Below are 72,089 nucleotides of genomic sequence, written 5' to 3'. Positions count from 1 at the left end.
TCATTTAGTATAATTTCCTCTTCTGTTAACACCGCCATATCATCAGAAAATCTTATGCATTTTATTCTTCTTCCTCCTACTGTTACTACACCCATGTTCTCATGTTCAATTTGGTTTTATTAATTCATAATATTGTATGTTGTAATATGAAGAAGAAATTACCTCTCATCGGTCCCATGGTGTAACGGTTAGCACTCTGGGCTCTGAATCCAGCGATCCGAGTTCAAATCTCGGTGGGATCTGTTTGTTCACTTTTAGTTTTGTCACTCACTTCAACTAGTATATCTTGTAAGGGGAAGAAAAATTATCCGTCGGTCCCATGGTGTAATGGTTAGCACCCTGGACTTTGAATCCAGCGATCCGAGTTCGAATCTCGGTGGGACCTGTTTGTTCACTTTTAGTTTTGTCACTCACTTCAACTAGTATATCTTGCAAGGGGAAGAAAAATTATCCGTCGGTCCCATGGTGTAATGGTTAGCACTCTGGACGTTGAATCCTGCGATCCGAGTTCAAATGTCGGTGGGACCTGTTTGTTCACTTTTAGTTTTGTCACTCACTTCAACTAGTATATCTTGTAACGGGAAGAAAAGGTTATTCGTAGGTCCCATGGAATAATGGTTAGCACTCTGGACTCTGTATCCAGCGATCCGAGTTCAAATCTCGGTGGGACCTATTTCTTCACTTTTAGTTTTGTCATTCACTTCAACTAGTAGGACATTCTAACGGGAAGAAAAGGTTAATCGTCGGTCCCATGGTGTAATGGTTAGCACTCTGGACTCTGAATCCAGCGATCCGAATTCAAATCTCGGTGGGATCTGTTTGTTCACTTTTAGTCTTGTCACTCACTTCAACTAGTATATGGTGTAACGGGAAGAAAGGATTATTCGACGGTCCCATGGTGTAATGGTTAGCACTCTGGACTCTGAATCCAGCGATCCTAGTTCAAATCTCGGTGGGACCTATTTCTTCACTTTTAGTTTTATCATTCACTTCAACTAGTAGGACGTTGTAACGGGAAGAAAAGGTTAAACGTCGGTCCCATGGTGTAATGGTTAGCACTCTGGACTCTGAATCCCGCGATCCGAGTTCAAATCTCGGTGGGACCTATTGCTTCACTTTTAGTTTTATCATTCACTTCAACTAGTAGGACGTTGTAACGGGGAGAAAAGGTTAATCGTCGGTCCCATGGTGTAATGGTTAGCACTCTGGACTCTGAATCCAGCGATCCGAGTTCAAATCTCGGTGGGACCTTTTTGTTCGCTTTTAGTTTTGTCACTCACTTCAACTAGTATATGATGTAACGGGAAGAGAGGATTATTCGGTGGTCCCATGGTGTAATGGTTAGCACTCTGGACTCTGAATCCAGCGATCTGAGTTCAAATCTCGGGGGGATCTTCCTGTTCGCTCTTAGTTTTGTCACTCACTACAACTAGTATATGATGTAACGGGAAGAAAGTATTATTCGGCGGTCCCATGGTGTAATGGTTAGGACTCTGAATCCAGCGATCCGAGTTCAAATCTCGGTAGGACCTTCCTGTTCGCTTTTAGTTTTGTCACTCACTTCAACTAGTATATGATGTAACGGGAAGAGAGAATTATTCGGCGGTCCCATGGTGTAATGGTTAGCACTCTGGACTCTGAATCCAGCGATCCGAGTTCAAATCTCGGTGGGACTTTCTGTTCGCATTTAGTTTTGTCACTCACTTCAACTAGTACCGTCGCGCGGGGCGACTTTGTGCCATTCGCGCATTTCATAAAAAAAAAACGGAAGGAAGTAGTCTTTAAAACCGTCACAAGGTTTTAAAGACTACTAAACGTAAGGAAGTAGACTTTAAAACCTTGTCACGGTCTTAAAGAATACTTCCATACGTTTTTCGCGAATGGCACAAAGTCACCCCTCGCGACGGTATATGTTGTAACGGGAAGAAGAGTTTATTTGTCGGTCCCACGGTAGCGAGTAATGTTTGTACTCTACACTCTTGACTGTAAAAAAAGTCGGTAATACCTTTGTGTTCGTTTTTAATGTTAGCATTTAAACTCGTGGGCGTGAATGTTTTAACGGGAAAAAGAGATTAACTACTGGTCGCAGGGTATAGTGGTTAGTACTCTGGACTCTGAATGCATTGATTCAAGTTCAAATATCGGTGGAACATTTATGTTCCATTTATAGTTTTGTCATTTAACCTGCTCATTTCTGCAATGGGTAGAATATAGCTGCTATGGCTTCCAGTGTTTCTTGATTTTGATTCTAATGATCACCTTGCTATCTTGGTGGAGACTGCATGTTTCCTGCTGTGAACCAAGAACGACGCTAGTCATGTCAGGTAATGGTTAAAACTCCCTGCTCCAAATCCAGCTCTTGCAGTTGAAATCGCGATGACGTCTTTTATTTACGTATATTCAGTCGAGTTGTCACGGATGTTACATTTTTACTATTTTCAAACTCTATATATTTAAAATGAAATGACTTTTGTCAACTTTTATTATTAGAATCAATTTAGTAGGTCAGTATCATTTTACAGAGGAAACGTTTTCGAATAAAATTTATTTTGGTTGCATAAAATAAAGAAAAGTTTCCGTCACGGATGTTACAAGATTTGTGAACTCACTTCACATCTTATTAACAAAAAGTGTTAAGCTCAGGTCTCTGCCTCAAGCAAAAAGTTATTCATTCTCATAGTGTCCATGTGAAAGCTATGCAAATTTCATGACATGCAATTGGTTTATAAAAACGTAATCAGTAAATATTTTATAGCTGTTTCTTCCATGTCACGGATGTTACACACATTTTGTCACGGATGATAATCCTAAGTTAATGTCCTTCGTTTTTCAAAACCACTGTGAAATTTATAAGTCAGAATATTCACTTGAACTGTAAGATTAAAATTGTTATTAACCCACACAACTTGAAATAAGTGGTAGAAAGAATATAGTACAAAGTAAAAACTTCCTTGATCCTGGAGCTCTGAAATTAACAGTGCAAACTCTCAAAATATTTCTTCAGCAATAGCTCCTGGAAAACATATATTAACAACTGACCTCTCTATCAATAAGTGCTGAAAATTTTAGGGAAACGAAACAGTACTTATTACCCAACCAAGACCACTAAGATTCAATGCCAATAAAACTTGTAAAATATTTTACTTTCGAAAAAAAAAATCATTAGAATATTTAAATTTAGATCCTTATCTATCTCTGACACTAATAATAAACAAGTATTTTTGAAAAAAAAATATTTTTCCATTGGAATTCTCAGTTTGTTCGGAATGGCTGTATTTTATTTTTGGCGCCTCAACTACTCACTACTTTCATAGGAAGAAGGGAGCTCCTCTCGATGTTGTGGTGCGAATTGAAATCTTCGTGGGACCTTCTACAAATTGCCATGAAAAAATTGGTGACGTCACCGCGCGATCTTTTTGACGCACATAATTTATATGTATAATAATAATAATAATAATAATAATAATAATAATAATAATAATAATAATAATAATAATAATATTATTATTATTATTATTAATATTATTATTATTTATTTATTTACTAATATTTAATGTGCTGAACAACAGCAGAGGCCAATAAAAGTTCAGCACATGACAATTTTATAAGAAAAACATTAACAGTGACAGAAATTACAATAAAAGTGCATAGGAATAATTATTGAAATAATGTCAATTAAAAATAATGATAATTGTAAATGAAAATATGGAATCATATAAATTAATATAATACGAATGATATAAAACATGGCGAGAATAATATTATAATACATATCTAAACAAGAGATATAAGTTATTAATAACAACTTACATAAAACTCCAAAAAGTATATACTACACATTAAATGGATCCAAGTTACCTCCATGCAAATTAGCATATTTTATACATCTGGAGACCGGAGAGAGAGATTTATAATATCTGTTATATATTATTTCTTTTTTGAAATCTTAATCCCTTAGCAGGAATATGAAGACTGATATTGCTTAAGAAGGATTCACAATCAAAAGAATAATAATAATAATAATAATAATAATAATAATAATAATAATAATAACAACAATAATAATAATTATTATTTTTATACTGCCAGTCTTCATGTATCTTCATGTATTCAATGTTGGTGGTTCCTTGCAAATGTAATGCGATTTCTGCGTTGTTCTGCAGACAGCAGAGGACCAGCTGGTGGCCTCCAAGATATCGAATAATTGCTTCATCAAGCCTTCTTCTAACTGTCCTTTCAATGATGTTGATATGGCTAGTCAATTAAGTCGATTATGGGCTTCGACAGCGGTGGTGTGCCGGTCCTGCAAGATCCGATGAGCCAAAAATCGATCATCTTTGATTGAAGTTTTTCTTTTGCGGCCTGAATCCGCTCTCCTAGTGCACTGTGAGTTTCCCAAAAGCGATGCAGTGCCCCAGTGCCCTATGCACCATAGAGGTGGTTGCAAGTTGTCGAAGACTGTGGCCATTTTCCACCAGTGTCACTGCAGCTGCTACTTCATGAGATGAGAGAAGCATATTTGATAAAAAAAAACACAAAATAGCTGTCTTATATTAAATGGAAAACGAAACAATGAAATCATAAATTTTGCGTTATTCATTTTTATCCTAGAGCTTCAATTTAACATCTTCTGGGGAGAAACAAAGTTTTAATGTTATTACGTAGCAGACATCGTTATTAAAGTTTAACTTAAAGTTCATGTATTCTACTTAGAAGTTTAAAATTGACGCAGATATTTTTTTTTATCATAACTATAGATGAATGTACAATTGATTTAGTTTGTACTAAAGATTTCAAAGTGATCTTTTTTTCTTTTTTGCCGGTCAGTGTTCTAGACGAAGAATTTTTTTTTTGTTAAAACTTTGATATTATTTTTTTAATATTTAATTTTACTTCATGCCACTTTATTGTTACAAAGAATTATAAGTTACGTAAACACTCCGTTATTGTCTTCGCATTAACTTTTGAAATTTTCCATTTAAGTAACTTTGAGATGACCTTCTAAGTTAAGAAATTATGGTGATTTTGAACAGTGTATTGTTCTTTTTTCTTGTAGTACTGTATTTCTCTACAAACTATATAATACTTTCTCTGTGTAGATCTTGTAACTTTTCTAATCCATCTAAGGTGTCCGTTTTTTCTTTCAATATCAATTTTGTTTAAATTTGTCATAGAGTAAAGCTTTTTTTGTTATTTTCAATCACCCACTAATTGCATTATTTAATTTCTTCACAATGTTCCATAACATACTTGTATTTGTCATTAGTACATACTGTGAGATTATGCTTCTTGACCTGTTCCTTTCTAAATAAAATCATCTATTCATCTTTTTATTGATTGGCCTAATACGAGTATCTATGAACTCTTAATTAATACTATAGGCATGTTTGTTTGGGAAGCAAGTGGCTTGTGTTCCTTAGATATGTGTTAACCAGTTTTATCTACAGCCATCTATTGCTTCTAAAATAGATTTGATATTCATTCATTCATAGTGTTCTGTCCATGGGCAGGTCTTTCACTGCAAAACCCAGCATTCTCCAGTCTTTCCTATTTTCTGCCTTCCTCTTAGTTTCCGCATATATGATCCACATATCTTAATTCGTCTATTATTTGATATCTTCTTCCGCCCCAAACTCTTCTCCCGTTCACCATTCCTTCCAGTGCATCCTTCAGTAGGCAGTTTCTTCTCAACCAGTGACCCAACCAATTTCTTTTTCTCTTCCTGATCAGAGTCAGCATTATTCTTTCTTCACCCACTCTTTCCAACGCAGCTTCATTTCTTATTCTGCCTGTCCATTTCGCAAGCTCCATTCTTCTCCATATCCACAATTCAAGTGCTTCTAGTCGCTTCTCTTCACTTCGTCGTAATGTCCATTTTTCTGCCCCATACAAAGCTACACCCACACAAAGCGCTCCACTTGTCTCTTCCTTAGGTTCTTTCTCCGGAGGTCCGCAGAAGATACTCCATTTTCCATTAAAAGCTTTCTTTCCCATTGGTATTCTCCTTTCGACTTCCTGGCAGCAGCTAATATTACTGCTTACAGTACACCCCAAGTATTTGAAGCTGTGCACTTGCTCTACTGCCTCATTTAGAATTCCCAAGTTTACCTTCATTACTTTTCTTCCTGTGATCATGGTATTCGTCTTGTTTGCATTTATCTTCGTCCCATACTGTTCACAGCTGTCATTCATCTGCAGTAGCATATCCTTTAGTATCATTTCCTCTTCTGCTAACAACTCCATATCACCAGCAAATCTTATGCACTTTATTCTTCTTCCTCCCATGTTCTTGAAAACAGTTCTTTACCAAATCCTCCAAGTAGATTTTGAACATGGTAGATGATAAAGGGTATCCTTGACGTATTCCTCTCCCTATTTAGCTTCCCTCTGAAATTTCTTCTCCTATCGTGACTTTGACTCGTTCCATATAAAGTATAAACATATGAAGGTTACTGAACAGCCTCCTCTCTTTCCAGTTCACATAAATTTTCTTTAAGATTCTCGTCAGTTTATTCCAATCCAATAAATATTCAATTCATTCCTTTTTATCTGATTTTCACCTTGGTGAATGAAGATAATACCCAGTTAGCGACCGGATAATATTATTAATTTTTTTTCTCATATTTCATTGACATGTTAAAACTGGTTGTATTAGGCCTAAGTATTTTTCTAATTGGGATCTTGTACGTCTGAATTCTTTTATTTAAATTTATTTAAAAAAAACGATAGTTTTTAAATTTCGTTATATTGTATTATAATGTTTTATAACGTGCGATACTTAAGCCACTTGCCAAAGGGAAAACAATATTATTTTGAAATTAAAAATCTTAATATCTTTCTGTCTCTATTCTTTCGTAGCCTCAATTATTAGTACATTATAAATGAATGTAAAGTACAAAACTTTTTTACAACGTTCCTACAAAAACAGTCATGTTGTCTAGTGCAGTCGTGGCGAAAATGTGATCGTGCGCCGAGCCACTGTGTAACCTGCAACGTGCATAGCACCTATGGAGGGATGTGGACCCCAAAGGGGAAGTGAAGCAACTGTCTGACTTATTAACAGATTTTCATTTTCCTTACGTCAAGCACTTAAATATAATTTTATACAGTACAAGGCTACAAACTAATGTTTAATACGTGTAACGAAGAAAGTTTCAAAATCAGGATTTATGTCACTTATTGCCAGTCGTAGTTGATCACGAAGGTATTTGTCTGTCAGTCGTGATCTAAATTTGGTTTTTACTATTTTCATTGTTGAAAATAATTTTTTCACAAACGTAAGTTGTAGCGAACATGGCTTCAAAAGAGCAAGCGAAAGAACGAAGCTTCGAACATTTATTTTTTGGCAAAGATTTGAAAGTTCAACATTTGTCTAGTCCTTACATCTAGCTTTCATTTAACATCACATTGTAAATCTGTGAGTTTAAATTGAAGATCTAACAGCATTATTTGCACATCTGCTGAAAAGGATCGACGTACAGAGATAATAATAATAATAATAATAATAATAATAATAATAATACTTAACCTTTTAATGTTTCATGAGTGACATGTAGTATAATGCCGTTTTATGTTATACAACCGTTTTCCTCGTAATACTTGTGAACAAATCATACATTTAATATTCTCATCATATTGACAGCAAAAAAAATGCGTCCTCCCATCCTATTTGAAACTTTCGTTTTTGTAGAGGTACATGATTTCGAGAGAGACATTGCGACGATACGCCATCGCAGGTCAGAGACAAAATAATATAAATGGAGCGGAGTTTGACTCCAGTGAGCGAGAGGGTGGGGGTTGTGGGAGGTAGGAAGCAAGAGAAATGCATAGCTATCATTGCGAGCCACAATGTGCTCGTGAGTCACATTTTTGCCAAGGCTGGTCTAGGCCGTCTAGGTTTTCATGTGCCAAAAACTGTGGTATTCTTCAACGAGTTTTATGTCGCTTTCATGTTGCAACCTCTTTATCTTAAGAAATGCTTTACAGAATTTTTTATAATTCCAATAAATTACGCCGTAAGATTTGTTTGGATTCTAGTATACAGCTTCTCGCCTACGTTGTTAATGTTAAATGTTATGAAACAACACTGCAGATTGTTCCTGTAATCAAAGTAGTTAGCCTTGATTGTTTGGAGTTGTAAAAGTAGGATATAAAACACACAAAACAACAGAATAACCAGAAAGGAATGTCTGGAATGAGATCGATCCAAGGTGAAGGAACGGAGTGCACTGTGGAATGAGTCAAAAGAGGGGAAAGGGTTCCTATAGGACGTCACGAGGCGGGCGTCCAGGAAATACCTGCAGGGTGTGTCACGAGATTCCAGATGCGTGCAAGAGTGACTTCCGCGCCATAATGTCATTGTCATTGATTTTACTTTCTGTGAAGGTCTTGTTGGAATCGATTATTTCATGTTTGTGTCAAGTTCATGAGGTAACTGAACCTTAGTTCAGGGACTTCACTATGATGTAATGCGAATTGTCGATAGAGGTTACGAGCAATAGGAATAGTGAAATGTACTACAATCAACACGAAGTTCTTTATACCGATTCTGCAATTACTATACGCACACACACGTTAATAAAGAATTCAGGAAGCTCTTGCTTTATATTAAACACTAAACGACGCTGTATTTTCCGCCCTTAATGTTTATTTGAACCAACCATGATGTACGCAAAGGTTTAAGCTCCTTTTGACACTGAGAGTCACGGTCTGGGATTCGGTCATTCTTTAGACCAGGGGCGCCAAAACTTTTATTTGAAAGGCCAGTAACTGCAAAGATGATCTGTCGCGGGCCATATAGGCCTATTATATTGTTTATATTATATTGTATTATATTATATTATATTATATTATATTATATTATATTATATTATATTATATTATATTATATTATATTATATTGTTTTGTAATGAGCACAACATAAAAAAATGTGTTATGACTTATGAACGAACATGTCAACGAACCAGTTATTACTACCGGTTCAAGAAATAAATTGTTTATGCTCTCTTTTCTTTGAGCGAGATGACAGTATGGAAATTTCGCAAAGTCTTGCTAGCGTAGCACAATAACAACTTGTATAGCCGCCATGATAGCCATTGAACCTTCCAGCAGTTTTGTTCCTATTCCGCTGCAGCATGACGTCATTGATGTCCACCGGTCCGGCGAGATTCGGAATACGCTGTAAGTTTCAGGATGACTAGGATGAATGATGTAATATTCGAATTAGTTTGTTTTTATTGACATTAAATAGTAGTAAATGTATGTAAAGATGTATTGTAGAGCTTCTTCCTCACAGCATTGTATTTATGTTTACAGAATAAAGTACAAACAAAAGTGTGTGCTGCTAATGGCGTAGACTCGTTACATGTCAGTTAAGAGTTGTGTCTATAAATTGTTCAGATTTTCGTACATAAATTCTCAGTTTGAGGATGTTTCTTACCATTACGATTGGCCTATCCTTTGATTAAGCCAAGAAAAAGTTCTGTTCAGGCATTTTGAATTGCGTGATTATTTATCAGAACTCATAATAGAAAAATAGAGACAGTCCAGAACTAGTTGACTCTACATGGATCGAGGAACTTACCTTTCTCAAGGATACAGTATATTCGAGCATCTGAACGTTTTGAATTTGAGATCGCAAGGAAAGAATCAATTTATGTCGACAGATATTGTTAAAAGCTTTTAGATGAAGATTTCATTGTAGATGTCACAGATCTCACAGCACAATTTTTATAATTTCAACTTCTTCAGTGTATTGAATTCCTGCTCAACAGTGTAAAATAGGCTGCTACAATGTTTTAAAAAATATCTGGAAAGAGTTTCATAGACGATTTAAAGATAGCCTATTGACCTGCTCCAGCCCAAGTTGGATTTGTTTTGTGATCCTTACTCATCAAACACAGAAAATATGCCAACACAGTTGCAATTGAATACTGAATTGACAAACATCCCGAGTCCAAAATTTACCGAATTCGACTTTTTACCTAACAAGTTGTGTTTTACATAGGCTATCATTATGTAAAAAAGATATCCCAAGTCCAACTCTAAGCCTGTGTTTTGGATCATACAAATATTTATGTCAATACTCATAATGCAAGCCTATATAGTTCCTTTGCGGTACTGAAAAAAAATAATTCAATGGACTTGGAATGTTAGTCAATTCTGGTCTTCCATTAAAAATAATTTCGCTGTAGGAAACAACATTTCACCGGACATAAGAAGGCTTATGGCAAAAATCAGAAAAAGCTCTTCTGGATTACGCTAGGTCAGGAATTCAAATTTGTTTCTAGAAGTGTGATGCTGCTCATATAAGTAGTATATGATTATATAACACTTAATAACAATAATTACCGTAGGCTAATTATAGGCCTCGTTATGTAAAACTGCTTAAGTTAAAGAGAAGCTATGTTTATTATGTTATATCCTACTATTTTATAATTATGTATGTATGTATGTATGTATGTATGTATGTATGTATGTATGTATGTATGTATGTAAAAGATAACCTTATTAGCATTTCACTCCAATCATACTGATTTAAACTATCACTGACTACATTGTTACTTCTTTCTTTTAGACATCATCCTGATTGTGCTGTACTTTCAAAATTGTCTCATAATAATCTCTTTCTATTATCTAATATTATTTGAAATATATTAACAACATTCTATGTATTTTAGCTTAATTCTGCTACACAGTTTATTTCAGTGTTTAATTAATAGTTCATAGTATTTTGTTGTTTAATTCGTAAATAACTCTTGTATACATGTAACTCTAATCTAAATCAAATTGTTGAATTCTTTGTAAGTTCATGTATATGTATATACTCTTTTTGGTGGTTGAGTGGAAGAGAAGGCCTTACGGCCTTAACTCTGCCAGCTAAAATAAATCATTATTATTATTATTATTATTATTATTATTATTATTATTATTATGTATGTGTATGTATGTATGCATGTATGTATGTAGGCCTATGTATTTATTCGCACTGCAAACGGGTATATACCCGGTGGCAGTGGTAACTAATTACACTCAATAATGACAATTAATAATAAACACAACTAATAAAAAACAATAATAATGATAAATAATAATAAAAATTATAATAATAATAATAATAATAATAACAATAATAATAATAATAACAATAATAATAACAATAATAACAAGGATCATCCTAAATTAAATGAAGCACGTTCACTTAAAATAACATTTAAAGTACGGTAAATCTAATTTGTATCTTAACCCTAAGTTCATACCTGCACAAGTACCTTTCGGCACTACACTTATTTCGCTATCAACTCCCTCACTGCACTGATTCTATCTTGATTTCACTAACACTTAAAAAACATTTCACTTACTTTGCACAGCCACTATAAACTATAGAACTTCACTGACACAAACACACTTCACTTACACAATAGACTTCACTGACACTACACACTTCACACTTCACTGACACAACACACTTCCTCACTGATACATCACTTGAAATAATAAAATATCAATTACACCCTTTAAATAGTGTGTATAATATACTACCGCTTATTAGTAAAGTCCTCAAGCCTATTTTTAAATACATTTTTGGTTATTGGTAAAGACTTTAGTAAGTCTGCAGGTAAAGCATTCCAGTCCAGGGCTATAGCCCTGATTCCAGTCCCTGATAGTACGATTGAGAAAAGAAAACTTTCCAGTGTCCGTCCTCTGTCTTCTTTCCCTCAATTTATATGAGTGGTCGTTCCTTGAAGAGTAATTTGGTGGCTGCAACCTATTTTTTATTTCTCTCAGGCAGGCTGACCTCTGTATGTTTTGAACATTGCGCATAATCGAATTCGCGTTCTCCTGTCCGTGAGTGTGTCCCATTTTAATGTTGAATTATTACGACAACGCTTGAGAGCCCGTTTTTAAATCTTTTCCAAAGTCTTAATATGTTCTAATCTGTAAGGATTCCAACATGCAGCACCATATTCCATTACTGGACGAAATAGGATTTATATGCAATCTCTTTGGATTTATCAGAGCCTTTTCTTAGTACCCTCATCACAAAGTGTAACGCCCTCCATGCCTTTCCCGCTGCCTCCATGCCTTTCCCGCTTTAATTCCATTTATTAGAGAGGTACATGCTGCAAAACATGCTTTTATTTCTTTCTTATATGAGCGTAACACGTTATCCATTACTGAACAGCAGTTTAATTCATCTTGCAGTGGTAGACCAATAGAAATCATTTTGCTCACCCCTTCTTTTTCACAGTTACTGCCTGCGAAACTATTGTGATCTTGACATCCCCGCCTTTGTCTTTATTTTATTTTTAAGCATACTGATTGGCAATTCTTCCCTCAATCTTGAAACGTTCTGCAAACATGAGAACCCTAGTGAGGATGCAATTGACACCGCAGTCCATGCGACCTTGAACTCAAAATTGTTGCATTCCCACTTCCTTGGTGTAGAAAAGCAGGCCACATGTTGGTTGTATGCAAGGGATGTAATGTTCTGACGTAATACCAGGAACTCGAGGTTCGCTGAAACCGACTTCGCAATTAGTCACTTCCCGCAGTTTTCACTAGGGGTCAGCTGCTCACGCTTCAATGAATTTGGCGCTGACGCCAAAACGTTGAATTACGGAGAAAGTTTCTGGCAACATAAAGACAGGTCAGGGCGGGTACAATTAACTCTGCAGTGCAAAAGAGACATATATTCTGACAGGTAAATGTAAAATTACAGTTTTAGCTAAACCCACATGCACGTATTTTCATACTATTATACTAAAGTCTGCAGCAACTTTCGAGAAATGTGACTTTTGTTGACGTCGTACAAAATTTTGTCCAATATTCTTTTGAGAAGATAAACTCCATATGTAGATGAAATTATTGGGGATCATCAGTGTGGTTTTAAGCGTAATAGATCACCTGTTGATCAGATATTTTGTATTAGACAGATAATGGAGAAAAATGGGAGTATAAGGGTACAGTGCATCAGGTGTTCATAGATTTCAAAAAGGCATATGACTCGATTAAGAGAGATGATTTATATGATATTCTTATTGAATTTGGTATTCCCAAGAAAATAGTTCCATTAATTAAAATGTGTCTCACTGAAACGTACATCACAGTCCGTATAGGTCAGTTTCTGTCAGATGCGTTTCCAATTCACTGTGGGCTAAAGCAAGGAGATGCACTATCACATTTACTTTCTAACTTTGCTCTAGAGTATGCCATTAGGAAAGTCCAGGATAACAGAGAAGGTTTGGAATTGAACGGGTTACATCAGCTGCTTGTCTATGCGGATGACATGAATATGTTAGGAGAAAATCCACAAACGATTAGGGAAAATACGGGAATTTTACTTGAAGCAAGTAAAGAAATATGTTTGGAAGTAAATCCCGAAAACATATATGACATGACATATGATTATGTCTCGTGACCAGAATATTGTACGAAATGGAAATATAAAAATAGGAAATTTATCCTTTGAAGAGTTGGAAAAATTCAAATATCTGGGAGCAACAGTAACAAATATAAATGATACTCGGGAGGAAATCAAAAGTAGAATGAATAGGGGAAATGCTTGTTATTCGGTTGGGAAGCTTTTATCATCCAGTCTGTTGTCAAAAAATCTGAAAGTTAGGATTTATAAAACAATTATATAACCGGTTGTTCTTTATGATTGTGAAACTTGGACTCTCACTTTGAGAAAGGAACATAGGTTTAGGGTGTTTGAGAATAAGGTGCTTAGGAAAATATTTGGGGCTAAGAGGGATGAAGTTACAGGAGAATGGAGAAAGTTACACAACACGGAACTGCACGCATTGTATTTTTCACCAGACATAATTAGGAACATTAAATCCACACGTTTGAGATAGGCAGGGCATGTAGCACGTATGGGCGAATCCAGAAATGCATATAGAGTGTTAGTTGGGAGTCCAGAGGGTAAAAGACCTTTGGGGAGGCCGAGACGTAGATGGGAAGATTATAGTAAAATGGATTTGAGGGAGGTGGAATATGATGATAGAGACTGGATTAATCTTGCTCAGGATAGGGACCAATGGCGGGCTTATATGAGGGCGGCAATGAACCTCCGGGTTCCTTAAAAGCCAGTAAATAAGTAAGTAAGTATGCGAAAGTCACCAACCTTTCAAAATTCGTACGTAAACTAGTCTCACCGACTGCACAATTTTCTCCCAAACATTAGCTACAGTAATAGTAGTAGTAGTAGTAGTAGGAGTAGTAGTAGTGTAAAGGTCTGCGCACACCGACGCGGGACGCGGGAGCGGTAGCGAATGCGAAACCGACGCGAATTATTGTGAGTACAGCGGGATATGAATCCATTCACACCGCAGCGACACAATCCCGCCTAGGTGGCGGGACTGCAGCGTTTTCCCGCGTCCCGCATTCATTTTGGCAATGGCGACTGAACAGTTAATAGAGTGCGTTAGGAACGTTGCTTACCAGAATTTGTATCCACGGGCTTACGAGATGTGCGTCTCGGAGCGTTATTACAATTTCTGCCGCTAGGTTCGTCTCGCAATGATGAAACAGTTCCATTACTAAACACTGCGTATCGTGAAAATTCTTTAATTAATTTTGCATTACTCATCGAGTACGAAGATTATAAATATGCCAAGCATATTTCAGTTTTATTTGAGATTTATTGATGACTTGTTAAATAATAATATACAGATTTTCAGTCTGATTTAATTAAATTTACAATTTTGTTTCTCGTAAGTCTGGATTTATTAAATTAAAAATGTTGCTTTCAAGCTACATTCTTCATCTGGTTAATTTACTTTGGAAAATTGATTGTTTTCAATTACGTGCTTTTCCTTCAGATTTCGTTCTCTCTAGTTCGTTTTAATTGTGAAAGCGAACTACTGGTGTCTTCTACTTTCAGACATTATTATTATTATTATTATTATTATTATTATTATTATTATTATTATTATTATTATTATTATTATTATATAGTAGTTATTGATGCAATAATAATACTAATGATTTACGTAAAATGTTATTCAAGCAAGGAAAAACAAGAATTGATATTGCAAGAAGAAACTATTATATAATGCAATAATTATCAACAAGTATAATAACATAAATATGTTACCATTTTAACATACGTAATCAAGACAATCATGGATTGAATACCACTGTATTAGAGGATGCGTGTTAAAGAAAACTTTACAAATTTTTCACTATCAGTCTTTGTGAAAGCCACAGAGGGCGCAGTAATGAAACAAAAAGAATGTCTGTTCTCTTAACCGGAGTTTCGGTTAACAATGGTTCTGCTGTGACAGCAAGAGTGTAGTACTATATGAACGAACCTATGATCATCTTCGGCAACTACAAGTAGCATCCTATTCGCGATTCCATCCCGCTTTGGTGTGAAGACAACTACGAATTTCGCAGGATCGCGGCATTACAAGTTTCGCTGTCGCTCCCGTGTCCCGCATCCCGCGTTGGTGTGCGCAGACCTTAATAGAATTTTATTTATCGACGCTTTTAACCGCAGAAATTATTCACCGTCTAAATTCTAGGTGAGCGAGAAGGGACAAAGTTGCCGGGAGCCCTCATTACTTTAGTGCGGCCCCATGACCTAAGGCTTTTTTATTTATTGGTTTATTTTACTTTGCTTTATCAACTGCGCTGGTTATCTAGCGTTTAAGTGAAATGAAGATGATAATACCAGCGAAGAGCTAAAGTTACCCAGCATTTGTCCTTAATGGGTTAAGGGGAAACCCCGGTAAAACCTCAACCAGGTAACTTGTTCCAACCAGAATTTTAATCCAATCTCACTCGTTTCACGGTCAGACATGTCAACAGTTACTCCACACCAGTGGACGCCTAAGATTTAGAATGCAGATGATAGTAATTTGAAATTTGGTTTATTTTTAAAATCCCTATTTAAGAAATGGAAAAAATTAAAAAAAAATAACCAAAAGCAGTTACAGTTGAAAAGCCACAGCAAAATTTGGTTGTACTGGTATATTATTCAGTCTCATTCTCTGCTAGATATTAGACAGAAAGAACTGTGACAGGTGACGGTAACCTTTAATTTAGATCCCTTGTATTTCTATTTGCAAATGCACTTGTACGTAGGATGCATATAATATGCACATTTCTTTTGTGTGCAAATATGTGTGCATCGTTGAGCATTGACATACTTAGATAGGAGGTTATGTGTCAATATGAATTTATAAATTTATGCAGGTATGTTTTAAGGTATGTAATTCGACAAAATGGTAATAAACTTTCTTCAAATCTAAGTAAATTAAGATTTTAATGTTCATACTATAGCATATAATAATCCATAATGAAATAAGTTCATGTGAAGTGAGTAATTTTTCATTAAAATTTGTGCGTAGCAACATTTGCGTCTTTAACTATTTATACACAGTCTAGATATGAATCGATTTGCACCGAACTTCATATACTTACTTTTTCAAGGATATTCTAACTTATAATTTTTTTCTTCTAACAAATAATTACGAACTTTCTTAAAGACTAAGTTCAAGGACAAATGTGTACTCACAGGTGTATGCCTGTAAACACTTTGTGATTTCAGAAACGCTTAGAATTGTGTTTCACTTCATTTATATGCACAATGTATAGTTGAGAAATATAGCAATTAGCTAAGTGTCACACTTATATATACTCACATAGTACACAAAACTTATTTATTCCCTCGACAATAATTGCACGTAATCGTCATTATAATTATTATTGATTAATTAATCGATATTACTATTCGATAAATAATTGATGTGAATATTTCTTGTGTATACATTTATAATTCCGAATGCATGACTTCTGTTTTAATGTTTATGTTTTGCATCAGGTTATTATTTTTATGATTTAGGATTGTATGCTCCTTATTTTAAAAAATCTATTAAAAATCGCTGTTAACAGAGAAAATTTAAAGTTCAATTATTATGATATGTGTTTTTTTCTTTTTCTTTTTTTCTTTTATTACTTTTTACTCTGTTTTTCAATAAAATGTCTTAACATTAAGAGTTCTTATATTAAAAAAATCAATATCCATCTTTGTTCTGGCAATGAAGTATTATTATTATTATTATTATTATTATTATTATTATTATTATTGTAGCTGTAACCTAAGAAAACCGATAAAGGTATCAAAGCCAGAAAAAAATACAATAACATACCGTAGTTAAGAAGTGCAGTAAAACTCTTCAAGTTGCACATCTCTATATACTGGACAGTTCTCTTTATTAGACATTTTATTTTAGAACCAGTTAAAATACTATAAAATTAGGAAGTCTGAATCCCCTATAATTTGAACATCAACTCTATTCTGTAACTTAGACATTCCTTTGATTATATGTTGAACAGGTTCATTTTCTCAACATATATTTTAACGGGACAAATGTAATGTGTAGATATCAGTAACATCACCATAACCTTCGTTTCCAGAAAACACGAAAAAACGAAGAAATCAAAGAGCACAGGAACTAAAGTGAAGAAAACACTGGCTAATTCCTAGAGCGACTGTGAAGAAGAAATATTCTGCTTAATTTATATGGCTTCATATTCAAACACTCTGCCCATACAGCATTGTATTTAATGTATAAGGTGTAAATATGTACTCATCTGGCATGTATAAAAATGCTGCATATTACGTAAGCCGTAACTGTGATTCAGATCTTCATTGGATTAAGTAAGACCACGACTTCAGGGTTTTTATTTGTATGAGCGTCTTTCTTATGTTTCAGACAAATTTGTGATAAAAATTACCATAAATGTTATTTTTGAGCTCATAAACTCCTTTATTAATATAACGTTTATGACTGCCATATCCTGTGTCAACCTTCCACACTTACGGGGTTAGTTAGCACAATTTCATCTACTAAGAAAACAAGTCATATCTTAACACAGGTGAATGTTATACAATTTCTAAAATTGCGCTAACATAACATAAATATTGAGTGACATTTATACAATTATTAAAATCAGGTTGTTTTATTGGGCAGGGCATGGTTGCGCCCCACAGTCAGATAAGATGCAACAGATAAGAAAGGGTCCCTGTTTTGTGGGCATAGTTGCGCCCCGTTCCCATCAGGTAGAGAAAAGGTGCATGGTATAGTTGCGCTCTGATGAAATAGGTGGAGAAAAAGACATTACGGGAACTCGAGCCTCGTAATCAACTAACCTTATTGATTTCTTATTCGCTTTAATATTCATTATCGATACTTTATTAACTGTTTTTCTACTGTTTATGCAGTGGTTATCGATAGTCTACAGTAAAAATGAACACCATGAAGTTGGCAATATTTTATTAACTGACATATAATTCAAATGAGTGAGCCGTTGGAATATGGAACCTTAGCAATCTTGACATTTTATTAGTGATTTTCACATCGTCTGTGGCGTATAGTGAGGTTATTTGAAAATGAATGTTACGTTTAGTGAAAAGGGTAAAGAGTTGATAATTCACAATGGTTTTAAGTTTCGATTTGCGAAACCCTATACCGTAGGGTTAAGATATCGGTGTACAAACAAAAAAAAATGCAGCTCATTTATTGTGTGTGATAGTCAAAAAAGTTTTATTTTAAATAGCAAAATTGATCATAACCACGCTGCGAACTTTCACATTGATAGACAAAGTGTATCGAACAGTGTTAAAAGAAAAGCTGCGGAAGACATTTCTGCGAGACCCATAAAACATAATTCGTGAAGTGAACTCAAATGAAAATAAAACAAACTTGAATAAAACTGACATCAAATAGATGCCTACAGCGATTACTTACTTACTTACAAATGGCCTTTAAGGAACCCGAAGGTTCATTGCCGCCCTCACATAAGCCCGCCATCGGTCCCTATCCTGTGCAAGATTAATCCAGTCTCTATCATCATACGCCACCTCTCTCAAATCCATTTTAATATTATCCTCCCATCTACGTCTCGGCCTCCCTAAAGGTCTTTTTCCCTCCGGTCTCCCAACTAACACTCTATATGCATTTCTGGATTCGCCCATACGTGCTACATGCCCTGCCCATCTCAAACATTTGTTGGAAATATATATTACACCAGAAGCTCCATTTCCTCGTGAAATGTGGGCGTGTCACTCAGCATCAAATGAACTGACGACAAATGCATGTGAATCATTCCACGCTAGTTATAACAAATCATTCTACCAAGAACATCGCAACCTTCCAGTATTTTTAACCGTTTTAAAAGATAATTATACAAACAAACATATATATAATTTTGAACAGCTTAAATTTGAAAAACAACTGCAATAATAAGACCTATCGTGAAAGACTCCGTTTTTTAAACCACGTGATCGAGGAATTCAGAAGCGGTAAAATAGACAGATACATGTTCTTTAAAAAATGCAGCTACCACTATAATATTTTTAAGTAATTTATTTATTTTATGACAATCACTTTTGTGTGTACTATGCCCATCGGGGCGCAAATATGCCATGTCCATTCTGCTACCTGATTTCTTCGGGGCGCAACTATGCCATGCGTAGGCCTCCCAATTGACCGTGGAGCGCAACTATGCCATACCGGTTTTATTTACCTCAAATAAAAAAATAAAACACAAAAAGTGTGTCAACCAACCCAGTTTCCTCTACACTTTAAATGAAAAAAATATAAAAAAAAGGAGAACCCACTTATCCCTGTTATGAAAATCATTATGATTATGATAATGATAACAATGATGAAGGTAATAATAATAATAATACAGAGTGTAACAAAAGTTTCTGTAACAGTATGTTATAATTATTCTCTTGTTTAGTTTCCATTTTCTCAGGAACCATTACCAAATTTTATGGTGTAGGTGTTGGTACTACTTGATTGTGATGTGATACAATCCTTTATTAATAATTTGGCTGAAATTGTGATATTTACCATCAAGTATTAAAAAAAAAAAAAAACTAAAATTTTCACTGTACCAGAAACTTTTGTTACACTCTGTATTAATAATAATAATAATAATAATAATAATAATAATAATAATAATAATAATAATGTTAATTTATTTCATTACTTAATCTAGGCTAAATCGTCCATGACTTTCTATATATAATATAATTCGGCCAGGATGAGCAACTAAAATATTGGCTTGAATTCAACACTAATTGGACAAAACTAAGTAGTTTCGTCGTGTCTGGTGTAGCGTCATCAGTAGGAGAAAATACAAAGAGAAAAACATTTGCATAATTTAACTTAAATAGCTTTAAGGATGACAATATAATTGTCATTTTGCTAGTGTTGAAAGACACAACAAATCGTAGGAGTAGGTAATTATGTCACAGAAGACGCAAAGCTCATTAAACATGCACGTTGAAACTCGACTAATCGTTCCAAAAGATATGCTGAAAACAGTTTACCGTTATTACTGGAACAACATTTTTTATTCACGCTGTGAAGGGGTGGAAGAAGTCGGACTTCTGCGTACTCGTACGTACTTGTATTGTAATTGAACCGTGAATGGCGCCATTTTTTTTAGAAGCCAGGTGGAAACACATGTCAAGAGCAAGACAAAGGCTGCACCTACAAAATATTCTACGAACCTGACTGATTTAGTGATAATAATTGTAGGAAAAGCCGCCTTTAAATGCAAGCGGCTAGGGTGTAATTGCTGGCTAGGCATCCACACTGCCATTGTGATGTGTTTCGACATGTGTACAGTTACTGGATGGAGCCATCCTTGTCTTCTGACTCATATCGCTTGGCCGCATGCATGCCCAGGGAACGATGATTAATAACAGAATTCTTACGTCCTGGATTTTTAGTAAATTCAACTGCGTATTAAAACTGGTCTTGCTTTACTTCTGGTTAATCTGAAGTGAACGGGACATATCCGGCTTGCCACTGCTTTGTCTCCGCTCCTTGGAATATAATATAGGCCCACATTTTAAGCTCAAAATGATTAAGGGGTTAGGTACAGCAAACAGCATTAAAATTTTGAAAATATTCAACATTTTTTTCCTCCATTACTCTATTTTGTACAATAATGAAAATTGTCCTTCTGCTATATGAAAAAATATTTTTACGGTTAAAAAAATTATTTATATTTTTTTTCGAAATTCATTTCACTGTGCAGTGATGAAGCGTTTCCCACATAACTCAAAAACTATCCAACATTCTGTGATGAAATTTTTTGTGTGTATTTATATATGTTATACATTATGATGCAATATCACTTCTCTACCTTTGACAGATTGTCTGATAAAAAATAAACTAATTTAAAAAATGGTCAAATATGAGTACTTTCTTCTAACACAAAATAAAAAAATATATATATTTATTAAGGAATGTAGTTGAAAGAGCATGATATTGTAAACATGAGCTTCAGTAATAAAATAAAAGAGAGAGAACATGAAAAGTTAACAAGTTTATGAATTATGTATTATCACTGCACAATGAACTGCCATCATTTTGAATTTGTAAAAAAAATATAAATAATTTTCTTAAACCGTAAAAATTTTTTTTTTCATATAGCACATGGACATACCAATTTTCATTATTGTACAAGATACAGTAATGAAGGAAAAAAACGTTGAATATTTCCAAAAATTTTACTGCAATTGCATTACCGTACTTTCGAAACGAGAAATTTTTATTTTTCAAATTTTTACTTTCTCTTTGTAGAAATTGTACTTTAAAAAAATTATTTATCTATCCCTCTGTGCAATTTCATGCATTTGGTGTTAGCTCGTATCTTCTGTAGACCTACTACTTCCTGTTTGTTGCCAAAATTTTGACATGAAACTTCTATATTCGAATTTCATCAATCGCTTATCAATTTTTTTTCTGTTATTAGCACTGTTTCATAATTTGGTCCATATAGAAAACGGAGTGCAATGGATTTAGGCTGCTTCCTTGCTTCAATCCCAATTTGCGGGGGAAGGGAGGAATTAGGTTTGCTTGAATAATGGCCTCAAAATTTCTCCAGTGCATTGGGTTGACATATGTTATACTATTATTAAGTTGAATTAATTCTTCCTTGGTCATAACTAAGTATTGTTGACCGATAGAGCATTCGACTGCAGATCGAGATGTCCACGGTAATTTGCCAGATAATTTATTTCTGGTGGCATATGTTTTATTATTCTATTATTTCTTTTTAAATACTAGCTAAGGTCTGTAATCTGCTCACCGTTACGTTTTTTATGCATCTCCCTGTTGAAACTGCATTTGTTTACCACGTTTTAACCGTGACTACGCTTTTTAGCTCTTTTAAGCATTCAGATTGTGTTTCTGTTTTGTAAAGAATTTTAGATAAGGGTGCAAATAGCCTAGTAGCTGACGCGCCCTTTCTGAACCCCACTAACTAACTAACTGTCCTCGGTTCAAACTCCGGATGCTCCCTGATATATTTATTACTAGGTGTATTTTGAAGTTGCCTACAGTATACAGTTTTATTCGCCTACACATAAGATTATTCAACGACAGACTGCAAGAGGGAGTATAGCTCAGTGGTAGAACATCCGAGTGCAGATCGAGAGGTCCCCGGTTCAAACCCGGGTGCTCCCTGGTATATGTATTGCTATGTGTATTTTGAAGTTGCCTACAGTAGGTCTATACAGTTTCATTCTCTTATACATAAGAATATTCAACCACGAATTGCAAGAGGGAGTATAGCTCAGTGGTAGAGTATTCGACTGCAGGTCGAGAAGTCCCCGGTTCAAACCCGGGTACTCCCTGGTATATTTATTGCTATGTGTATTTTGAAGTTGCCTACAGTAGGTTTATACAGTTTCATTCGCTTATACATAAGAATATTCAACCACGGATTGCAAAAGGGAGTATAGCTCAGTGGTAGAGCATTCGACTGCAGATCGAGAGGTCCCCGGTTCAAACCCGGGTGCTCCCTGGTATGTTTATTGATAGGTGTATTTTGAAATTGCCTACAGTAGGTTTATACAGTTTCATTCGCCTATATATAAGAATATTCAACGACGGATTGCAAGAGGGAGTATAGCTCAGTGGTAGAGCATTCGACTGCAGATCGAGAGGTCCTCGGTTCAAACCCGGGTGCTCTCTGGTATATTTATTGCTAGATGTATTTTGAAGTTGCCTACAGTAGGTTTATACAGTTTCATTCGCCTATACATAAGAATATTCAACCACGGATTGCAAGAGGGAGTATAGCTCAGTGGTAGAGCATTCGACTGCAGATCGAGAGGTCCCCGGTTCTAACCCGGGTGCTCCCTGGTATATTTATTGCTAGGTGTATTTTGAAGTTGGTACAGTAGGTTTATAAAGTTTCATTCGCCTATATATAAGAATATTCAACGGCAGATTGTAAGAGGGATTATAGCTCAGTGGTAGAGCATTCGACTTCAGATCGAGAGGTCTTCGGTTCAAACCCGGGTGCTCCCTGGTATATTTATTACTAGGTGTATTTTGAAGTTGGTACAGTAGGTTTATACAGCTTCATTCGCCTATATATAAGAATATTCAACGACTGATTGCAAGAGGGAGTATAGCTCAGTGGTAGAGCATTCGACCGCAGATCGAGAGGTCCTCGGTTCAAACCAGGGTGCTCTCTGGTATATTTATTGCTAGGTGTATTTTGAAGTTGCCACAGTAGGTTTATACAGTTTCATTCGCTTATACATAAGAATATTCAACCACAGAGTCCAAGAGGTAGTATAGCTCAGTGGTAGAGCGTTCGACTGCAGATCAAGAGTAACCCCGGTTCAAACCCGGGTGCTCCCTGGTATATTTATTGCTAGGTGTATTTTGAAGTTGCCTACAGTAGGTTTATACAGTTTCATTCGCTTATACATAAGAATATTCAACCACAGATTGCAAAAGGGAGTATATCTCAGTGTTAGAGCGTTCGACTGCAGATCGAGGGGTCCCCAGTTCAAACCCGAGTGCTCCCTGGTATGTTTATTGCTATGTGTATTTTGAACTTGCCTACAGTAGGTTTATAAAGTTTCATTCGCCTATATATAAGAATATTCAACCACGGTTTGCAAGAGGGAGTATAGTTCAGTGGTAGAGCATTCGACTGCAGATCGAGAGGTCCTCGGTTCAAACCCGGGTGCTCCCTGGTATATTTATTGCTTGGTGTATTTTGAAGTTGCCTACAGTATACAGCTTCATTCGCGTATACATAAGAATATTCAACCACGCATTATCAGAGGGAGTATAGCGCAGTGGTAGAACATTCGATTGCAGATCGAAAGGTCCCTGGTATGTTTATTGCTAAATTTATTTTGAACTTGCCTACAGTATACAGTTTCATTCGCCTATACATAAGAATGTTCAACAATGATTTATACCGAAGAGTGTAGCTCGGTGGTAGAGCGTTCGACTGCATATCGAAAATTTCACGGTTTAACCCTGGGTGGTTTATTTATTTATTACAAAACAAACAAATAAATAAATGTGCTAAATGTATTTTTGAAGTTCCATACGTTATACAGTATTGTCTGCCCATATATGAATGTTGAATATTGCTTTGGGGTTAAAGAGCATAGCTCAATGGTAGAGCATTTGATTGTGGATTAAGAGATCCGGATTCAACCTCGAAGTTTGACTACGTTCCATTAGCAGCTGAACGAGGAAACATTATTACCGGTTTTGTTAATTGTTACTTCAATTGTTGCTGAAGAAAGCTGTGAAGTACACATAGTCAAAATGGTGCACAATATTCTGTAAAATTAATTATTAATAACATTATTTTCGCCCATACGCAATTCGTGGAGATGACGAAGCCGTTATGAAAGGAGTACAGTATGAGAACTTTATCACTAGCAGTTCCATAAAAATTCCATGAAATCGTACCTTCTTGCAAAGACAAAGAAATGACCGACTGCTATACGCGAAGTCTCCTTCGGAAGATATTGATTGATTGGTACTTTGACAGCTTAGGTTTTCGCGTGAACAAATTTCTTACGAACGATTCTGTTCTAATTTTCCTTTGTTTTGATTGGTTGGCTGTTTGTTTATTGACTTTTGTTTTGCTTATAGATCAAGTGTTGTAACTAATCTGAAACAAAGATAATAAGTTATTCAAGGGCTAAATTACAGTATGTGTAAAATAAACAACCTTTCCCTTAGTCGTGTGAACGAGACGATGTCCAAAGTGGACTTAGACAAATTCACATCATAGGATTTCGGTCATTCTTGTGTTTAAAGTTATACAATATTATTCTTTGTTAGTAAATTCAGGCGAACTGACTCACTTTTGTGTTAACACAAAGAAATAAGTAGGAAGGGAGAAAACAGCTACAGACAATGCACACGTGGATATGGTTATATGAGATTTTAGGCTTTCACTATGACTGTGATTGGAATTAGGCTTTTGGGTATTCTACCGTGTCTAGTTCAAGTTCAAGTTGAAGTTTCAGAACAAGTTGGATTACCCAAAAGCTAATTCCAACATAGATGTGGTATTTGAAACAGAATTACATTCTTCTAAGAATAGCCGGAAATAGATATCCTAGGGATTAAAATGTGATGCGAACGGCAGTCCAGAAAATGATCCTTGATTTCGGTGTTCTTTTTAAAGTATAGACATAGAGGCTAGTCAGCGTCTACAAGCACGTAATTTAAATTAATGGCGTCTATGTTGTGCTTGTACTCTTGAAAATGTGTATAAAAATATTTTCTTTACAATATAGGCATTTTAAATTATCTTCAGCACCGTTACGAAACTTGTGTAAGACACTCATTCATTCATAGTTTTCTGCTCAATGACAGGTCTTTCGCTGCAAACCCAGGATTCTCCAATGTCCATCTTTTCCGCATTCCTCTTAGTCTCCGCATAGAATCCATCTAGCTTATTGTTTCTATCATCTGATAAATTCTTGTGACGCGAACTTTTCTCCACTTCACCATTCCTTCCAGTACATCCTTTAATAAACAGTTTCTTCTCAGCCACTGTCCCAGTCAATTTATCTTTCTCTTGCTGATCAGTTTCAGAATTATTCTTTCTTCACCCACTCTTTCTAGCACGACTTTATTTCTTATTCTGTCTGTCCATTTCACACTCTCCATTCCTCTCCATATCAACACTTCAGATGCTTCTAGTCGTTTCTCTTCTATGTCCACGTTTCTGCTCTACAAAAAGCACTTCAATAGTCTCTTTCACAGTCTGCAGAAGAAGCTCCTTTTTCAATTAAAGGCTTCCTGTGTGATTGCTATCCTTCTTTTGACTTCCTGATAGCAGTGCACGTTTTTACTTACAGTTCTTGTTATTGATTATAGTACACTCCAGTTTGAAACTGTTAAATTGTTCTACTGCCTCATTTAGAATTCGCAAGCTTACCTTCTTTATTTTTATTCCGATAACCAAGATTTTCGTCTTGTTAGCAATGGACAGTTTTTACAACATGTACACATTACTGGTTGATATGTTTCTCAGTTAAATTGCATGTTCTTTAATGTCGATTATTTTTATTTTGAGCCATATTTTATGGAATAGCCTATATTGTAAACTCGAAATTTAGTAAATTATAATTATGTGGAACATAATAAGGACTTCAACAAATAAAACCGGAAGGGATAACGAACTAGCATTTCATGAAACAGTGGCCACTATAATCAACGTGGTGTGAGGTTATGGATATTTGTACCGTGTCGTAGATGTGTCAAATTTTTCGGAGCTACATCAGGAAAGGTAGTGAAAGGGGAACGTGGATCCTTTACAAGAGCTATCTTCCAGGACTGGAGAAATACACATTTGCAGCATCTCTCATACAATAAAAGTGGTATTGGACTTAGTATCTGTAATATCTATGTTTGTACAACGATTTCTTCTAAACAATTACCATTTATTTTATCCGGGAATTAAGAACATGAAATATAATAAGTCTATTAGCCACTTGTCTCACTTCGTTTTTCACCGTTCCGTTGAAGGAATTTAAGATAATTTTAAAGGCGAAAATCCGAAAATGGGAATAACTTAATAGTTATCACCAATGTCAGTGAGGGAAATGAGAGGCGAGACATTTACTGTAAATGGTACGCGAAAAGATGTCCTTACAAAGGAGTTTGGGATGTAGAAAAACTGAATGTGTGGGCTCCAACTCTTTTGGCCACTTGTCTCGGTCCGCAGTTCGCCGTTCCACTAAAGAAAATTTGGAGAATTTTGAAATAGCTATCACCTCAAATTGCATTGCATGCAGTGAGAATGGAGCGTAGAAAACCACGAGGCACGAAGTTTACCTCCTCCTTCTCCTCCTCCTCCTTCTCCTCCTCCTCCTTCTTCTTCTTCTTCTTCTTCTTCTTCCTCTACGATCTTACAGTCCGATGTCCTTTATCAAGCCTCTTAGCCTCTCCATTGTTCTCTATTTTGCATTATCTTTTACTAATTCCTTATGCCAAGAATCTTCTTTGTATCCTCCTCGACTACGTAAATCCACCTGTTTCTTCTTTGTCTACACGCCTCTTGCCGCCAAGTGTACTGTATAGCACTTTCTTTGAAATACGTTCATTTTCCATTTTGTTGATGCGTCCGGTTCATTCTAGTCTGTTTAATTTAGTTACTACAGAAAGAGCTGATTCTTTGTAAAGTTTGTAAACTCATTGTTATATCTCTCCATTGTTTGTTATGTGTAATACTTACAACTCTCTGTCTTTAAACTGTGATTCCCAATTAGATTTCAGTTTAACAGTTGAAAAATTTCATACAATATTAAAAATAATTTTATTTCCTTAGATATTTAAATTATGAAGAAGTGTATTATAATGTTTTTACTCTAGTTTTAAAGTAATTTTGCATCATTATATTGACATTTGGCACTATATTAACTGCAATATTATATTCTAGCATCTATTACCCCGTTTGTGTTGTTTGTTTCGTTTTTTTTTCTTATTATGTATTTTGTGTATGTATCTGTGTAAGCCATCTGTAATTGGAAGCCTGCTTCTGTTGGTGGTGGATTTAAATAAATAAATAAATAGATAGATAAATAAATAAATAAATAAATAAATAAATAAATAAATAAATAAATAAATAAATAAATAAATAAATCTCAGTATCTCGTTTTCTTTTATTGGTCCCAAAATTTGCCTTGTAATCTTTCTTTCAAAAAGTTATTCTTTCTTGTTATGTCCAGCTCTTACACCTATAGCATAGCATAGGTCTAAATATGGTTTTTTATATTGTTTTTGTTTTGGTAGCCCGGTGTACGTTTTTAGATTTAAATATTGGATGCTTGAAAAGTAGATTTTATTAGCTAAATTTATTCTCTTTTAATTTCATGGCAATCCTCTTCATGTTTGTGAATTTTAGATACCAGGTATGCGAAATCTTAAACCATTTATATTGTGTTCCTTTCAGTGTTTATATTTTCAGATTGTATCATTATTTTTGTTTTATTTACATTTAGTTAGCTATATATTTAATTTATTTATAAGCGTCCTTCATTGATGCTAGAGACCGGGAAATTCTGACAACATATCGGCGTATGGCATGATTTGTGTTGATTAGTATGCAGTTGTTCCGTTTGTGTCTATCATAAATTGTCTTACAATGTATTCCAGTAATTTTTATTTCGTCTGTTGGTAAAAATGGCTCGTTCCTCTTTTTCACTTAACTTCATTCGTTTAGGTTTTCTTGGTATATTCTCCACTGAAAGTTTATATTTAAATTCATTGGCAATATACTGCACCGTTGCGTGACTTTGTTTACAAGTTGCCCTATTTTTCTTAAAGAATATCCCTTTAGGGCTAACATTGACAATTGCTGTCTTCAAGTCGAACTGAGCTACATTTACTCACTTGATTCCTCAATATCTCTGCCAGGATTCATTCCTTAAATACACATCCAAGGGCGCTTCGACACCATGGAAGGGCCGTTGGAATGGATCCTGTGCTGCTTGGTCACCTTGGCGGTATGAACTTAGAGCGGGGGAGGGTAGGAGGCCCCCATTAGGTGAGCGGATGAGGGGCACATGAGACCGGTGGGCTGCTACACCCTTATTCTCATTGAACCCATAATATTCGGAGTGCACAATAGGCCTCAGTATGGCCGACGTACAAAAGGGCGTCCTAATCCTCCCGTAGCCACCGTTACCTAACCTAACCTAACCTAACCTAACCTAACCTAACATAACCTAACATAACATACTCATCTTGAAGAGCACTACCTGACGGGGTAAACAAACGAAACAAAATGTGCCCGGTCTGTTTCACGACTGTTTGTGCCACGTAAGAAATGCAAACATGGCTACTACTTACTCAAGTGTATAGTGAGGATCACATAAGAATAGTTCCTTAAAGGCTAATTTGGCAGTCTCTTCACTGTTGCCAACTAATACCAGATATCTTCAAAGAGGGTAAAATCACAATGCTACGTACTGAAATAATAATAATAATAATAATAATAATAATAATAATAATATAGTGTTAACAATAACAACGTCTTACTTATTTACCACATCTCATCTTTATGTTGCAAAGTGTTTCCTAAATGGATCAATAATTTATTTATGAAATATATTTTCCTCCTGGACTTCTCGCATATTATGTTGGTAATTAGGATTAGTTTGATTTAATAATACAATTTATTTTGTCAGGTAACATGAAATTTATTGCTTTCACTAAAGAGTTTACGATTCCTGACATCTAACCTAAACCTGTAGGCTATTTACTTACTAGCATTTTCATCAGTTTTCTTTACTGTAAACCGAAATCATTGATGTCAACATAACAGTTATAAAATAACTGCCAGTTGTAGTATTTGTCAGTATCCAAAATTCGAAACGAAGTTGGTAAAAGAAAATTCAACCTGAGTGCTAGAAAATCACTATAATCCATTAGCATAGGTATGCTCAAAATTGTAAAAGCGCCGATTACACGGATGATGCTGCACTGCATAACACACACAGCGTACGGACTGGGCTCCGCAACTACTTTGCAGCACCGCCCGTGACATAGTTCTTACACTCTTACAAATACGGATAATAAACTGAATTTGAAAAAGGAAAGAGTATACACTGCAATATTCAGTTATTACATTATTTATTATATTTAATATCCCTTAGTTATGATATAGACTAATAATATCATAGATAATATCATTTTCATATTCCACCATATAGTCTACTTTGCGGTCTATTCAGCATCTGCATTCTTTTCTGCAAGTAATTGGGAATCTATTTCCAACGAATTTACTGCAATGCGCTAAAGATGCTCATCTATTAATCGGGACCTCTGTTTGGATTTAGTAACCTTCATTCTCGAAAATAATTGTTCGCACACATATGTCGAGGCGAAGGTAGCTAACATAGTGGCAACGAATAAACCATCTTGTAATATTTAGTTTTGTTCATTTTTTAAATTTGTCAAGTCATATTCTCTGCATTTAGTTCTGAATTCTACGTTACTTTGTCGATCAATTAACTCGTCCTGGAACTGCACTCTCACGGATTGTGCTAAGTTTATTGTAAAAAGATTAACAAAAAGATTAATATCACGTTGCATACGTCTAAAATCACTAAATCTATGTTCCGTGAATTCACATTTGAACTGTTGCAGTACAGAGACATAATTAACTATATTTTGTTCAGGCACCATACATCTCTTTACAAGTTCACCATCCGTGAAGGGTTTTACTGCCTGAGCTAACTCCCAACATACTACATAGGTTAACTTGCTCCAAAACATACTCTGAATTGTTCGACTCCCTTCAATGTTTGGCCTTTCATGGAGTGCTTTCATTCTTGAAGCTGTAGTGCACGTTGCACCTCTGAAAAATTATTTTATCAAAATATCTATTTTTTGCTGGAATAAATTCACCACAACAATAATAATAATAATAATAATAATAATAATAATAATAATAATAATAATGATAATAATAATAGGTCTAATAATAATAATAATAATAATAATAATAATAATAATAATAATAGGTCTAATAGTAATAATAATAATAATAATAAGTCCAATAATAATAATAATAATAATAATAATAATAATAATAATGTTGATATATGAAAATAGGCTATATTACAGAAAACAGCTTCTCTGTCACTTCGGCATGTTCTGGGTAGCAGAGAGCCTATAATGTAGTTTTATGTTGCTCAGTAGTATTCCTGACAATACCTTACAATATAGTAGTCACTTTCCGTTTTCTTCACTTTAGTTGGTTATTTAACAACGCTATATCAACTACTAGGTTATTTAGCGTCGATGAGATTGGTGATAGCGAGATGAGGCCGAGGATTCGCCATAGATTATACTTTCCGTTTTCACCGAACGTACAACAAAAATAGTCTTCCTCCCACACTGTACGGAATAATCGTTTGCTTACAGGTGGTTTTGACTGTGTCATTGTCCCGCACTGTTCGTGCGTTTACTAAGTACTTGAACTGCCTTCTGCAGCCATCCGTCGAGCTTCGAACGAGGAACAGCACGCTCTACATTCGAAGGTTGTGATACCAGAACGTAATCGGGAGTCAGAGAATGAGCATACCTGCACTAGCATATTTAGTAATAGTGGGAAAATGGTTAGGTTTCAACCTTAGAGTATTAAGTAAGCTGATCTGGACTATATGAATAAGAAAGTATATTTTGGGTTAAAATACTTATTTTGTTAGGCTATAAATAAAAGATTTTAGTTATGAAATGCTTTTTGGATGTTTAAACATGCCTTGTCTCTATATTAAAATTACAAAAATACAATTTAATATTTGCAATAATTTATTTAGAAATTCTGTTTTATAATAGATTTGTCCTTGTATGAATAACAAACTGATACACTGTGTGAATTGCAGTTTAAATTTAATCTTCAGATTTATAAGAAAGTGTGACCTGGAAGGCCGTTTCTAAATCTCCATAAAATATTTATTTTATAGGAAAATAGTCTGTTCGAGTTGTTGAAATGAGTTCTTCGGTGTCGATCGAGGGGAAATAATGCGTGAATCATACCTCACACCTAGATTTCAGCATGCGGTCACTACGCACAGTATGACTGGCTTAGTATATCGTCGAATGCTCTAAATTTCACTTTCAAATTTCATATTGTGAGGGCTCCGAAGGATGAGTCAGTGAAGATTACGATGTAGGTTAACTGCGACTGATTACACTCGGTCGGATTTCATTTCACTCAGTCATAGGTGATAATGCGGAGCTTCCGTCACTTTTACCGCAAAGATACTCTCTGACGTCACCCTTTGACGTACGTCTTCTTTCCCATGCTTTGACACTGAGCGATAAATCGAGTGGATTACTAACCAAGTGAACAGAGTGACAAGTGAGGCTCCCTTCAGGAAGCGATAGATACGACAACCAGCAAAAGAGAGGTTACTGGACCAGATTTCTAATTGGATCAAATCCCGGGTTAGGTTCATAAACCTATTTTCATTCCAATCAAATTTGGCGAATTCCAGGGCCATGTTTAGCAATGACGTGAATATGTTAGGAGAAAATCCACAAACAATTAGAGAAAACACGGGAATTTTACTGGAAGCAAGTAAAGAGATAGATTTGGAAGTAAATCCCGAAAAGACAAAGTATATGATTATGTCTCGTGACCAGAATATTTTACGAAATGGAAATATAAAAATTGGAAATTTATCTTTTGAAGAGGTGGAGAAGTTCAAGTATCTTGGAGCAACAGTAACAAATATAAATGATACTCGGGAGGAAATTAAACACAGAATAAATATTGGAAATGCCTGTTATTATTCGGTTGAGAAGCTTTTATCATCTAGTCTGCTGTCAAGAAATCTGGAAGTTAGAATTTATAAAACAGTTATATTACCGTTTATTCTTTATGGTTGTGAAACTTGGACTCTCACTTTGAGAGAGGAACATAGGTTAAGGGTGTTTGAGAATAAGGCGCTTAGGAAAATATTTGGGGCTAAGAGGGATGAAGTTACAGGAGAATGGAGAAAGTTATACAACACAGAAATGCACGCATTGTATTCTTCACCTGACATAATTAGGAACATTAACTCCAGACGTTTGAGATGGGCAGGGTATGTAGCACGTATGGGCATATAGAGTGTTAGTTTGGAGGCCGGAGGGAAAAAGACCTTTAGGGAGGCCGAGACGTAGATGGGAAGATAATATTAAAATGGATTTGAGGGAAGTGGGATATGATGATAGAGACTGGATTAATCTTGCTCAGGATAGGGACCAGTGGCGGGCTTATGTGAGGGCGGCAATGAACCCCCGGGTTCCTTAAAAGCCAGTAAGTAAATAAGTATGTTTAGCAATCTGTCGCCCCAAGACAGCTTCAATTATTACGCCCTTTATTTTGAAGTGTACAAAATTGGCATACCTTTATGATTTCAATACTGTTTTCAACACGTGTAGTCTCTATTCTTGGTTGGCTTGCTTTCGCTTTTAGAAGGCTATATACGGAAAGCATCCTTGCACTTACGCTTGCTTTGGCTTACTGTGCACCCGATATATATATATATATATATATATATATATATATATATATATATATATACATTAGTCAGTAGTAAGACACCGGAGACTACAGATTCTTTATATCAAAACACTCAGCCAACATCCCTGAACAACCTGTGAAAGGTTGTCGATAGAGTTCTGGTTCACCCTGTATATATATATATATATATATATATATATATATATATATCATGAATTTCATGGTGTTATTCTTTGACATATTTCAAACAAAAAGTTTTAAAGGATATTGGGTAGGGCTGGTAACAATTTTTAGCGTATAAATATGAATAAATATAAATTATTACTTCTCTCTGTTTCTATCAAACACAGACTAATAAAATTGTCCTTTGCACAGTGTGATAAAGAAATGCTGGTGAATTGTGAGCTGGCAATAGGAAGCAATTATCTTTCATTATTTTAATATAGGCATGGCAGAAAGGAAACTTTATTGAATTAGCGATTATCAACAGTTAGAACACCTATTACAAAAAGTTCTAATCTCACACTTTTCAAACTTTCCCCCATGTCAAAAACGTATTATTTGAGAAAATGAGTGGGATCAAAATAGTACTTTTTCAATTATATAAGGACATTGTGACAAATACTAATACGTTTATTTTGTCATATAAAAATATGACATGTCTCTCCACATTTTCACTACTTAAGTTAAATATTTTAAAATAGGAGTCCATTTCTTTTGAAGAATCATATGGTTTACATTAGCATACAAAATTTCAGCCCTTTATCTTAAATAGTTTCTGAGTAAATGGTTCCTGAATTTAGAGCAATAATTTATTATTATTATTTTTCCAATACCTTTCCTTTCTGTCATTCCTGCTTTAAAACAATGGAAGATAATTTGTTTCTTTGGCCAGCATATTTTGTTTATCACACGGCGCAAAGGACATTAGTCTGTGTTTGATAGAAGCAGAGAAAAAAAATAATTTGTAGGCTATATTCATATTTGTAAGCAAAAATACTGTTACCAACCGTATCCAGTACCCTTATTACAATTTAGCTCGTTTTTGTTTCTTTTTCGAGATGAAAATTGTTATAAATTATTAAACATTTCATAGTGTGTTTTGGGAAAACTATTGATTTAATTCGCAATACTCTCAGTGAATGTAAGAGAACAGTGCATTATGATAATAAATTATATAAATAATTTTAGTTTTGTCCTGTAAGGTGCAGATATTTGATCCGAACAAAAATGTAACATTTTAAAATTCATTTTAGAATGAAAAGTTATACAATTATAAATATGCAATGATTGCCCAAATGAGTGGCATTTTTGAATCCGATATTGACAAGTGGGTCATCCTGTTTCAGCCCTGACAGAGCCAGGTCCCGTCCTCGGACAAATAGGTTGATAAGCCCCAGTACCCGGATCCCAAGCCTTTCCTATGTCAACATCCGACACCCGTGCTTCCCATCTACGTCTTGGGCTCTCCAAAGGTCTTTTTACCTCCGGTCTTCCAACTAACACTCTGTATGCATTTCTGGATTCACCCATACATGCTACATACTCTGCCCATCTCAAACGTCTGGATTTAATGTTCCTAATTATGTCAGGTGAAGAATACAATGCGTGCAGTTCTGTGTTGTGTAACTTTCTCCATTCTCCTGTACCTTCATCCCTCTTAGCCCCAAATATTTTCCTAAGCACCTTATTCTCAAACACCCTTAACCTATGTTCCTCTCTCAAAGTGAGAGTCCAAGTTTCACAACCTTACAGAACAACCGGTAATATAACTGTTTTATAAATTCTAACTTTCAGATTTTCTGACAGCCGACTGGATGATAAAAGCTTCTCAACCCAATAATAACAGGCATTTCCATTCTGTGTTTAATTTCCTCCCATGTATCATTTATATTTGTTACTGTTGCTCCCAGGTATTTGAATTTTTCCACCTCTCCAAAAGATAAATTTCCAATTTTTATATTTCCATTTCGTACAATATTCTGGTCACGAGACATAATCATATACTTTGTCTTTTCGGGATTTACTTCCAAACCTATCTCTTTACTTGCTTCAAGTAAAATTCCTGTGTTTTCCCTAATCGTCTGTGGATTTTCTCTTAACGTATTCACGTCATCCGCATAGAAAATCAGCTGATGTAACCCGTTCAATTCCAAACCCTCTCTGTTATTCTGGACTTTCCTAATGGCATACTCTAGAGCAGAGTTAAAAAGTAAAGGTGATAGTGCATCTCCTTGCTTTAGCCCTCAGTGAATTGGAAACGCATCTGACAGAATCTGACCTATACGGATTGCTGTACGTTTCAATGTGACACATTTTAATTTTAATTAATCGAACTAGTTTCTTGGGAATACCAAATTCAATAAGAATATCCTATAAAACTTCTCTCTTAACCGAGTCATATGCCTTTTTTGAAATCTATGAATAAGTGGTGCACTGTACCCTTATTCTCCCATTTTTTCTCCAATATCTGTCGAATACAAAATATCTGATCAATAGTTGATCTATTACGCCTAAAACCACACTGATGATCCCCAATAATTTCATCTACATATGGAGTTAATCTTCTCAAAAGAATATTGGACAAAATGGAATTTTGTTACTAGCGGCAATTCTAAGAGAACAAGTAACTCAACAAAACAGGAGAGTTGAGAAAAATTGATAAAGAAATGAATTGTTTCTTTCTGTAAGTCGTTAATAGAAGAGTCTCCACGTGTCATTACTTCCGCGACTTCATCCGCTACTCTCTTATTCGCCGAGCTTCCAAAGACGTTATAATACAGAGAAGGAATACCTCTATATCATATAGCCTTAACCTAAAAATTAGGATGCCAATAATAAAGATATTTAACACAATCCAAGGGATTTCATAAATCTCATGTAACTATTTTTCTTTCTACATTTTCCGCCTTTTAGGTGGCACATCGATGAATCAATTGTTTACACTATTAATCCTAATGTTCTTCCAATGAGAAGGAAACCTTACGCCATAAATCACATTTCGAAACTGTCTTATCGTTTGTTAATGTAGAGCAGGAAGTGTGCATCTCGGATGTCGGTAGTAGCTAATCACGAACAACGTAACAACTATCTGGGTCTGGTGATGTTAACACATTAAACTCCTTCTAAAGATGAGGTGTTGTGTCATCAGCATATAGGTAATTGTTTTTTTTTTTTTCAGTGTCAGTTAATGAAAGAAAGCCTATCTAACGCGGAACAGGAAACTGGAAGTAATGTTAAGGTCATCTAACGCATAACGAGAAACAGATAACACATGCTTTTACTTATTTATTCCATAATATACTATAGCTACCCTACAGAACTTCACAAGTGAAAACAGATGAATGCAATAATGGTTTGCAAGAACGAATTATTGAAGGTGTAACACTTAATTGTCGCCCTTGGTAGCGCAGTTGGTATAGCACTGGCCTTCTGTGCTCGAGGTAGCGAGTCCGAACCCGGCTAAGGTCGATGCCATTTAAGTGTCAGTAGATTTACTGGCATGTAAAAGAACTCCTGCGAGACAAAATTCCGGCACACCGGCGACGCTTATAGAACCTCTACAGTTGCGAGCGTCGTTAAATAAACCATGAATTTTTAAACATTTAATTGTCCCGCAAGTGCTAGTATGAAGTTATAAGAACGTCCATTAACATTAATGGTTTGCTAAAGACTCTGACTTTGATCATATATAAAAAGTTAACGCTTCTTCAATAATAATTATTATTTTTTATTTTAGTAGGTTATTTTACGACGCTTTATCAACATCTTTGATTATTTAACGTCTGAATGAAATGAAGGAGATAATTCCGGTAAAATGTGTCCGGGATCCAGCAGCGAAAGTTACCAGCATTTGCTCATATTGGGTTGAGGGAAAACAGCGGAAAAAACCTCAACCAGGTAACTTGCCCCGACCGGGAATCGAACCCGGGCCACCTACTTTCGCGGCCAGATGCGCTAACCGTTACTCCACAGGTGTGGACAGTAATAATAATAGTAATAATAGTTGTAATGATGATGATGATGATAATAATAATAACAATAATAATAATAATAATAATAAGAACAACAATCCACGCGGTAAAGTCACGGTTAGCATGTCCGACTGTGAAACGAGCGGGCTTGGGTTCAAATCCTGGTTGGGACAAGTTACCTCATTGTGGTTTCTTCCGTGGTTTTCCCTCAACCCATTAAGAGCTAATGCGGGTAACTTATTGCGCTGGATCCTGGACTCATTTCGCTGCCGTTATCATCGCCTTCATCTTACTCAGACGGTAGATAACCATAAAAATTGATCAAGCGTTGTAAAATAAACTAATTAAATATAATAACACTAATGATAATAATAATAATAATAATAATAATAATAATAATAATAATAATAAGCACATAGAGGGCCAAGGTAGACCAGCCGACTGCTGGCCTCACGTCCGCATGCTTCAGCAGAGGTGAATGATCATCCAACCAATACGGGGTATCGTGTGGTTATCAAGATGATTCTCCCATCCGTTATAGCTGGTTCGCGGAAGTCTATTTTGCTACCTACCGTGGCTTCCAAATTCATTACGATTCTGGGTGGGAACCAGTCCTATCCACTGCCCAAAATTTCATGAGAAAATTTCTTCCCCATCAGCATCGCCTATGTTTTTGTGAACCAGTTAATTTTATCATCGGGCTGAGATTTACATAAAAATCAGTAGCATAAAAAAATCCTATATGGGGAAAATTTCACGCAAAAAGAAACAAAACTGAGTTAAGTAAAATTTCTTACTATCGAGAAGAAAAAAAACATGGTCGCTTCAAATTCAATGAAAATATGTGTATTATTTTTTGTAAACATTAATAATACTTAACCAGTATTAAAAGCGCAAAATAAACTACGGTATTCGAAGTATATTTATTTTATGCAAATATTTCAAAATCCGTTCTCAAGTGTAGTTTGGATGTTCGGCTTCTTGCCATTTCATGGACGTTTAAGTGGTAAGTCACTAAATATTTTATTTATTTGCAGTGTAATTTACTATTTTTCAGTGCAACTTACAATTCCCTCCCCTCTTTTGCGACACTAGGAAAATATGAAATTAAAGTATGAGTCGTCTTATTGTTAGTGTCGAGGTTCATTATTTGCAATTTTATAAATTTGACAATCTTTCATTTGTTTACATTTGTTTTTCAGTGCAACTTACAATCCCCCCCCTCTTTTGCGACACTTGTAAAATATGAAAGTAAAGTATGAGTCGTCTTATTGTTAGTGTCGAGGTTCATTATTTGCAATTCTATAAATTTAACAATATTTCATTTGTTTGAAGTGTAGTTTACTATTTTTCAGTGCAACTAACAACCCCCACCCTTTGCGACACTAGGAAAATATGAGTCACCTTACTGTTAGTGTCGAGGTTCATTATTTGCAATTCTATCAATTTAACAATCTTTCATTTGTATGCAGTGTAGTTTACTATTTTCAGTGCAACTTGCAATCCCCCCCCCCTCTTTTGCGACACTTGTAAAATATGAAAGTTAATTATGTGTCATCTTATTGATAGTGTCGAGGTTTATTATTTGCAATTCTACAAATTTAACGTGAAAGTCCTTAACTTCTTAGGAGTTTAAATATTATGGCTTACAATGTAGCGTACTGTATACGTTACTGAACGGATCATTTGTTACGGGAAGCAAGCAAAGAAAATAAGTGATACCTTCATAATTGTATGTTACGCAGAATGATTCTGAGTCTTAGGTGTGAATTCATTAAGAAAATATCAAGATAAAAATGTTAGTTGCCTTGTTGGTTGAAGTCTGTAACTCGAAGTACTGTGTGCATTCGCTGGTTATACAAATAAATAAATGATAAGATATTAATACTTGAATGAGTCCACATATAAATAAAAAAATGTTTGTCACTGCCGCTCACAACAGTTCCAATGAGATAATACATGAAGGACGTAGTTCAAGAGAGGAAACACGTTCTGTTATCTTTTCCTTAGTCAATTAGAGACGAAATAAAAGTCTTTGTATAGGTTCCGTGGTGTAATGGTTAACACTCTGGACTTTGAATCCAGCAATCCGAGTTCAAATCTCGGTGGGACCTTACTCTTTCCTTTTAGTTTTACAGAATCAGTAAAATCACAAAGTGTTTAGAAGTTTCAAGTCTTTGCTGTCACTCGGCCCCATGATGCACACTGACGTTCAAAGATATCTGATCCGACTAATCGATAGTGGTCGATAATTTGTTGGTGTAAATGTGGCTTCTTAAGTTATTGCTTCTATGAATAGATGGCGAAGATAATAATCTCTGTTGCCAATTGTAGATAAATATTCCCGCATTATGGATTTCAGTTTTTCATCCCACCCAATTTATTGATTGTAAAACAACATTGGGTTTAGCTGTAAACCACTGATATTGTCAATTGTGATAATAATTCATGCTTAATCTACATAATCATTTTCTCTGACACTTTTTAACTGTCCCAGTAATGGTGCCACCTATTCAGAACTAGTGTAACTGTTCCAAAGTTTGTCAGGTTTTATATATATATATCTGGTTCTGACTTACCCCATGGTTGGGAAGTTCGCTTACACGATCATAATATCGTAGGTCGGACACCTTTGAACGTCAGTGTACACTGGCTTTCAAAGATATCTGACTCCTACTAATCAATAGTGATCGATAATTTGTTCGTGTAAGTGTGGTTTCTTTAGTTATTACTTCTATGTATAGATAGCCAAAACAATAGTCATTGAGCGTATTCCGAATCTCAGCGCTGAGCAATCTCATGGCATCACAGTGTTCCGAATTTCAACGATGATGTCACTGATGCTCCACCGGTGTCGCACTGGTTCCATCAGCTTGCAGAGGTGGTGGCAGTATCCATCAGTGAATCTGATTGGTTCTTGTATAGGGCGGGAGTTAGCAGTCGAATGACATCGTGCACTGTTGTGTCATGGCGGTGTGTTCTGCTGTATTGTTTGTAATGAGCACAACGTAAAAAAATATGTTCATGACTTATGAGCGAACATGTCAACGGACCAGTTATTACTACCGGTTCAAGAAATAAATTGTTTATGCTCTCTTTTCTTTGAACGAGTTAACAATATGGAAATCTCGAAAAATCTTGCTAACGTAGCACAGACTACAGCTTGTACAGCCGCCATGTTAGCCATTTTTTTTTTCTACATCCGGCCAGAGGCCATTTTCCGAAATATTTCTGTTTTTCAGGTTTTCAGTTTTCTGTTTTCTGTTTTCTGTTTCTGTTTACTAACTAACACTAACACAACACCCATGCCCGAGGCGGGACTCGAACCCACAACCCTTCGGACCAAGCCGTAGAGTCATTGCGTGCCTCTACGGCTTGCGCCACCCGGGTCGGCTCCATTGAACCTTCCAGCAGTTTTGTTGCTATTTCGCTGCAGCATGACTTCATTGATGTCCACTGGTCCGGTGAGATTCGGAATACGCTGATTGTCACCAGTAGTACATAAATATAGCAGCATTATAAAATTAAAAATTTCATCCCCCTCTAATGATTGTAAAAAAACAATACACTACATTTAGCGGAAAACAGCGATACTGTCAATTATAAGAATAATTAATGAAGAACGCAGTTCACAACGAGAGAAATCACGTTGTTATCTTTTCCTGGGACAATAAATTATAGTCTAAATAAGCGCTTTTTGTACAGGTCCCATGGTGTAATGGTTAGCACTCTGGGCTTTGAATCCAGCGATCCGAGTTCAAATCTCGGTGGGACCTTACCTTTCTCTTTTAGTTTTACAGAATCAGTAAAATCAGGAAGCATTTAGAAGTTTCAAGTCTTTGCTGTCACTCGGTCTCATGATGTACACTGGCGTTCAAAGATATCTGAGTCTTACTAATCGATAGTGATCGATAATTTGTTCGTGTAAATGCGGCTTGTTTAGTTATTGCTTCTATTTATAGATAGCCAAGACAACAGTCATTGTCAGTAATAGTACAAAAATATACCAGCATAACAAATTTCAGAATTTCATCCTCCTCTAATGATTGTAAAAAAATACACTAGATTTAGCGAGAAACGGTTGATATTGTCAATTATGAGAATAAATAATAGGCTTAATCTACAACAATGTTTTCCCAAACACTTTTTACCGGCCCCAATAATAGACTCACCTATTGAGAACTACACCTTTTCCACATTTTTTTCAGAACTGGTCAATTTTATTTCAGAAAGCGTCATTTGTATTTCAGATTCGTCAATTGTATTTCAGAATTTCAGATTCATCATTATTTTGTATTTCAGAAAGCATCATTTGTATTTCAGATTCGTCAATTGTATTTCAGAACCCGTCAATTGTATTTCAGATAAGTCAATATTTTTTTAGAAAGCGTTATTTGTATTTCAGATGAGTGATTTGTATTTCAAAAGTTATCAATTGTATTTCAGAAAGTGTTAATTATATTTCAGAATAGCGTGAGTCAACAATTTGTAATATTCATAATTCTAACATTCATAGGATTATGAATAATTTTTTAACTATTGTAAGTACCTTATTTTAAAAATTACAATACACATACTGTTGTTTGTAATTATCTGCTTTTCAATAGTGTATATATATATATATATATATATATATATATACAATTTATTTTGTCAATTTATATATATATATATATATATATATATATATATATATAAATTGACAAAATAAATTGTAAAATACAGGAAATTCAAAGACAAGATGACGCCTAATAAACTCGTTATTGCTAACTCATGATAAACAAATTATATAGTTTCCATGACAACAAAAAAAATGATTCAATTATCTGAAATACAATCGACGGATTCTAAAATACAATTGACGAATCTGAATTACAAATGACACTTTCTGAAATACAATGGACGAACCTGAAATAAAAAATTATGCTTTCTGAAATACAACTGACGAATCTGAAAAACAAATGACACTTTCTGAAATACAATTGACGAATCCGAAATACAAATTACGCTTTCTGAAATATAATTGATTTATCTGAAATACAAATGATGCTTTCTGAAATGCAATTGATGAATCTGAAATGCAAATGATAGGTCTACTGTACCTTTTGAAATAGGCCTACATCTGGAAAAGGTGTAGTGGAATTATTTCAAAGTTTGTCAGTTTGTTATATCTTTGTTTCTGACTCGTCCCGTGGTTAGAAACTTCGTTTACATCGTGATAAAATCTTGGGTCAGATATCTTTGAACGCCATTGTACGAGTAATATAATAATCGAAAAAGATTACGTCATATGAAATGCATCTCGCAATACATAACAAAGGGGAAGATAGGATGGGGAGGATACCCAAACTGCTTAACTTTTAATGAATAAGTGATGGCTAAGGGGAGGGAGATCATGCCTCACCCCTCCACCCTGCTTATGTATTAAGAAGTTGATTCACGATTCAAGAAATTCCGACCAATAACATAATGGTTAGTATACTCTAGTCTAGACCTTGAATCCAACAATCTGAGTTCACATATCGGTGAGACCTTATAGTTTGATTTTATGTTTAGCTGTAGGAGTGCCGAGTGTTAGATGTTTAGAGACCCGCTGTAACGGTTTCCGTGTTATAATGATTAGCATTATTGACTTTGAATCTAGCAATGCTAGTTCAAATGTTGACAGAACGTTTCCCTTCTGTTTTATTTTTATCAGTGAAATTACAGACAATTTAGAAGTTTATATCTCTGCTATACTCGGTCCCATGATGTAATGGTTAGCACTCTAGTCTAGACACTGAATCCAGCGATCTTAGTTCAAATCTCGGTGGGACCTTATAGACTGATTTTAGGTTTAGCTGTAAAAAATCTGAGAGCTAATGTTTAGAGGCATGTTTTAACAGGTCCCATGGTGTAATGGTTAGCACTCTGGACTCTGAATCCAGCGATCCGAGTTCAAATCTCGGTGGGACTTTATCTTGCTTTTCAGTTTTATCAATAAAAGTGCTGAGTGTTAGATGTTTCGACAAACACTCTACTTATTCCCATGGTGTAATGATTAGTATTCTACACTCTGAAACCAGCGATCTGAATTCAGGCATCTGTGGGACCTTAAAGTTTTATTTTAGCTTCAGTTGTACCGAGTGTTTGATGTCTAGATGCACACTGTAATCGGTCCTATGGTGTTATCACATTGGACTATGAATCCAACGATCCATTTCAAATCTCAATGGACCTTAGACATTTTAATTTCCAATCCTTGTTCCTCAAATTACATAAAATATTTTTGTCTGTTATTATCATTAGAGATGGATCAAATGCGTTGTTCTTCGAGTTTAATTTGTTTTTGAATTACTGACTTCGGAACGCGATCTGAGTTGGAATCTCGGCGAGGTCTTAACTTGGCATCCTCTGAAAATGAAGTGAAGCTTTGGATCCAATGTCTTAGATTTACGGCACGTGAAAGAACTCTGTACCTGATAAATTAATCTATGCAAAAATTTGTGGGCCATTTATCGCCCACGTTGAATTTCGACGTCGAGTAATCTCTGTTGTTGAAAATGTCGTCAAATAAACTATTATTACTTAGAGTTAGACCATTACGAAAACAAAGGCAATGATACGATATGAATTACTGTATACGCAATATTGACCAGCTGGCCGTAGTTCATCGAACTTTTACTCATTTCTCAAGTACAGTAGGCCTATACATTCTTTGTTTATCCTCTACCATGAATCGCTTCATTCGTGTTTTCAAGTATTTTCAAAACATATGTTATACAAATATTCTCGATTTAGTAGAAAAAAAAAATTACACAACTATACTTAGGTAGAATATGTTAAAGGATTTTATAGTCAGTAAAATGCAAGGTAAATGTAGACTACCTCTTTAGTATTTTCAGAACACGTTTTGTACAAAAGTTTAGGATTTATTTCATACATGTTTTCCACAACTTCAGAACATGTCAAATGTATTTCTCGTCGGTAAACTGCAATACAAATGTGTATTTTTAATACAGGGTGATGCGTTTGGGTATGGATAAAATAAAAACACCGTAAAACACTATTACTACTGAACTTTATTTGTTGAAACTTTGTGCATACAACACTGAAAGATGGGAGATTCCTCAGAGCTCAACATGACCCCCATTGCGCTCCCTGCACAATTCATAACGGCGATGTAATTCAGCCCATGTCCGTTGTAACATAAGAGGGGTGATTTGTTGAAAAGCTTCAGTAACTTTTACTCTCAGATCATCGATGTTTCTGTGAATAGATAATGTCTTTAACAAAACCCCACATGAAGAAGTCAGGATGAGTTAGATCTGGGGAGTTTGGGGGCCAAGCTAAGAATAGCTGCTATTTGTACTGGTTTCGCCTGCGATCTCCTGCATGTTTTTTTTTTTTTTAACACAGAACCTGTTGCTACAAATGTTCGATACCACAACATTATGGAATCGTATTTAGGTACATTACGCACACCATAATCACGTCGAAATTCCCTTTGAACTTTTTTAACACTCTCAAACTTAGCATACTAAAGAACACATTGTGCCCGCTGTTGATTTGTAGTACTGTAGCCATTTTAATCACGTACGATTTTCATTTGTCCTTTCGTATATAGAAACTCCCATATTTTTATCATAATATAACCAGCAATAAATTTTTCCTGCTATCATAATAGCTTTATAATACTGAATTAATATTATCCATACCCAAAGGGATCAGACTGTATTTCCGAAACGCATATTTTACACAAAAATTCTGGATTTGTTAAAATATGTTTTATACAAGTCCACAACAGTAATATTACATTTTCTAGTAGGTAAAATACATTGTCAATGCACTTTTAGTGTTAGTTGAAAGTTGTTGGGAGTGTTTTATTGTGATTTTTTTTTATGAAATAACATTAGGACAAAATAGATAGGCCTACTTTTTCCAAACATTGGAGAACACTTGTACAGTTTCTAACTGCACATCTGCGGAAAGATAACAATAATCGGCGGTATAACAAATTCGAATTTTCTATACTAAAATGAATAATGAAGTACTGTTGTCATTCCAAGCTGATAACTGTGCTAATGTGTTGAGTATGGTACGAAGTTCAAGAGTTAAGTAGGCTATACGTATTATATTTCTGAAGTATTATAGATTGATACCTTAGTTTCTGTATCGGTCCCATGGTGTAATGGTTAGCACTCTGGACTTTGAATCCAGCGATCCGAGTTCAAATCTCGGTGGGACCTATGAACATTTTTAGTTTGTGTCTTCCTGTATCATTTCATTAGGCCTATATGTTGCAGTGTTTAACGGTAAATAAAACAAAGATGTGTTCTTCTGTTATTTTGTATCAACAATTAAATAATTGATTACTTATTGTGAATAAAAAAGAGCACTCATAGTCGGTCCATGCTGATTGGTTGATTTAGATCTTAATTATTTATCAATAGACTTTGGATTTTAGATAAAATCATATTTTGTTTCTCCTGTAATATATGCAGGTAAATTCATTGGCTGTGCATGATTTATGGAAATAGCTACATGATCGAAAATGGTGGTCCTATACTATCTAAAAATACCTAAATTCAAGTTTGAAATTATTCTTACCTGTTTTAATTAATTTTTCTTTGCGAAAATTCATATCGGTGTATAAAGTATATAAAAAAAGTTGTTTTAACCCTAGAATACACACCGGAGTGACGCGTCATCCCATAAAAACTTATGTTTTGATGTCATATCTTTGGATGGCTTTAAACAGCTCTCAAATCACAGATATTCATTCACTACTTAGAGTAGTTTCCAGATAAATGGGCACGTTTGTAAGTTTTTATAGCCGTTTCTTGTCATTGTGTTAGTGATGGCTGTAAGAGATGATATAAACTCTGGTGTACGTATTGAGCAAGATTGAAACAAATTAAACAATCTACATTTGCTTTATGTCCTCACGCTGAACACAAGAAAACAAAATTATCTTGTGTGAAGTGCAACAAACCGGCATGCACAGAACAGAGGAGAGATATCTGCGTTGAATGTGCTCCGCGTGTTACATCTAAGTAGGTAAAGATTAGCTTTTTCCTAGCTATATCGACGGAGCAATTATAAAAAGTAACGAACATCATAACCTTCGGGATCATCAGAAAAACTTAGAGAACTCAGGAAAAATAAGGTCTACTCCAGTGATGTCAAAGCAAGCGCATTTTTCTGACCTTGACGTCGTGCGCGGGCAGCAAGCGCTAAGTATGGAAAGAGGAAGGGTTGTGTATATGAATAAGCAACCTTTTGGATTAAGAAAACAGTGGTGCACAAACTTCAAACGGAACGTGAAATTTTATGTCGTTATTTTTATGTCTTCTTTCTGTATAATATTATCTATATTGTCTGTAAAACAAAAGTACTAACACTGATTTCTTAATATTGCTCTTGTGTTTTAAATCTTAATAACATAATAGAGAGTTAAGAAAGAATATTCACTTAAATTCCATAGTAGTATAATATTATACTGTATTAAGTGGATGAAACACATCATTCATAAAGAAAGTGATATTCCAAAGAAAGAGATTGAGTATGACATGATAAGTTGATGGTATCTTTAGCCTTACAAAGTAATCAATAAACTAATCAAAACAATATTACAGTACAAAGAAAAGTTACCTAGGTGTTGTATCTGTTTTAAATGGAACTAATATTACATAACAAAACTCTTATCGCATTATGCTTTCAAGGTGATATTTGTGAGCAACTTCCTATCATCAGAATATTAAATTATTTTCTCGAAATCTGCTGAAGCTATAGAGCTGACATTTTTACAACACATGGGCACGTATCTTTTGCTTATGATGTAACAGTAGTTGCTTTGTTAATTCAATTCCTTACAAACAATTTCCATGCGAATATTTTCAAAATTTTCAATACACTATCTTCAGTAATACGTATGTACGGTATATTAGATTTACGAAAACATTCTGTAAGTCTACTAAATAAATAGGCCTATACCTGAAAATTTCACCTTACTATACGAAAAGTTGAGAAAATATTTCTTTTGAATAAAAAAATCAAACTTGTGAAAAATGAGCATTAAAATTAAAACTTACATTCTTATAATGCACTTAGACTTCTCAGGCAAATCTAAAAATTAACATGGATACAGTTTTAATAAGTTCTCTTCCCTTTATCTATTGAATCAGTGGTGGCCATCCCTGAATATAGCTCGACCAAGCTGCATATACCACCTCTTTCGTCTGTCTCTTTCCTTTCCGCTGTAAAGCGCTAAGGCTCCCCTGGGCTCTAAAGCGCGCGATTGCTCCTGTGGGCATCAATTGACATGCCTGGTCTACCCTATATTTTAGTCCCTATGACGAATCATTGATTATCCCCTCTAATCGCTCAAATATGGTCGGTTAGATGTTACTGTTACTAATCTCCTGTTTAAGTTATTACTAGAGACGAGAATTCCATGCAAATGCATGTTTTTTTATAGGAATATAGGACATAGCTCAAACTTAGTACTTATCCCTTTCATTACTTTCCGCTTCCAAATACGTGTACTTTTTCCGTGCATATTTGCATGTTTTGGTCTTTTTGGAGATAAAAACATGCATAATGCATATTTAAGCTAATTTTAGCTTAATCATGCATATAATATACATTGTATTCAGTTTAAGTGCACGTTTTAATGGTTTTGACTGGACACCTCAGTTTCTCGATTTTTATGTCCCTTATTTTAGCTCCAGGAATCAGGAGTGAAGAAGGCAATGAAAGAAAAAACGTAAATAACAGAAAAAGTTTCATTCAAGTTTACACCCATAATTTCTCTGTCTATAAAAACATATTGACTGACAAGAGCAGAAACCTCACAGAAACCAATTCAGAAATGTTGTTAGTTGTTAACTGTGCAAAAATGTGAGGTGAAATAAATTTGGAACAAAAATGAAAGTGCATATTTTAATGTATTTTCCGCTTGATCATGCATGTTTCATAGTTTGATAGTGCATGAATGCATGCATGTTTTTGGGATTTTATAGTGCATGAAATTCTCAACCGAGATCGATACAGAGTAAAAATGCTTAACCAGGTGTTAGGTGGCAATTTTAATCAATGGTCGATGCAAATGACCATAAAGACCCATTCAAAATGAAAATTAAACATAACTGTAACATAAACACAAAGGGCCGTATTCATAAACATTTAGCAGCACGCTCTACGAGCGTACTAAGCTAGCCCCGGTTATCCACTGGTTACTAGTACAGAATTCAAATCATAAACTATCGCTAACACTGGTTTATGAATATGAAAAACGCTGATAATCCACCGAAAGCCCGCGCTAAAAATGTCTATGAATACGGCCTAAAAGTTTGCGCCCAGGTTAAATGGGATCATTCACAATGATTCACATAAACATTGACATTAACATTGCCGTTAGACGTTAACATGAAAGTTTGCGAACTCCAAATTCTCATGCTTATGCTTATGTGATTTGCAAACAGTACACAATCGTGAAGCGCTGAAGTGTATGACAATATGAGGAAATGGCGTCGATGTTATGTTTCCACGGTTACCAAGTACCTTTGCGGTTCTGTTTATGTTCCCATCGTGAATGCTCTTGATTTTACCGTAACGTTTACATTTTTAAGTTAACGCTTACGTTATGTTTAATTTTCCATTGTGAATGAGCCTTTAGTCTCGGAATGGAACAAGAGATTGAATTCTTGTTATGAAAGAAGACAACAAAAGTTAAATTAACGAATGACGAAAATTATCACTTCAACCGGTCTTGGAGAGCTCGTTACAGCGTACTACATTGCTGCGGCTAACCCGGTCGGTGATTATTGGGCATCGCCGTTGAGCACCACAGAAACAACATCGCACTGTAGTCGAAGACGCAAACAATCAAGCTAAAACACGACCAGGCCCTAGCTGCCGTGCTGCTGACCCAGAGGCGGTCGTTACGCGGTAAATGAGGCAGACCCGCTCGTCCCATAGCGTTTTACGATATTCAGATGTGGCCGACCGTACATAATCGCAGGCAATCCCGCCGCGCCGTTAGTGTCTCCACTTTACACGAGTTATGGGGCCAGAGCCCATCTCGGGACCGTAGATAGCCATATCGCAAACGTGAATGTTCTTGGGATCGGTATTCAAAAATATTCTGACTTGCACACAAATTCCTCGGCTTACAACTCTTTCCCCCTCGCTTGTTTCAATGGCTCTTGATTTAAACAACTTTCGTCCACTTCTCGGTAGGCATTTGCACAAGCCAAAATGAAGAACATTCGGTTCTATTAGACTGCTCATAACTGTCACGTTTTCGTGATTAAGGTGTTCCTTTTTTCCGTTCAACTCAGAGTGCTTGTGACATGCTGTGTAAAAAATCTAGAGTTCAGAAACATAAGCATTAGCCCACCGTGGTGTACGCAAAGCTTTCTTTTATATGGATTATTTATCGACATTGTATCAAGTGTACGGTTATCTATTGCCGACGAAATTCGTTGTAGTGTAGTGACGATGTCCACCTCATTACGGAAGTTAAGGCTGGTTCACAATAAACCGGGAACGGAAACGACAACGAGAATGAGAACAAATATTGTTAAAATAAATGTATTTAAATATTATTTCCGTTCCCGGTTTATTGTGAACCAACCTTTACATCGGGCTGGGCACATCACGTGATTCTGAGAAATGAGCGCTGTGTGCTTTAAAGAGCGGGTCTTGCGAGCGTGGTGACGTATGCATACTGTACGTCATTCAGTGTCAGTGCAGTGGTGACTCTGCAGTATGATGGCGAACTTTGAAGACGGAGCTTCCGCTCATACACTAACCGTCCCGCTACTCCCAATGCGTTTAATGTATCATGGGAGGAGGAGTTCTTTTTGGTAGAGAGCAGTGGATTAGCAAAGTGTTTAATTTGGCATAAAACACTCCAACTGATTAAGAGGTTCAATATCCAACGGCATTATTCTTTACAACATGCTACTGAATATGACAAATATGTTCGTAATGAACGCCATAAATTAATACAATTTAAAGAAAACGTTTCTAAGGTACATTATATTAGAGTATCTATTATAATATTTGTATAGTTTAAAATTATATATTACTAAATGTACTATAATAACTTATAATGCAATATAAATATCGAATAAATACTCTAATATAATGTAAGTGAGAAACATTTTCTTTAAGTTGTATTAATTTATGGTCATGTCATATCACATATCATATCATATCATATCATATCATATCATATCATATCATATCATATCATATCATATCATATCATATCATATCATATCATATCATATCATATCATATCACATCACATCACATCACATCACATCACATCACATCATATATTATATTATATTATATTATATTATATTATATTATATTATATTATATTATATATAGTAAAGTTTACATGAATCATATGCAAGAAAATGAAACAACGAATAGGTACTGAATGAATGAGGTAGAAATAGGACAAGAAACAATCGCGCGTCCTTGTAATGAAATTTGGGTGTGTGAGGAAGAAACTATGTGAATGTGACTTTGAAGTCTATTAGCCACTTTATTTCAACTGAAACTGCCGGATTGTGAATCCAGAGGACATAGCCGAGCTGTATTTAAAGTCCAGAGTGCTAACCATTACACCATGGAACCATCGAAGAGGCAAGTTTCTTATGTCACTGCAATAAGTACAATAAATAATTTAAGTGTTATTAGAATCAATCACTATGGTCTCACTGAGATTTGAACTCTCGTACCGCTGAATTCAAAGTTCAAAGTGTTACTTATTACAACATAGGACCAGCAGTGATTTAGTGTCCTTACGTCTCTGTATTAAGTAGGCCTAATGTAAGTGGTATAATTATCAAACGACGAGGTTCTACCGAGATTTGACCTCCGATCGCGCAATTTAAAGTGTAGACCTCTGGAAAAAGAACTAAGGAAGAGTATAGTGACGTGCTTTGTATGGAGTGTAGCCAGTAGCGGCCGGTGATCGAAATTCTCGGCGAGGCCAGATGCAACTAGTTTATGTGCCTCCGATAGGAAATGTTTATTTATGATATTAATTATTATTATTGTTATTATATTATTAATATGATTATTATTATTATTATTATTATTATTATTATTATTATTATTATTATTATTATTACTAGTAATGAAAAATAATAATTTCACTCACCAAATAAGCTGTTATGCTGCGAGTTTCAGTGATTGTTTCAGTGTGATGAAGCAACCCATATCATGTGTTGAAATTTCCCTTTCTTTCTTTTCTTTTTATTTTTTTCCTTTGACAGCAACAAACAAGGCCAACAGAGAAGTTTATTTTCCACCACATTACCACTTAACCATTTATGTTGCCCATACCAGGATGCAATAGAAACTCGCGTTTTAAGATTATCTGTCAGAAAAATTGTCAGCGATGTCGTAGGTATCTCGGTAGGCTCTCTCTTTATTTAAAACTTCCTTTCTTTCAGTATTATTTCTTCTCGATAAAGGACACTCTAACAATGAATTAACTACACCAGTATTATTTCTCGCATTTCTTTCTGTTTGTATTTTCCCGAAACACATAACAACATCGGCCCAGATTCACTACTGTACTACTAAGTACAATAGTACAACACCCTCGCTTAAGTCATAAACTAAGACATAAGGGGAGAGATAGTGTGGGTCTCTGCCTGCCAAAGAGCTGGAATTTTTGTTATTTATAGCCTATTTAGGAAGATAAGTCACTACTGCTATTCCCACCCCACTCTACCCTTGAGGCCGTCCCATGGTTGGGAGGAGTGAAACCTGACCAGGCCACGAGGCCAGACGAATTGTGCCTCACCTATAGCGTTTTAAGCGCAACCTCAAAAGCCCGCGAAGACACATGAAATGCAGAAACCAGACCCGGCACGAGCGATCCTGGCCTCAGGAACAAATTTTACTGCAAAACAGGTCTATTTATATCACACAATTTTCAAACGCTTCTACAGTGATATATGCTTCATTGAAATAACTAATACATTATATAAAAACACAAAATTTGATTTCAGTTAAGCCGAGTGACTGAGGCCCGTCCTCACTTGCCTCAGTCAATCAGCCGCCACTGAGTGTAGCATTGTATAGGGCAGAAACATGAACATTACGACGAAGTGAAAAGAAGCGACTAGAAGCACTTGAAATGTGGATATGGAGAAGAATGGAATGTGTGAAATGGACAGACAGAATAAGAAACGAAGCTGTGTTGGAAAGAGTGAGTGAAGAAAGAATAATGCTGAAACTGACGGGAAGAGGAAAAGAAATTGGCTGAAGGTTGCACTGGAAGGAATGGTTAACGGGAGAAGAGTTCGGGGCAGAAGAAGATATCAAATAATAGACGACATTAAGATATATGGATCATATAAGGAGAGTAAAAGGAAGACAGAAATTAGGAAATACTGGAGAATGCTGAGTTTGCAGTTAAAGACCTGCCTTTGGGCAGAAAACTATTAATGAATGAATGAATGATTGAATGAATGAATGAATGAATGAATGAATGAATGAATGAATGAATGAATGAATGAATGCTAACCATTATACCACGGAATCAACAGCCAGTTGAATTTCTTACGTAATAGAAAAATGTTATGTTTAGGGATCGGATTTTTATGTAATTACATGTTATATTTCTTTCAACCTAACCGTACATAAATAATAACTCTTTGCGAATCTTGTAATTACCATTATTATATTAAAATTTGATACTACATATTTTTACATATTTACCCCCACATTACATATTATGGCTTGGTATTACATAAATCTACATATTTAGAGATTTTGTTCATTTTTCTTCTCTAAAGGGGGGGAGGAAACTTCTGCTGGGGAAGTTTACAATTTGAAATACACAGATTTAAAAAGACTTTTTACCTACCCAAGAAAGGATTTATTTCGGGACGAAACATAACGTCCTTAGTTCTAGAAAGTAATAGAAGCACTCATCGCATAGCACCTACTGTAAATATGAGTGAACAAAAGGCAACCTTTCTCATACAAATACTTTGTATTGTAAAAATCACTTAGAAAGTAGCGTTGCTTTCATGCGGTGGAGTGGGACGAGGACGACATAATTTGTCTCAAACTATAATTGTTTTTCACCGTCTAACAAGCCGTTCCCATGCAATTTGCAACCTTACCCATCCTCTTCCTAATCCTTCTAGGGAAAACCCGTGTCAAGTCAGACATGAGCCGCAATAAAGTAGCCGACTTTTGAAAAGAAGCTGGAGTGGAGGAACAAACCGGAAAGATGTTGAAAGAATAAAATAAATAGCTTTTCAGATTATTGCATGACCTCTTTACTTTAAATTTAGTAGACCTGTTATAATATGTTATAATTCAAATTAAAAAGAAAAGGTCCCACAGACATTTTAACCACAATCGCTGTATTTAAACTACAGAGTCATAACCATTACACCATGGAATCGATAACGGTATTTTCTCTGAAATCATTGTAATAAGTAACAACATTTTTCAATTAAAATCAAACGGTAAGGTCCCACCAAGATATGTATCCTGACCGTTCGATTTAGAATCCAGAGAACTGACAATTATACCGAGGAACTGATGACGGTGCAAGTTTCTTACGTCACTGCAATAAGCATTAAAATATTACAATTAAAATTAAATGGTGCTGCATGTTGGGATCCTGGTGCTGCATGTTGGGATTCTTACAGATTAGAACATATTAAGACACTGGAAAAGATTAAAAAACGGGCTCTTAAGTGTTGTCGGAAAAATTCACCATTAAAATGGGACACACTCACGGACAGGAGAACGCGAATTCGGTTATGCGCATTGTTCAAAACATACAGAGGTGAGCCTGCCTGGAGAGAAATAAAAAATAGGTTGCAGCAGCCAAATTACTCTTCAAGGAACGACCACTCATATAAATTGAGGGAAAGAAGTCAGAGGACGGACACTGGAAAGTTTTCTTTTCTCAATCGTACTATCAGGGACTGGAATGCTTTACCTGCAGACTTACTAAAGGCTTGACCAGCAACCAAAAATGCATTTAAAAATAGGCTTAAGGACCTTACTAATAGACGGTAATTATACACAGAATTTAAAGGGTGTAAATGATATGTTGTTATTGAAGTGTTGTATCAGTGAAGAAGTATGTCGTGTCAGTGAAGTGTGCTGTGTAAGTGAAACGTGTTCCTGTCAGTGAAGCTTTATAGTTTATAGTGGCAGTGCAAAGAATTTGAACAGTGAAATGTTTTTGAAGTGTTAGTGAAATCAGGATAGAATCAGTGAAATGTGTCGCAGTTTCAGTGCAGTGAGTGAGTTGACAGCGAAATGAGTGTAATGTTGAAAGGTACTTGTGCAGATATGAACATATTCTCGTGGGTTTTAGTTCGATCTTAGTTTTAAGATACAAATTAGAATATTTCAAATGTTATTTTAAGTGATCGTTTCATTTAATTTAGTATATTCCCTGTTGTTGTTGTTGTTGTTGTTGTTAGTATTAATTATTAGTATTATTATTAATTGTATTTTTAATTAATAAGTTTATTATTGTCATTATTGAGTGTAATTAGTTACCACTGCCACCGGGTATATACCCATTGCAGTGTGAAGAAATACACATACAAAATTAAACGCTAAGTTTAAGATCTCACACAGGTTTAAATTCAACTGGATTCACAGTCTTCAGAGTTCACGGTGCTAACCATTACACTATAGGACCGACAACGGTAAAAATGTCTTCTGTCACTGCAATAAGTGATGTAATTGGTACAATTAAAATGAAACGGTAAGGTCCCACCGAGATTTGAACTCGGATCGCTGGATTCAGAGTCCAGAGTGCTAACCATTACACCATGGGACCGATGATAACAAAGTTTTCTTAAATCATTAGAATAAGTAGCTTAAGGAGTATAATTGAAACCACGCGGAAAGGTTCCACCGAGATTTGAATTTAGATTGCTGGATTTAGAGTCAAGAGTACTATTGCAGCATGGAGTCGTCAACGGTATTAAGAATTTAGCTCAAAGCCTTTTGTTCAATAATAAATGCAACCCAGTTTCCAAGACAACTATTATTAAAAAAAAAATCGTAGTTTACCTGTTAGATATTTTTTAAATTAACCTAAGACCACCGCTGTGGCGTAACGATTAGCATCCTTGACAGTGAAACAAGCGGGCCCAGGTTAAAATCCTGGTTGGATAAGTTATCTGATTGAGATTTTTTTAGGGTTTTTCCTCAACCCAGTAAGAGCAAATGCTGGGTAACTTTCGGCTTTCGGGTTCGATTCCCGGTCGGTGCAAGTTACCTGGTTGAAGTTTTTTCCGGTGTTTTCCCTCAACCCAATGTGAACAAATGTTTGTCAACTTTCGGTGCTAGACCCCGGGACTCATTTCACCGGCATTATCACCTTCATCTAATTCAGACGCTAAATAACCTGAGATGTTGATCAAGCGTCGTAAGTCATAAAATAACCTAGTAAAATAAAAAAAAAACTTTTACAATATGACAAATCAATAGAAATACGCAATTGCATGAAGTTTCGCGGTCTATTAATGACATTACTTACTGTTCACTCTGTAGATTAAAATGAAACAGAAAGTGCCTCCGAGATTTGAGCTCTGATGTCGGAAAAATAAGCACTATATCATGAAACCAGTAGCTGTGTTTTAGTTTCATAATACGTAGAAAACTTGATTGCCAGTGTAAGACTCCTGATGGATGACTACTAATTTCTGTCATATAAAAACAAACAAGCGCCCAGATTTTTCTTCGTTTTATGTGATGTAAATAAACATTAAAGTAAATTCTTTTATATGTTTAAAAACGTTAAATAATCGATTGATGTGTGAACTAATACTCAACTCTGATACATAATTCAATGTAAAGTTTTTAGACCATGCATTTCCCTACCCACTGCCATTGGGACGACCTTCATCTTCAGGTATTTCAGGTTTCTTCTTTACCTACTGTGCCAATGATGCTGTTTGGTTTTATGAAATCCGTCTCTTTCCCCGTATCTCTGATCCAATAACGTCATCTGTTTTTTACTGACGTTCTGGATTTTTGAACACTTCCTCCCACAGCGACAATCTGTTACCGTCGATCAGTCAGCGATCACTATTTCGGATTATGGCGTCCATTCCGCGGAGTGCGTGTTTAAGTGAAGATTTCAGTTATATTCCTATTATAATATTGTTGGATAATAGAGTAATAACTGCTCTATTTTATACTATAGCCTAAGTTATATCGTGAATGGTCTAGTACCGGTACTTTAAAAGTTGTGAAAATTAACATTGTAGATAAATACAAGAAGTTAGTTTCGTTGAGAAGCGAAATGGATGTGTGAGGGATCGAATGCGCCGAAAAAATGAGTGAAGTGAATGAAATTATAGTTCAGTTCAGGATGAAATATTAACCGTCTCAGAGTGAATCGCAATTATGTGTTTAATGTCTGAACTAATTCTAATTATAGTGTGATAAATATATGAATAAATCGTAATATAATTATAACTTACTGCGTTGGAGTTAGTAGCAATTACTAATCATTCGCTGAGTAAGAGACAATCGTACATGTGAAGTGTTTATTGTACCGGAGTTGTTCTTACTCGTGGAATATTTATTAGATCGAAGTAAATCGTAATTGTGCAGTATTTACTGTATCGAAGTTAATCGTAATTGTTGAATATTTACCAGAGCAAAGTTAGTCGTAATTGTTGATTAATTATTACATCGAAATTAATCGTAATTGTGGAATAATTACTATAACTAAGTTAATTGTAATTGTTGAATATTTACCAGATCAAGTTAATCGTAATTGTTGAATATTTACCAGAGAAAAGTTAGTCGTAATTTTTTATTAATTATTATATCGAAATTGATCATAATGTGGAATATTTACTGTAACTAAGTTAATTGTAATTGTTGAATATTTAGCAGATCAAGTTAATCGTAATTGTTGAATATTTACCAGAGAAAAGTTAGTCGTAATTTTTGATTAATTATTATATCGAAATTGATCATAATGTGGAATATTTACTGTAACTAAATTAATTGTAATTGTTGAATATTTAGCAGATCAAGTTAATCGTAATTGTTGAATATTTACTAGATCGAAGTTCATCGTAATTGTGAAATATTTACGTATTACATCGAAGTTGGTAGTACTTGGGGAATATTTAATGTATCGCAATCGTATTTGTAGAACAGTACCATATCGAAATTCGATCTTTATTGTGGAATATTTGCTATACCAGAGTGAGTCGTAATTTTCGGATATTTACTATATCGAAGTCAATAGTAATTAAATATTTACTAACTTAGATTATATAAAAGTCAATCATAATGGTGGAACATTTAATGTATTTAAATCAACCGTAATGTTGGAAAATTTAATACATCGGATTCTATTCTAATTTATGCGATATTTAATGTAACTTAGTCAATCATAATAGTGAAAAATTTACAATATAGTAAACAATCGTTGTTGTGGAATATTTAACGTATCTGAGTCAATTAAAGCAGTGGAATATTTGCAGTACCAGTACAATATTACAGTTAATCGCAACGGTGAAATATTTACTATATCGAGTCCATCGTAATTGTGAGATATATTGGGTGAACAGTATTAGAGCAGAACAGGTTTCACGGTTCTTAGCCGGCCGGCCGGCTGGCTATACGCGCAGAGGTGGGGGGCCGTGAAACCTGTTCTGTTCCATACTGTTCACCCAGTATAATGTATCTAAGTCAGTCACACTTGTGATATACTTACAATATCTTAATTTGTCATAACTGTGGAATATTTACTATAACGAAGTCAGTGGAATATTTAACGCAACTGAGTCAATCGTAATAGTAGAATATTTACATATACGGTACAATATCATAGCTAGGGACCGGATTTTTATGTAATTACATATTATATTCCTTTCAACCTAACCGTACATAAATAATAACTCTTTGCGAATCTTGTAATTACCATTAATATATTAAAATTTGGTACTACATATTTTTACATATTTACCCCCACATTACATATTGTCTCGGTATTACATAAATCTACATATTTAGAGGTTTTATTCATTTTTACTTCTCTAAAAGGGAAAAAAAAAAACTTCTGCTTGGGAAGTTTACAATTTGAAACACGCAGATTTAAAAAGCATTTTTACCTACCCAAGAAAGGATATTTTTCAGGACGAAACAGAACGTCCTTAGTTTCAGAAAGTAGTAGAGACACTCATCGCATACCACTCACTGTAAATATGAGTGAAAAAAAGGCAACCTTTTTCATACAACTACCTTTTATTGCAAAAATCACTCGGAAAGTAGCGTTGCTTTCGTGCGGTGGAGTGGGACGAGGACGACATGATTTGTCTCGAAGTATAATTGCTCTGCACACGTCTTAACAAGCCGTTACCTTGCAATTTGCAACCTTACCCATCCTCTTCCTAATCCTTCCAGGGAAAACCCGTGTCAAGTCTGACATGAGCCGCAATAAAGTAGCCGACTTTTGAAAAGAAGCTGGAGCGAAGGAACAAACTGGAAAGATGTTGCAGGAATAAAATAAATAGTTTATTAAATTACAAAGGTTAGGTCAGATACAACAGTGTTCATGAATGAGATAGTTATATACAATAGAAGTAATATAATACAGTTACATGAACACATTTTAAAAAGTGTTCATATAAGTGTATTAAATTACTTCTATTGTATATAACTAAAATAAATAGCTTTTCAGATTATTGCACGACCTCTTTACTTTAAATAAAATTATTGATTGCGATGGACGAAGCCTACACTACAGATGGAAAAATAGTAATGTATCAAGTGTGCGGTAAAAAAGTCGGGTGCTCTATGAAATCACAACTGGAGGAGTCTTAACTATCCTATACATGCCAGATATTGATATTAAATATTTTCACGATTTTACATATTTTGGTACATATTCAGCTTATTTTTCTTACATAAATATGTACATATTTCACACCTTGATATTACATAAAAATCCGGTCCCTAATCATAGCCAAGCCTAATTGTGAAATATTTACTATATCGAAGTCAATCTTGCTTGCGAAATATTTTTTATATCGGAGTCAATCCCAATTGCAGAATATTTACAAGATTATAGTTAATCGTAATTTTGAAATAATACTATATCCGAGTCAATATAATATACAGAATATTTAATTTCTGAATCAGTCATATTTCTGAAATATTAAAAAAATAACTAATTGCAAGTAGCTTATGGAATATTTACTTTATTTGAGTTAATGGTATTTGAGGAGCTGTGATAAATAAGAGAGCCGGTTAACGCTATTATTGCATAGATACTATAGCTGTTCTTGAATACTATACATCATAAAATCTATAATCTTATTAATATATAACATTCATCGCTGCGGAGTAACGGTTAGCATATCTGACTATGAAACGAGCGGGCCTGGATTCGAATCCCGATTCAGACAAGTTACCCGGTTGAGGATATTTCCTGTGCTTTCCCTTAACCCATTAAGTGCATATGCTTTCTAACTTTCGGCGCTGGCATTTTCACCTATGATAATCCGTTCGCTAGTGACGTCTAATGTGAACAATAGAGAGTTCGTTGTAATTGTGGAATATTTATTAAATTTCTGTTAATTCTGATTTTAACATTTACTGCAAAAAAGTTTATAGTAATTATTATGGGTTAATATTTATGGAGTGTTCACTTTGTTGGGGTTAATCATTTTTATAAACTATTCACTATGGCAAAGTTGAAATCATATTTTTATGATGTACTCATTGTGTTGAAGTTAATCGTTCTTTTAACTTATTCACTTTGTTGAAACTGTTTATAATCTTCTAAAATTCGATTTGCACTATAATAATCTTCGTATGAGTCTACGATAAGAGATGCGAAAAGTTTTAGGAACCAGACACTTTTATATATGTAGAAGATACAACATATTTCAGTACTGAGTGTTACAAATTTTACGTTGAAGTAATCATGTGTTTACGTGTGTAGTGATTCAGTGCAATTCGTGTTAAACAAAGAAGACAGATACACAAAGAACTGGATGGATCCGCATAAGAGGTATGTATAAAATCGAGATATTTAATAAACAATAGGTAATATGACATGACGTGAATATGTTAGTAGAAAATCCATAAACGATTAGGGAAAATACGAGAATTTTACTTGAAGCAAGTAAAGAGATAGGTTTGGAAGTAAATCCCGAAAAGACAAAGTATATGATTATGTTTTGTGACCACAATATTGTACGAAATGGAAATATAAAAATTGGAAATTTATCTTTTGAAGAGGTGGAAAAATTCAAATACTTGGGAGCAACAGTAACAAATATAAATGATACTCTGGAGGAAATTAAACACACAATAAATATGGGAAATGCCTGTTATTATTCGGTTGAGAAGCTTTTATCACCCAGTCTCCTGTCAAAAAATCTGAAATTTAAAATTTTAATAAAACGGTTATATTACCGATTGTTCTTTATGGTTGGGAAACTTGGACTCTCACTTTGAGAGAGGAACATAGGTTAAGGTGCTTTGGTTATAAGAGGGATGAAGTTACAGGAGAACGGAGAAAGTTACACAACACAGAACTGCACGCATTGTATTCTTGGCCTGGCATAATTAGAAACATTAAATCCAGACGTTTGAGATGGGCAGGGCATGTAGCACGTATGAGCGAATCCAGAAATGCATATGGAGTGTTAGGTGGGAGGCCGGAGGGAAAAAGACGTTTGGGGAGACCGAGACGTAGATGGGAAGATAATATTAAAATGGATTTGAGGGAGGTGGGATATGATGGTAGAGACTGGATTAATCTTGCACAGGATAGGGACCAATGGCGGGCCAATGTGAGGGCGGCAATGAACCTGCGGGTTCCTTAAAAGCCAGTAAGTAAGTAGGTAATATGACTATTCCAAGACTCTCTCCTCAATGTAGTTTCAGTACATGTAAGATTTAAATATTTCCCTAAGTCTTAAGTATTGCCGGTGTAGCTTCGGACATGTCACATGATGCAAACAAACCGAACTGTATTCAACTGTAACAAAGAAAGTGATTGGTGCTAATTCGACACTACTTCAAAGTGTCACGTGATACAGAACGAGCACAGTAACCTTAAAATGGAACCGAAAAGACGTCTGGTCAATGACGTACTCCAAACATTCATAGGCGACTTCTGGGTGGGTAGGTACTTTCTTCCCTCCTCCCAATATTTAGAAGTTAACTGAAATAGAAAAGAAAGCTGTATGTATGAACTCCTTTGCATAAACTTTAAACTTAGTAGGGCCTAACTATTGTCATCTATGAATACACTCCAGAGCTGAAAAGGAATATAAAATCATTGCCAGCTATATCAAGAATTTAATATATTTTTGTATCTGCATACTCGATGATTGTTGATTTGTTTTCTTTTAATGCGCACTATTAATCAGTATTTGAAATATTTCTTCATTAAATGGCTGGATTTGCAGTAAACCTGTCACGCTAGCCAAAACGCAAGTTCATGGTGGATCGTATATAAACATACTGAGAAACATAAACATGAACTAAGCAATTTATGGCTACTGGCGTGCTTTACGATTTCTAAACATAATAAACAAAGCAGACACCATAGCAATATTTTGGAGAGTTTAATCAGTCTTAACAACTGACGTGAATTCTAAAGTACCGAAAATTCTTGATAGTGGAGAAGCACCATTGTTCGCTGTGATATAATTTCAAACGCCACTTAAGTAAATAATACAGAGTGTAAGGGGTCTAAGTGCCATTATTTTAACTGATGATTGTTCACGTTATAAGGAAAAAGAATATGTCCTCACAATTTTTCTCTAACAGCAAAATTTAACGAATTATTAAAGTTTACAATATTAGGCGTTTGACAACGTTGCTGGATGGGGAGGAGGGTGTTTATAAATAAACGGTACAGCTCACGGATACAGACATACCGGTACAAAACAGATGCTCTGTTCTAATGCAGGAGCGGATCGTCTTTTACATAAAACGAACAGCAAATACAAACTTTCAATCTCATTAATAGAACTTTATAGTAAATTTCCATTTAATTTAATAATATTGGGAATATTGGTCAATTTTTTATTGTACGTCCGACAAATAAACAATAATGGTTTACTGCACAAAATCACACGAACATTTTTTTTAATGCAATATTTTAATCTCTCCCGCTTCCATAAAGCAGTACCATTTTTTTAAAGAAATTTCTGTTTGTGTGATTTACGAAAACGGAGTAAGAGATTCCTAGTTTCTAATAATCGTTGAGAAACCGCTACAAAAGTTCGCCGATTAGGTAACCTTCATTGCGGAAAACATTGACGGTACATCTTCTTGCCTCACTTGAATTACGACGACTTTCTCCACAAATTAATAATATATGATATTCCTAAACCGTGAATGACATTGTAAGTTGTGTATGGAATACCTGGTACCGAACTGTCATCCGCTCGGCAGTAGAGCTATGGACAGGGAGCTTGAACTGAGCTGACATGTATGTACAGACCGATTATTTAGTCCTAATAGCTCAGCGACGTGAAAGAGGGGAAGTAATAGGAGGAGTGTGGGGAGAGCTCCGGAATAGAGATAAGGGCGAGCGGTCGGTAAAGGAATGCAGTACAGCTTAACTAGAAACATACTGCTCTACCGCACGCATGGCATCCGATTGCTCCGAAAGCAAGCGAGTGACTAACCCAACACCTCTTAGCGTAACTAAATGGACTCACCTGACCAAGGCGCATACTGCCGGCGACTGTCAGGACTAAATAATCGTACTGTAATACTGGTGACAGACTACAGTCACTAATCGCGATTATCGACCTAATCGTGATCGGGTTTGTAGTGTGTCACCGTCCCGATCGCGATCAGGAGCTAAATCCTGTTTCCAGAACAAGATAATCGCGCTGAGACACGGCCCAGTGGACGAAAGTAACATTTTAGTAATCTTTGGTTTCGAATCACCTTGATTTATATTATTTAGGAAGTCGTGATAGCTTCTGCTATGGAATTTTGTTACTCCTTCCATTGTATTATATGAAATAGAAACGAAAATGAATTTGGCTACTATTAGACGTACTGGAGAAATTTAATGCAGATGTGAGAAAAGTAAAAAGGAATATATTAACAAATGACAGACGAATTATTCATATTTCATATATAGAGAGCAATAGAAGGCTGCTGAAAGATGTTTCATTTCAATAAATAATGGAACTGGAACTGGTTTCTTTTTCAGATTTTCAATTTCAGTCTCCATTACGACGCTATCGTTGAGGTTAGGGTTGATTTTAAATATATGTTTTATTACAAAATAATATAAATTTTTGACATGATATAAATTTTATAGGTTATAAAATCTCGTTTCAAAATAATAATGTAAATAGTAGTATAATGATATAAATTGTATCAGTTTAGATTGTAAAGCAAATAACAATTTTAACAAATAAATTCCCATATCAAGCTGCAAGAAACAACAAAAAAAAATGAAAAAAAAAAAAACAATGAACAAACATCAAAAGGAAGTATGAACTTAGGTGTTGTCCAGGAGGGAAACAAACATATACGTATGTACACAGAGAAAATTGTTTCCTCTATGGTAATTCAGCTGTTGACCAGACGTGACCCAGCGTGACCTAGTGTGTCACCACATTTTCGGTAATCGCGATCGGGCCTGATCGCAATAAGTGCTAATCGCGATTAGTACTGTAGTCTGTCACCAGTATAATTCATAATTTTGAAATTTTACTGAGTAGCTAAATGAAGTCTCACAATGCGTTTACACTGTAGTAGGGCGTATGATGATTTCATCAAAAATTGTGCATAGACAAGTGGCTGTACCAGTGTTACCAGTGCAATGGTCTCTATATGGATGCGTCATGCATATGAACAGTAAGGCTGATTTCATGCACAACGTCAAATCTGAATTGTGTAACCCCAGAGAAACGGCTGTGGCATGGAAGTGCTGCTATCTTTTTATGTTACGAGTTGTGCTCAGAGATGTTAGATTAGGGCTGACCCGCCGACTGGGAGATGACAGACATGGGGAGAGAAGTGACCGCATATCCACGCTGCAAGAAGACAAGGGGTTCCTAATTGATTTATCAGGTGGAAGTAACCGCCGAAACGAAGTCCTAACTATATCTGAACGGAAGATGGGTTCAAGTGACTTCCCCTCTTCTCAAATCTTCCCGTCTTCCTTCTTTATTACATTACAATTTTGCATTGCTTAGATCTAACACCAGCGTTGTGGCTTTAAGCTGCGAAACAAGTGAAAGATTTTACAAAAATACATAATCAATACATAATTATTAATACAGATTGAGTAGATTAATTTAATTTGCAAGCAGAAAATCCACAAATGATTCCGGAAAACACGGAAATACTACTTGAAGCAAGTAAAGCTATAGGGTTGGAAGTAAATCCCGAAAAGACAAAATATATGACTATGTCTCGTGACCAGAATATTGTACGAAATGGAACTATAAAAATTGGAGATTTATCCTTCAAACAGGTGGAAAAATTCAAATATCTTGGAGCAACAGTAACAAATATAAATGACACTCGGGAGGAAATTAAACGCAGAATAAATATGGGAAATGCTTGTTATTATTCGGTTGAGAAGCTTTTGTCATCTAGTCTGCTGTCAAAAAATCTGAAAGTTAGAACTTATAAAACAGTTATATTACCGGTTGTTCTGTATGGTTGTGAAGCTTGGACTCTCACTTTGAGAGAGGAACAGAGATTAAGGGTATTTGAGAATAAGGTTCTTAGAAAAATATTTGGGGCTAAGAGGGATGAAGTTGAGAATAAGGTTCTTAGAAAAATATTTGGGGCTAAGAGGGATGAAGAGAATGGAGAAAGTTACACATCGCAGAGCTGCACGCATTGTATTCTTCACCTGATATAATTAGGAACATTAAATCCAGTCGTTAGAGATGGGCAAGGCATGTAGCACTTATGGGCGAATCCTGAAATGCATATAGAGTGTTAGTTGGGAGGCCGGTGGGAAAAAGACCTTTGGGGAAGCCGAGACGTAGATGGGAAGATAATATTAAAATGGATTTGAGGGAGGTGGGATATGATGGTAGAGAGTGGATTAATCTTGCTCAGGATTGGGATCAATGGCAGGCTTATGTGAGGGCGGCAATGAACCTCCGGGTTCCTTAAAAGCCAATAAGTAAGCAAGTAAGCATTAATATTCCACCAGTTAAATGGAGGTTTTGAATATGGAAAAATTTTGTTAAATCTGATCTAAATTTTTCTCTTGGTCTTTCAAAGCTTTGAGATTATTAGGCAGTGTATTGAAGACTGTAATAGAATAGTGATTTTTTTTGTAACAATTGAGACTAACAGGGGATTGATGGAGATCTGATTTCTCCTGTATTAATTTCTTGAATGTATATTGATTTTTTAAACAATAATAAAACACATCATCAGGGAAAGAATGCATTAACACAGTAAGGTGACGATTTCTAAATTTTTTAAAATCTTACACGATGTTCTTTTATGTACATCTGTCATTATTCTTAGGGCTTTCTTTTGTAAAACATTATTGTGTTTAGTTTCAGATAGGTTAGTCCAGAATATTAATCCGTATTTCATTACAGAATTAAATTATGTCTCTTTAAGGGTGTTCATATCGCCGTGCCCTTTAGTCGATTTAAAGGGATAGTAGCTTTCTGACGCTGGAGTAAACTCGGTCAAGTACCGACAGTAATATGCAAAAGCCAAGATTCTTATTTCGGAGGCTTCAATAAAAGAAAAAATATATATGGGGAAAACATGTAGGTCTGTCACCCATTTCTCTTAGCGATTTAGGAAAAGTACAGGCAGGATGAAATCTATAAAGTTGAAAGCTTTATCTAATTTAGAAAATATTTCTCGAACATATAATTTCGAATTCAGTGACTTACGGTAATGCCAGTCTAGTATATACAGTCACGAAGATTGAGTTGATGAGGTTACTAGAAACAATAGACTGTGCAGGTACAATTTCGCATTGTCTGTGATGAGGCGATAGTAGCATCCTAGTGGTTAGCAACTATCTATGGATGCATATTTACTACGTATGTATTGAGCTTAGTGACTGTATATACTGGACTGCGGTAATACTTCACCCACCAGTCTAAAAGTTTCGGCTACTCTTCATGAACGGCTTTCATTTTAACAGGAGCTCCAATTTCCGTTTCTCTCTTTATGAACTTATGCCTGTACGTGTAGCCTACACGTTGCACTCTCTTGATTTTTTTTATAAATTCAAAAACTATTTTGGTTTCAAAATAATGATATAATTTAAGATTTACAAACTACACACATTACTCATTACACAGGGCAACAAAAAAAAAAAACTTTTTTCTTGGTGCCTTGGTTTTTAGATCTGTTCTTGGGATTATTTGATGCGCTGATTCAGAAAATGGCATTGGTTAGGCCGTATCAGCTCTAATTTCTTAGATATTGTTGATTTTATATAATATATATTATAATTCTGTTTTGTTACAAAATTACCTGTAATAACGTCTAGATGGTTTTCATGGAACCAAGAAATCATTTTGATGGCTTAGGCCTATTCTTTTATTGCTAATATCACAGGCACCAATTAAAATAACCATATCCTGATCTACCTTCAGCTATGAGATCTGTGCCGTACTCGCATATTTTACTATTCCACCCTTCCATGAGTTACCACGATTCTCAGAGGATGGATCTTATATGTCTGATATAATACAAGATAAAGAAAGTGGCGACAGTGACAGTGATTTTCAAACAGCTTAACATATGAACGCTTTGACCAGAACGAGTTGAGTGACCTGATTAGGGACTAAATCTTTCTAAAGTCTTCTGAATTGCTAGCCTCCAGACTAAAGGAAAAGAATATACTTCAGCCTGAAATGAAAAGTATATTTTATCGAAGGAGAGAAAGAGATTTGCTGCCATTTTTTTTTTCTGAAGACAAGAACATAGCATTCTACGGTGACTTCAGAGGCCTTCTGATGAAAATGGATGTATCAGAATATACCCCAAGTGAATGGATCCTTTTAATCGACAGTTCAAAACGTAGTTTGAAATGTGTTATTTTAAACAATGGCAACAAAAACCCCTCATTTCCAATCGGCCACTCCACCACGATGAAAGAAGAAAATATAAATTACCAGGAGCATCTGTGTAGAGTTGAAGAAGGTTCATTTTCTTCTTAGACAACAAAATGGCTAGACAGTATATCCTTACTTTCTATGCCTTTTAGATAGTAGGGCCAAACATATGCATTGAATAAGAAATAATTGGCCTCCAAGGGAAGATATGGTGGTTGGAGAACACACTGTAATAAATGCATCTTTGATAGCGCAAGGCAGAATCATTGTCACCATTACACATAAAATATAAATTAAGTAAAGGCTTTGAATAAAAATGGTTCGTGTTTTGAATACAGAGCGCATAAATTGCCTGCCTGGACTTACCACGGAAAAACTGAAGCAGAAATTTTCGATGGTCCACGATCAGGCAGCTCATAAATGACCCACATTTCATAGAATCAATTAATTAAATCTAATCTTGTGCCTGATCTTCATTTGTTCTTGTTGTGAAAACTTCATTGGCAACAAGAAGGCAGGCAACTACGGTATACTAAATTAGTAGAGGATATGCTCTTTCATTTCAACAGGCTTGGATGTGAAATGAGCATTAAGATCAATTTTCGGCACATCCAATTAGATCGTTTTCCAGAGAACCTTGGTGACTGTACCTAAGAACAAGGTGAACGGTTTCATCAATACATAAAAACAATCGAAGGCAGATACCAAGGAAGATGGGATGCACACATGATGACAGATTACTGTTGGAACATTATGCGGGATTGTCCTGGCAGATCCCACTCTCGGAAGTCTTACTACAAAAGGAGCCTCTTTTGTATCGAATGATTGGAATATTTGCATCATAAACTCGTGCTTTTCGTTTCAAATAAGTAGATTTAGTGTATTTCACGTTTATGATAATTCTTAATGTGATTCTTTCATGCTACAAAGAAATTAATTAAAACAGTACCATAAAATAACTTGAATTTTGACGACCGATCAGAGTAAATAGAGGTATATGGCATTTATACTGTATCTCAAGAACTAGAGCTGATAGGAAAAAACTGGTGTCATTTTTGGAATCACCGAGTCGAATATACTTAGGAACAGGTCTAAGATTGCAAGCATCAAAATGTGTGTTGGTCAGTGTTATAAATCTAAACACTGGCGGTGATGAATTTATGGTAGTAATTTGCTATGCACAACTTATTTGGAAGGTAAGTAATACCGATGATTTTCGACTAACTCTCGTAAGGTATCCTGTCTTCGAAAATAGCAGACAAAATTTACTGTCACTTGTCCTTGTCCAAAGTTACCGCTGGAGGACAGAGTTATGTTACCGCGACTAGAAACTTTCGCCTAACTGGAATTTCTTCCTCCTCAAGGATAACAAAATCCGGTAGTTCTTGTTCTTTAGGAGCGTTGAGAACTGAGAAATAAATTGTAGTAGACCTAGGCCCGGTTTCTTCAACCTTTGTTAAATTATAACAGTGTGTTATTCCATTTTAACCGTAAACTTAAAAGTTGAAGCATTTCTTCAACTACTGTTAGTACTAACAGGCTGCTAAAACCCATGTTAACTTAACTATTTAATTTCATGACGTTAAATCATTTAACTCTCTGTTAAAATAGAAGTATTCAATATGACTGGTGCGTTAGATGCTGAACTTTTATATCTTGATTATTTAGAGAATGATATCCGTGAATACATAAAAAAGAACGGATGATTTCTGTGATTTGACAGAACAGAAGTCCATACAAAGGTATAGGCTATTTTCTGCCAAGCCTCACTTTTCGCTTTCAACTTAGATCCATTTATTTGTTTATTCTCAGTAATTGGTTTATACTGCAAAATTATTTCCAGCAGAAGGTTTCTTTCGAACGAAGAGAAATTAGTCCCACGATTTCTTTTTGTTCCAGTGTTTTTCATTTCACAACAGCAATACCAATACGCCGCTCCACACTACTGTGATACAGACGACGGAAAGAAGCATAAATCAAACCTGAGAGAATAGAAAGACTTCTATCCTCTCTGAATCAAACAACGGAAACAAGCGAGAATTGCAATTGTCAGAGATCAGAAAACAGAATTGAGCCTATACTTGGTTATAGCACAGTCTAGTATATACAGTCACGAAGCTTGAGTTGAGGGTACTAGAAACAATAGACTGTACCGCATTGTCTGTGATGAGACGACAGTAGCGATCCTAGTGATTAGCAACTATATATGGATGCATATTTCCTACGTATTGAACTTCGTGGCTGTATATACTAGACTATGGTTATAGGTTATGGTTAAACTCTAGAATCTCTAGTCCTAACAGAGAGTTAAACACAATTTACTCATAAAATCTGAAATATAAAGTTGAAGAAACAATATATTTTTAACAACAATTTATCCCTTTAACTTACAGTTAATTAACAAATGTTAGGTGCATTTTAACAAAGGTTGAAGAAACCGGGCCATACATTACGAAGAATAATCTCACATCTATGCTGCGGGTGTGTCCGACCATTTATGTTATTCAGTTCTTGTGTCACATTTGCCCGCATTCATACACTGTGATAAGACTGCAGCAGTGGCATGGTGACCGGACAACAATAGACATCTCAACATGGGCAGGAGAGAACCTTTATGACTGCCATGTTACAACGGGTGCGTAAATCTTCCTCAGTAGCAAGTTTCGCCAGTTCCTGCAACTGTTCCGAGTACAGAAGACGGGAATTAGATACAGTAGAACCCCGATTATCCGTCACCCTATTAACTGATCGGCGGATTATCTGTCTCGCTCTTTTCTTTCTTTCTTTCTTTCTTTCTTTCTTTCTTTCTTTCTTTCTTTCTTTCTTTCTTTCTGCGCTTCAGCTTTAGATAATAAATTCTTGCAAATTGTGTATTACAGTACAACATCATATATTGATTTATTTTTTATAATAAGAGGTGAAATTACTGTTAACCATCCTCTCTAACGAAATTCCATATCTCTTGTAAAAATTTCTAGCCGCATGCTGGGTTTCGTCCCTATCGATAGAATTGAGTCCTAGGCATAGGCTATGGCTCGTTTTATTCCATTTATTAACAATTATTGGCTTATAAGGCTTTAGTTTTAACGATTTCATTGCTTTCCAAATATATCGTAGATACACCTGTCTGTTTTAGAGGAATGTAACTATTTAGTGATATATGCAATGGAGGGGAAAAGGAACTGGACATCCTACACATTACCTTGGCTTAGTTGCCTCATGAGTGATATCTTATTAGTGTTCGCTTGTGAGGTTCAAACCTATCTTCAGACAACCTATCTTAAACCTATCTTAAACAACAAAATGTCTGTGGAGCTAACTTTCTTAACGATTTCATGAAAGACTATTCTAGTCTACGTCATCAATTTTTTTTCTGTTAAAACGATACTTCTTTTTTATTTAACAATGAACCGGTTTCTCTAACTTTTTCATTAAATTCCGGACTGCTAAATCAGGATATTTCAATAGAAATGTAACACGACACATTTTGTACGATTTCTTCGTAATATATACGTATTATAAATTAACGTTCATGTTCTAATGTGTCACGAACAAAACTGAACAGCGCTGAATGGAAATCAGCTGTATATGTCTACTAACACTCGAATCTTGGCACTCCTTCAACCTGTGTTATCTGTTCATACTACATACTACATAACACGAAGCCTCCCCACACTCGATTCAGGAAAATTGTTAAAATGCTTTTGTTTAGAGATTATATCGATTTGGAAACACTAGGCCTACACTTTATGGGAATCCAGTCGTCGACTGCTGGTGTAGAGCAGGAAAAAGAATACTCACCACAATCGAAGGAACCGAAGAATACAATTACTCCATAGAGCTTTGCTCGCTATGAAATAAATAAGTTAACGTGGTTAGTATCACACATCGAACGGTGGCGCCAGATCGCTGTATAATCTCGCGAGTGGCGGTGGGTGATTCAGGGTACTATATAGATGACAAAGCCTCCTCGAACAATCTTTAAGAAGCGGTTAGGGGCCATGAGATCATAAAACTGAGTGGACATCTTCACTGCCCATAAAAAGGAGATCAGGAAGGCAGTGAAAGAAACGTTTTCCATGATACCTCTTGCCCCCATGTCCTCTTAGGAAGTTGAGACAAAAGAGCGGGGGCTATTTGATTACCAGGGAAGAAATATGAGTACAAACGCTTGTTTGGCTTTACTTAATAGCCATTTGGCCTCATACCCCTTCCCATCTTCTTTTTCTTATTGTTTTCCTAATACCTATCATTCCAAAATATCACAAATTCAGTACGGTACATAATTCTATTCAAAATAACAAATGGAAGTGTACACGAAGTAAAATAAAGTGACAAGTGATTTGAGAAAGTCATAAAGATTGCGGCCAACGTCTATACAGGAATTCGGATAAATACAATTTCCTATAAGCCTTAAGTCTGTCCAATGAACGGAATAAAATAAGCTATGAATAAGTCAATTCTCCAATACTACTACTCAGCATTTAAGCTAGAAAATAAATAATTGTCGCAAAAATGTACAAATGAAAAATTATATTTGTGCAAATTGCGAAATGTTTGTGGAATATTATAAATAATTGTGCAGAAAGATAAAATTAATAAAGTCTGCGGAAACAAAAAGTTATGTAATTTATTTCTTGGAGTTTTATTACTTTCAATTCATCTTATATTGTTAAAATAAATGTATGTAAATCTGAGCAT

At 35.3% G+C, this 72,089-nt stretch overlaps 20 non-coding genes across 20 annotated transcripts; 19 read left to right on the top strand and 1 right to left on the bottom strand.

The window, feature by feature from the left end:
* Positions 1–170: 170 nt before the first annotated feature.
* On the top strand, positions 171–242 carry TRNAQ-CUG (transfer RNA glutamine (anticodon CUG)). The gene has a single exon. It is a non-coding gene; the product is annotated as a tRNA-Gln (tRNA).
* A 71-nt stretch (positions 243–313) lies between these two features.
* Positions 314–385, top strand: TRNAQ-UUG (transfer RNA glutamine (anticodon UUG)). Its single transcript has one exon. It is a non-coding gene; the product is annotated as a tRNA-Gln (tRNA).
* A 360-nt stretch (positions 386–745) lies between these two features.
* On the top strand, positions 746–817 carry TRNAQ-CUG (transfer RNA glutamine (anticodon CUG)). Its single transcript has one exon. It is a non-coding gene; the product is annotated as a tRNA-Gln (tRNA).
* Positions 818–889: 72 nt separating this feature from the next.
* TRNAQ-CUG (transfer RNA glutamine (anticodon CUG)) lies at positions 890–961 on the top strand. Its single transcript has one exon. It is a non-coding gene; the product is annotated as a tRNA-Gln (tRNA).
* A 73-nt stretch (positions 962–1,034) lies between these two features.
* Positions 1,035–1,106, top strand: TRNAQ-CUG (transfer RNA glutamine (anticodon CUG)). Its single transcript has one exon. It is a non-coding gene; the product is annotated as a tRNA-Gln (tRNA).
* Positions 1,107–1,179: 73 nt separating this feature from the next.
* On the top strand, positions 1,180–1,251 carry TRNAQ-CUG (transfer RNA glutamine (anticodon CUG)). The gene has a single exon. It is a non-coding gene; the product is annotated as a tRNA-Gln (tRNA).
* Positions 1,252–1,323: 72 nt separating this feature from the next.
* On the top strand, positions 1,324–1,395 carry TRNAQ-CUG (transfer RNA glutamine (anticodon CUG)). The gene has a single exon. It is a non-coding gene; the product is annotated as a tRNA-Gln (tRNA).
* A 209-nt stretch (positions 1,396–1,604) lies between these two features.
* TRNAQ-CUG (transfer RNA glutamine (anticodon CUG)) lies at positions 1,605–1,676 on the top strand. Its single transcript has one exon. It is a non-coding gene; the product is annotated as a tRNA-Gln (tRNA).
* Positions 1,677–22,601: 20,925 nt separating this feature from the next.
* Positions 22,602–22,673, top strand: TRNAC-GCA (transfer RNA cysteine (anticodon GCA)). The gene has a single exon. It is a non-coding gene; the product is annotated as a tRNA-Cys (tRNA).
* Positions 22,674–22,771: 98 nt separating this feature from the next.
* On the top strand, positions 22,772–22,843 carry TRNAC-GCA (transfer RNA cysteine (anticodon GCA)). Its single transcript has one exon. It is a non-coding gene; the product is annotated as a tRNA-Cys (tRNA).
* A 98-nt stretch (positions 22,844–22,941) lies between these two features.
* TRNAC-GCA (transfer RNA cysteine (anticodon GCA)) lies at positions 22,942–23,013 on the top strand. The gene has a single exon. It is a non-coding gene; the product is annotated as a tRNA-Cys (tRNA).
* A 98-nt stretch (positions 23,014–23,111) lies between these two features.
* On the top strand, positions 23,112–23,183 carry TRNAC-GCA (transfer RNA cysteine (anticodon GCA)). Its single transcript has one exon. It is a non-coding gene; the product is annotated as a tRNA-Cys (tRNA).
* Positions 23,184–23,449: 266 nt separating this feature from the next.
* TRNAC-GCA (transfer RNA cysteine (anticodon GCA)) lies at positions 23,450–23,521 on the top strand. The gene has a single exon. It is a non-coding gene; the product is annotated as a tRNA-Cys (tRNA).
* Positions 23,522–23,618: 97 nt separating this feature from the next.
* TRNAC-GCA (transfer RNA cysteine (anticodon GCA)) lies at positions 23,619–23,691 on the top strand. Its single transcript has one exon. It is a non-coding gene; the product is annotated as a tRNA-Cys (tRNA).
* Positions 23,692–23,959: 268 nt separating this feature from the next.
* Positions 23,960–24,031, top strand: TRNAC-GCA (transfer RNA cysteine (anticodon GCA)). Its single transcript has one exon. It is a non-coding gene; the product is annotated as a tRNA-Cys (tRNA).
* Positions 24,032–39,353: 15,322 nt separating this feature from the next.
* Positions 39,354–39,425, top strand: TRNAQ-UUG (transfer RNA glutamine (anticodon UUG)). Its single transcript has one exon. It is a non-coding gene; the product is annotated as a tRNA-Gln (tRNA).
* A 1,590-nt stretch (positions 39,426–41,015) lies between these two features.
* On the top strand, positions 41,016–41,087 carry TRNAQ-UUG (transfer RNA glutamine (anticodon UUG)). The gene has a single exon. It is a non-coding gene; the product is annotated as a tRNA-Gln (tRNA).
* Positions 41,088–43,195: 2,108 nt separating this feature from the next.
* On the top strand, positions 43,196–43,267 carry TRNAQ-CUG (transfer RNA glutamine (anticodon CUG)). The gene has a single exon. It is a non-coding gene; the product is annotated as a tRNA-Gln (tRNA).
* A 2,200-nt stretch (positions 43,268–45,467) lies between these two features.
* TRNAQ-UUG (transfer RNA glutamine (anticodon UUG)) lies at positions 45,468–45,539 on the top strand. The gene has a single exon. It is a non-coding gene; the product is annotated as a tRNA-Gln (tRNA).
* A 9,539-nt stretch (positions 45,540–55,078) lies between these two features.
* TRNAQ-CUG (transfer RNA glutamine (anticodon CUG)) lies at positions 55,079–55,150 on the bottom strand. Its single transcript has one exon. It is a non-coding gene; the product is annotated as a tRNA-Gln (tRNA).
* Positions 55,151–72,089: the final 16,939 nt, after the last annotated feature.

Source organism: Periplaneta americana, chromosome 4 (assembly GCF_040183065.1).
Source record: "Periplaneta americana isolate PAMFEO1 chromosome 4, P.americana_PAMFEO1_priV1, whole genome shotgun sequence".
Taxonomy (NCBI): domain Eukaryota; kingdom Metazoa; phylum Arthropoda; class Insecta; order Blattodea; family Blattidae; genus Periplaneta; species Periplaneta americana.
Note: the sequence above shows the minus strand (reverse complement) of the source record. Positions and strands in the feature narration are given on the sequence as shown.